At 36.4% G+C, this 60,948-nt stretch overlaps 5 protein-coding genes and 1 long non-coding RNA gene across 6 annotated transcripts; all 6 read left to right on the top strand.

Moving 5' to 3' along the window:
• The first annotated feature begins 3,457 nt into the window (after positions 1 to 3,457).
• On the top strand, positions 3,458 to 6,343 carry LOC105057313 (nifU-like protein 1, chloroplastic). Its single transcript, XM_010939895.3, has 3 exons — positions 3,458 to 3,917; positions 5,737 to 5,873; positions 5,950 to 6,343. The coding sequence occupies exons 1-3, from the start codon at positions 3,524 to 3,526 to the stop codon at positions 6,136 to 6,138; spliced, it is 720 nt and encodes a 239-aa protein (XP_010938197.1). The 5' UTR covers positions 3,458 to 3,523; the 3' UTR covers positions 6,139 to 6,343.
• Positions 6,344 to 9,424: 3,081 nt separating this feature from the next.
• LOC105057384 (pentatricopeptide repeat-containing protein At5g43790) lies at positions 9,425 to 11,014 on the top strand. The gene has a single exon (XM_010939983.2). It carries the CDS (start codon positions 9,425 to 9,427, stop codon positions 11,012 to 11,014), a length of 1,590 nt encoding a protein of 529 aa, XP_010938285.2.
• An 8,882-nt stretch (positions 11,015 to 19,896) lies between these two features.
• LOC140853779 (uncharacterized) lies at positions 19,897 to 21,076 on the top strand. The gene is made up of 3 exons (XR_012136865.1): positions 19,897 to 20,473; positions 20,558 to 20,802; positions 20,882 to 21,076. It is a non-coding gene; the product is annotated as an uncharacterized lncRNA (long non-coding RNA).
• A 3,698-nt stretch (positions 21,077 to 24,774) lies between these two features.
• On the top strand, positions 24,775 to 26,414 carry LOC140853742 (putative UDP-rhamnose:rhamnosyltransferase 1). The gene has a single exon (XM_073248658.1). It carries the CDS (start codon positions 24,810 to 24,812, stop codon positions 26,187 to 26,189), a length of 1,380 nt encoding a protein of 459 aa, XP_073104759.1. The 5' UTR covers positions 24,775 to 24,809; the 3' UTR covers positions 26,190 to 26,414.
• Positions 26,415 to 39,276: 12,862 nt separating this feature from the next.
• Positions 39,277 to 41,134, top strand: LOC140853652 (uncharacterized). The gene is made up of 4 exons (XM_073248302.1): positions 39,277 to 39,371; positions 39,532 to 39,633; positions 39,727 to 40,086; positions 41,009 to 41,134. Exons 2-4 carry the CDS (start codon positions 39,577 to 39,579, stop codon positions 41,132 to 41,134), a joined length of 543 nt encoding a protein of 180 aa, XP_073104403.1. The 5' UTR covers positions 39,277 to 39,371; positions 39,532 to 39,576.
• A 1,747-nt stretch (positions 41,135 to 42,881) lies between these two features.
• Positions 42,882 to 44,521, top strand: LOC105057312 (putative UDP-rhamnose:rhamnosyltransferase 1). Its single transcript, XM_010939894.3, has one exon. The coding sequence runs from the start codon at positions 42,917 to 42,919 to the stop codon at positions 44,294 to 44,296; it is 1,380 nt and encodes a 459-aa protein (XP_010938196.1). The 5' UTR covers positions 42,882 to 42,916; the 3' UTR covers positions 44,297 to 44,521.
• Positions 44,522 to 60,948: the final 16,427 nt, after the last annotated feature.

The following is a 60,948-nucleotide window of genomic DNA, read 5'->3' on the forward strand; positions in this document are numbered from 1 at the left end:
ACACAACAGCGCAAAACTGATTATGAGACGGACGGAGTTCGGTGCTAGTTGCGCCGGACAGAGTCCGTAATAGTTCAGCAGATTTCGGACGAACTCCAAAATCGGGAGCCGAAGACCCGCGCGAAGGTCTTCAACGTACAGCGCCAGCTGGCCGGGCGGAGGGCTGTTAACCCGACCGCCGGCCCCTGGGGCGGATAGTTGAAACTGCTCCGGGATGCAATACTGCTCCCGAAGCCGATCAACATTCGGCCCCGAAAGCGAGGAAACCTCAACTTCCGGAGTCGACCGGGAGTCGTCAGTCGGATTTCCCGACCGAGCTCCCCGAGTCGGATTCCCGGCCATTATACCGGAACCGAACAAGAAGAAGGAGAAGCGAAGAGAAAGAAGGAGAGGCGAAGAAGAAGAGGAGGATGAAAGGGAGACCACGAACCAGAGGAACTCTTCTGGAAGCAAGAAAGCTCTGCCCGCGACGACTGAGAAATCGTCCGGACAGAGTTTCGGTAGCAAAATGGCAATAGTGAGGTTTTGGGTCCGGATGGCCCTATATATATAGGGCCGTCCGATGGCCGAGATGTCTCCGCGCCGACCGAAGCTCCATGGATGAGCGACACGTGGTGGCTTCCGGGTGGCCTGAGGATTCGGCGCGCCCCATCCCAGGACGGTCGCACCGCCCATATTAAATACGGGGGGCGCCGGCCAACCACCTTCGACACATGGCAGGCGGGGCCGTGGTTCAGCATTTATGCGCCCGCGCCGATTCGCGTTCCCGATGGGACGCCTGACAGCGCCCCGCGCTCCCACGATCGGCGTCGGATATCCGGTCGTCTGACACCGTATCGTCCGGCACCCGACGTCCTGACACCGACGTGATGTCTGACGACGACAAGACGCGACGTCTGACACCTGTCGCCGACGTGACATCTGACACCGACTAGACGTCCAAATCGCTTGACATTTATGAGACGCCTGACATCGGATCAACCCGCGGTACGGTCGGAATCTGGCATGCGATGAATCCACTCCTGTCCGCCCAGGGTTGCTGCCCAAATAAAAGCATCGGCCAGCTCACCGTCTGACTCAGGAGTGGAGGGGGGCAACTGTTGGGAAATACCCACTGACCGACCGACCGACCGATGGCCGGAGGGACCGACCGACCGACTGACGATCGGAGGGACCGACCGACTGACGATCGGAGGGACCGACCGACCGACTTACGGTCGAAGGAACCGACCGACCAACCGACGGTCGAGGGGACCGACCGACCGACCGACTGACGGTCGGAGCGACCGACTGACGGGCGCCATCATCGGCCAATTGACGGCCCATCACCGACTGAGGATATGTCGGGCATACCCTTCCCGACCGACTGAACCCGGAGGTCTGATGACCGACTCGCGTAAGACTCGCCGACCAACGGAGGAGTCCGACGCCACTCGGCTGGCCACCGACCTAGGGTCGGTTGACTCCTCTGATCGCCGTACAGCCGCCAGACCTTGTTAGTTCTGACAGCAACATGCGGCATGGCCATCTAGGGGCATTGTCCCACCGAGGGCATTGTCAACCCTGGTGATTTGACAGCCCCACGGCGACATGACACTTTCACGGCGACTCTGACAATCTACAGTGAGTTGACAATTTCTCACTTGTCTGCGCCATTAATGACGGCGCCATACCGTGCTCTACTATATAAATCGGGGAAGGCAACAGTGCAAGGGATCCGCTCCCCTCTACTTCTCGACTCCAAAACCACAGGCTCGCTCCTCTCTCCCTCTCTCCCTCGATCGAGCTCTCTGTCTTCATTTCACTGTTGCCGAGTTACCTCTCTGACTTGACCGTCGGAGGGTCTCCGTCGGAGCCGCCTCCGGTTAGTGTGGACTTCTCATTTTTGCAGGTACATGTTTCTCGGTGATCGGACGACGAGGCGATTGGCCGCAACAAGATTAATGATGTTTGTAACTTGTTTTATGGAATGGACACTGGAGATATTATCACGCGGACTGCTATGATTTATTGCCATCAATAGAATGGGATGTTTGTTGAGACATTAGAGATAATTTTTTTCTTTTCTTTTTTTATTGTAGATGTACTAAGACCTTTTTAGTTCTCTCTTTTTATTTTTATTTTTCTGACCTTTTCTTAGAAGCAGTTTACCAGGTTTCTGGTATGCTGCGGAGCCAAAGAAAGAAAAGACGGCAGAAGAGAAAAAAGCGTTGAACAGAAGAGCAACAGTGGAGGAGAAGGCGGAGGAGGAGAGCATTAATGTGAAAAGCCATGGTAGTGCTACAAGAGTTATCCTATATTTGATTAAGACCACGAAAAGATAGATGAATGAGGTTGAGAAGGTGAATAATTTTTATCTATTATTTAATTTAAAAAATTATAAAAAAATAAAAAATTATTTTATTTATTTTAACTATCAATTTATATCCTTCTAAATTAGAAGGATGTAAAGAAAGATAGATGGAGCATTGATTGATAATTTTTTGTATTAATAAGATTATCTATCATTATTTTTTTGATGAAATTATAATATTTTTTTTCTTTTCGACCTATATTATTTATATATATTTTTATATATACTATTAAATTTTATTATTAATTATTTTAATTTTAATATATAATTTTAATAATTATAATTAAATAATTAAAATTATTTTTTATTTTTTATTTTTTGATTAATTATTTATATAATATCATTTAATTATTTAAATTAAATTATAAATTAATTAATTATTTATATATTTAATATATATAATTAATTCATAAAATTATTTATTAATTTTAATTTATATAATTTTAATATAATTATAGATTATAATAATTATAAGTTTGTATATTATTTTTTTAGTATAAATAAATATTATAAATTGATAATAGTAATATTTTTATCAAAGAATGGTCCAGTAAAAATATCACATAACTATCATCCATCCTCCTTTTCATTCTTTGTATATCAAATAGAGGAAAAAATTATTTTCATCCATCCATCATTCTTTTATCGAATATATGAAAAGATAGATCTTCTCATCCACCCTCTCTCTCATTTATCTATCTTTTGCACCTAATAGAGGATTAAAATGAAGGATAATGGGATAGCTACACTTTGATTTATCGATATTTTATATTTATTGATATATTTATATATTTTTATTTTAAATATCTCTTATTTGTTTGTATATTTATGTACTTTTTATTTTATAAAATATTTATTTATATATTTATATATTTTTGTTTTATAAATTTTTTATTTTTCAATGTTTTTATGCTCCCTTATTTTATATAAATCATTAGAGAATTTTATAATTATTCAATTATTTAATTAATATCAAGTAATAATTGTACTAAAAAATCATTTAATATCAAGTTTTAAATTCTCTACATTCTTACTTCACTCTGCATTGCTGACGTAAGAAAAAAAAAAATATCCTAGCACTTGCCAAATATCAAACATTCACACGTACGGCTCAGGTCGGCCTACATGCTGTAGTTTTCCTCTCCTGGATTACTGGGGAAGAGCAAAGCCATGAAGTCTTTGGCTGCCGCCGGCTTGCCGGGAGGAGCGAACGCCTCCCCCTTCCGTCCCCAAATTCCCAAATCGCCTCCGTCTCTCGTTGCTCCTCTTCCTCCTTCCTTCTTCCGAATCCCCCACCTTGGTGGAGAGCGCCGCGGGGCTATTTCCCGGCGGCGGCTCTCCGCCTCCTCCTCCGACGGGCCCATCGCCTCCTCCTCCAATCCTCCGGTGGCGTCTGCCGCCACTGGGCCTTCGTCTCCGGGGCTCTATTCGGCCAAGGTGTTCGAACTGACGGCGGAGAACGTGAACTTGGTCCTGGATGACGTCCGCCCCTACCTCATCGCTGATGGAGGGAACGTGGACGTGGTCTCCGTCGAAGATGGAATCATCTCTCTCAAGCTCCAAGGTCTTGGCTTTCATGTCTTTCCTCTCCTTTAAATCTGATTTCTTCCTTCTAATTTGATCAGCTATTCTATAAATTAGGGCTTTTTACAAGCGAGTTCTCCTAATTTTATTTGGATTCACTAATAAAGTTTAATCTTTTAAGAAGAGATCAACTGAGAAAGTTGGGGACGGAGCTTCCGGGGTGTTTATTTTTGGTGGTTTAAGTATGGGTAGGTGATGTAATTCTGAGGGAAATGGATTTTCATCATCTTGCAAGATCTTTCGGTTCATTTGGATGGGTATGAGTTTCTGAATTGATCAAATTAATTGATTACTAAGTTTAAAACTTTATATATGAAAAAGCAATGCAGAGATTAGAAGAGACTGTCGCACGCTCACCATCTTGGACATAGAGTTGGCTGCTCAATTATTACTGATACCATTTCAACTGATAAGCTCAACAACATCTTATTCCCTCTGAAACTATTTGTTATGCTTGGCTTGAATCAGATGCAGTGGGTGCATAGCCTTTGGATGAGTGAGAGTAGAAATATAGAAAGAGGAGTTGTTGCATTGAGAGAGAAACTGTTTGGCATTACTAATTACTGTCGGATATAAGGTGGCATTTTTAAGTAGTGCAAACTTTTTAATGCAACAGTAAAATAGATATGATCAATTTTACTTATGTAAAACAGATATGATTATGAGTGTGCAAGTAATCTTATGTAACAGTAAAGTAGATAAGAATCATATGATCAATTTTCTTGCAGACTGAAGAGCCTGTGCCTTGCATTAACCTTTTGAGAATTCTGTACCATGCATTAACTGTTATCAACTTATATAGTCTTCATATGAAACCAGGTGAGGTTTGGATGTTATCAATGGAAATGTGAGGTTGGATAGAAATGTAAATTCTCAGGCTTCTGCTAATCAACATCTTAGGATAGGTAATGTTCTAGATCAATTACTCTTTAGATCACATGTGCAACTTCATAGGTTTACTTATAACATCTAGCACAAAATTCCTCAAAATGTGACTCTATATTCTATAGTGCTTATGCCCTTAAATGTCCATCTTAGCTCCATAAAAATCTAATTTCCAATGTTAATCATTAATGGGAAAAAATCATCACCATTATTAATTTCGGCTTCCATACTTGCATAAATTTATTATGAAAGCTACTTGAATGTACTTAAAAAATGTTAAAGATTAGAGATGAGATTTGAATAATCTTGTTTCTAATTGCATTTAACTGCTAATCATGCAACTATCAAACTATGCAAAATCAGTGCCATGTTTCTAAGTTGAAATGCAAGTAGGTCTAGTGGCCTTGTTGTGCATTTATCAGGCTTCTTGCTCTTGGATAGGCTTTTCACTTGGGGATTTGATAAGGTCATCACATGATTTGATTCATATACCAGTTAGCTTTTATATAGGAAAAGCAGAAACTAAATTGCACCTTGTGTGTATTGAGGATTGGTTCTATGCAACATGCATCTGTATTTTATCATTCATGTTAGGTTATATTGTTATTGCGCATCCAGATTTTTTTCATGCAAGAAATTTCTTTCAAGAAAAAAAATTTCTATGAAACATATCAAGTTATCACAAAGGATTTGACCATACAAGGTTGGGATTTTTAAGCAACCCATGATATCAGTAATTTGTGTATAGATAGTGGAAAAGGTTTTTTTATGATTGGTTGAGCCCACGATTTCTATGAGATGACTTATATTCCTTCTTCTTGTAGACTATATTGATATTGGTTCTGCTTTGATTTCAACAATCAAATTCTCTTCATTTTTTTAACTAAGTTTTTTTCCCCTGTTTGGTAATGCAGGAGCCTGTGGAAGCTGTCCTAGCTCGACAACAACCATGAAGATGGGGATTGAGCGGGTGTTGAAGGAGAAATTTGGGGAAGCAATTAAAGATATATGCCAGGTTTCTGATGACTTGCAAATTGAAACTACAGTTGAGGTGGGCATCCAAGCTAATATACTACTACTAATAGTTCCTTGCGGTAATGCTGATTGCAAACACTGTATAATTGCAGGCTGTAAATAACCATTTGGAGATACTAAGACCAGCTATAAAAAACTATGGTGGGAATGTGGAAGTGATTTCTGTGGAAGGTGGAGATTGTCATGTCAGGTATGTAGGCCCTGATTCTATTGGAACTGGGATCAAAGCAGCTATTAAGGAAAGATTTCCAGACATTGTTAACATAGTATTTAGCGACTAGTTCTCACTCAATGGAAGCTTGGAAAATTTTTAGAAAACCACAACGGTTCTTTGTAAGGTTGCTCCTTGTTGTTTTGACTTGATAAAGATGTAACAAAATCCTATAGATATGCCTGTACTGCCTACTAGCAAGCTGGCACATGCAATTTACGTATGATGAAATTAATGATAATCAAAATAAGGTGCTATTAGATTAGATTATTTAATACAGATATTTTTTTATGTTTTGATTGAAATGAATGTCCACACAGTAACAGAAAACAGTAAACTGAACTTTAAACAAATATATAAATTATTTCTTCCCCCCTTCTCTCCCACCCACTCTCAAGCAGGGCGTTAGAGGTCTGAGTCTTGAGTAGTGTTATCTCGCAAAATTTCGACCAGAGTTTAATTTCCTCCAAGGATTTCCTGGGTGCAAATCCTGTCTTCTAAAATGATAAGACAGCCTTGGAAAAAGGTCCAAAGCATGTCTTTTGTTAATTTTCATGGTTTGATCGCACTGGACTTCATGGGTACACTCTTTCCAACAGCAAACTGATTTTGGTGAAGAAATTGGTTTTGATTGCATTCTTCTGCCGTCATAATGGAATTCCTTAATGGCTGACAAATTCCAAAATTTTTGAATGCAATTCTTGGAACTAATACGATACACCAGGGGTATTGGATGATACAGCAATTTCCATCTGTTTATTAAAGCAACTTTTAGTGATCACAATAGGTTGCGATCCAAAATATTTTCAACTTTGAAAAGCTTGATAGAAGGATACCTGCTGTACATTGTCTTATTGATCCATTAGACTCTGGATGTGTTCAGCACCTTCCCCTACAGCCTCAGACCAACTCCTCCTGGCTTTTTAACCAAGGAATGATAGATCCCAGTAAATTGCTGCTCTTCATGTCAAGACTCTGGCTGCTGACCAGATAGACCTGTATAAATCCAACAAAACTGGGGCTTGGATAGAGTTAACAATTTCTCTTTTTCAATGTCATCAGGGACATTATGCTGTAGGTCATGGACTGAAACTGGAACTGTGGGTAATTTTTATTTCATGCTTGGATGGAGAAGGAAATTCTGCAAAGTCAAAAATGTGAGTTGTGGATTAAATTAAAAGAACAAGATGAAATTATTAATTTTCCATTATCATATTTATCCCCATGCGGTAAATCTAAATCAAAGTTTCTCTCTCTGTGACACACGTGCGCGTGCGCACACATGCAGAGACACCCACATGCGCGCTTGCATGCACATACTCTGCATTAATCTTCACTTTTGGCGGCATAGATCTTTTGCCATAATGTGGAATATGTTGCTTACATTTTCTCGAGTAGATTGGGGTGGGGGGAGACCCCCTCCCTCTCCTGACAAACACACAAATGTTTACAATTTATATGGGAAGGCTCTCATACCTTCTCTTTTTGATTTTAAATGCTTAGTGCAATATCATATACTTAATGAAATTAGGGTGGATCAGCTCTCCTTTTCCTTCAAAAATTAAGAAAAAAATGAAGAAGAAGAGACAGTTACAGGTTACAGATCCGAACAGGACAATAAACACAACCTACAGCAACCGTTTCGTACCAGACGAGTTTGCAAGCTCATCACAAGGCTGTCATGTTGCTTACATCTACAGACAAATTTGGTATGGTGTGAGACTTTGCTAGTCGTAATCAAATTGCAAGACCGAAAAAAGAAAAGCGTTTTCTAGACTGACCTCCTAAAGATTCAGGGAAGCAACTTCTTTTTGTGAGGAAAAACAGATCACGGAGAACAGCTTCAAGCTTTGGTCCATCTCTGAATCGGTATGGTTAACTCACAACGACAATTAGAGTGCATGATACTGTTGTTGTAGAGATATGGCATTTCTTAGCATTCAAAATGCAACTTTAATTTTGTCGAGTGCTGAACTTAAAGTGTTAATTTTTATATAGCACAACATTAAATTGCCTCGGCTCCAAACTCTGAGAACAACAAATGATAAGTAGCACTTCATTCGCACGATAATAGCTTGTCCATTGGGTTGATGCCCTGTACCTCAAGCAAAAGCAAGCAGAGGAAAATCTCTCATCCCAACTGGTTGATAATGGAGCTTCCAAATATTTGAAGGATACAAAGAGAACTTGCACTCTTCTTTACTTTAACGACAGTCCTCCGACGTCCAGCATATCCTACAGAGTCTGTGCATGCAACAAGAAGTTTGTTCTTCACTTCTAAATCTCTTGGACTACTTGGTCTCTGCTTCTAGTATCAGCCATCATTTTCTGCCACTGATAAATTAATCAGGAATGGGGTAAACAAATTAACAGTTGGTGGCCCAACCGATTAACCTCTGCAAGTACTGCAAAATTCCTTACTTCAGTCATTGCACAAATCAATTGCACGACCAATCTTCCCAAAACTTTCCTCTCCAGAGGTCAAACAACCTATAAATTCATAGATTTAGAAGCATCAGACAATGCCAACATGATGTTCGGCAGTCTTTCATTAAGAATTTGAGAAAAAGCAAATGGGAGGTGGGCATCCTTTTAGAAAAGTAGGCCTCACTCGATCAATAGGACCTCAGCAAGAAGGCATGCAAGACCAACAAAGCAAGCCAAAGGCAAAACCTTGCCATGTATCATCCAGGAACAACCATATAACTTCTGCCAGAGCAAATGAGACGTTGGCTTCCATGTTGTTGGGCACTTCAGCTTTCTACATTTCAGCACTTTAATTCAATGAATACCACAAGTGTTATGATCAGCAAAGAACAGGGAATTTAATATACTATGTTCAACTTTTCTGGCTTTTCACAAAATGTTCAGAAGATAAAAAAGGACATAACTTCAGAAAGGTGCAGCTCTCTCCAGGCTTCCCACCGGAGCTGTAACTTGGAAGGGAACCTTTAAGACCAAAGCGTTGCAACAGACCAATAGTGCAGTAAAAGGTTCCAAGCGGAGGAACCTTGTCAAATAGATGAATGAAGTAATAGAATAGAATTAATGCCAGAACAGTAGAGAAGAATTTCATACCGAGATGCTGGTATGGAGAAGGCCCATATCAGTAGCTCCATTTTAGCATATTAGAAGCTTCACCCTTGAATGGAATCCATCAAAAAGAGGACCTAAGATGAGACCTGATCCATATAAAAAGATGGAAGAGGGGCCAGGGGTCTTTATGGCCTTTCTTCCTCGGACTGCACAGGACCTTGAGGAGAGAGCAGTAGGACTTGAAATAGTGAAGGGAATTGAGTGGGTAAGGAGCAGGGGAGGCCAAAGCTCAGGCATCTCAGGACATTGAGAAAGGCTGCATGAGGTGGCCCAAATTCCTTGGCTTCATTCAGAAGTGCCACAAGATCCTTTATGGACATGGCAGAAGCCTTGAGTTGCTTGTTTCTCTATATTGGTTTTTAAGGTATGGTCATGACAAGATACAAGCCCCTCTCCCAAGCCAACATATATCACTCCCTAATCCTCACCCCACCCCTTCTTCAAAATCCCAGCAGACCCACAAAAGACCACCTGCCAGCCCCACCAGATATTACAGCAGCACCGCCCCCATCCTGTCCAAACTAGAGGCTTGCCCAAACCTATACCAGTTTAGCCAAATCCACGCCCATGTCATCACCTCCGGCCTGTTCCACAATGTCTTCGCTGCAAGCCGTTTGCTTAAATTCTCCACTGCCTCCCTGAGTCCCCCAGACCTCCAACTCACCAATCTCCTCTTCTCCCAAATCCACCACCCGGATGTCTTTTGTTACAACTTAGTCATAAAAGCCCTCTCCTTGAGTTCCTCTCCACTCAACTCACTCTCTTTATTTCGTAAACTGCTGCTCCAAGGCCTCTGTCCCAATGAGTATACCTTCTGCTTCCTGCTCGACTGTTGCTCCCATGGGATCGCTTTGTGGGAGGGCAGGCAGCTACATGCCCACCTTAACAAACATGGGCTAGCCACCGCCACCTTCTCTGGTACTTCACTCATCCACATGTATGGAGACTGTGGAGCCCTTCCGGATGCACTTCAAGCATTTGAACAAATGCAGTTGAGAAGCAATGCGTCATGGGGAGCGATGATTGATGCATGCGTCGAACATGGGAAGGTGTTTGATGGTTTGAAGTTGTTCCGGGAGATGCGGAGTTTGGGTGTTGAGCCTAGTAACGCCACGTTGGTCAGCATCGTGAGTGCCTGTGCGGAGCTAGGGGATTTGGTTAGCGGTCGAGCCGTGCATGGCCACATCGTGGTGAGTGGATTGGAGCTCAATGTCATTCTCGGGACGAGCCTTGTTGATATGTACTCCAAGAGTGCGGCGATTGAGATGGCCATGGAGGTGTTCTCGGTGATGCCGGTGAGGACTGTGGCTTCATGGAATTGCCTCATCCATGGGATGGCCATCAATGGCGATGGAGCTAGAGCCAAATGCTTGTTTGAAGAGATGCTGCTGGATGGAGATGTCCGCCCGAATGAAGTGACTTTTCTTGGCATTCTTAATGCATGCAGCCATGCAGGGCTCATAGAAGATGGCGTCGTGTATTTTTCGCTTATGAGCAAAGCCTATGGCATCAGGCCGAATATAAAGCATTATGGGTGCATGGTTGATCTTTATGGTCGAGCAGGGAGGGTGGAGGAGGCCATAGAAATTATAAGGACAATGTCCATGAAGCCCGATATCGGTATATGGGGGGCATTGCTTGGTGCATGCAGGACTCCTGGCTATAAAGAGTTGGGAGAACTATTGGCAGCACAAATTATGAAGATTGCACCTTATGATACATGTGGATATCTACTGCTCTCCGATGCATATGCATCGGATAGGCGTTGGGATGATGTAGTTGGCGTGAGGAAAGTGATGAGAGAGATGGTTATCAGGAAGATGCCGGGATTTAGCTCCATATGTAGTTGACAGAGCAAACTGTATGACTCAGTGGGTTCAGAGTCACTCTAATGAAGATCTGGTGATCTCTTGACTATTTATTGAACTTGTAGAGATATAGTTGAGGAATCCATGAACAACAAATTTCAAGTTCTGATTATTCTTGGCAAAATTTTATGCATCATTCAATAAGTTTGTAACGTTGCTCTGTTCAGGAAATACATTAAGATTAAGCCCAAATAAAGCTGAATTTATTCACGGAATTGAAACAGTCCTGTAATTTTGTAGTACTCTTTATATGGATCACTGTTTTTTTGAATATTCAGTTTCACTTCATATTTTATTCTTTGTGCCATCTGTCGCATAAAAGCCATTGTCTCATCTAAAAATCTCATCAGATCAAACTAGTGATAATATATCTTAACAATTACATCACTATATAATAATTTTTAGTAACACTCTTGATAAAATGCTACAATATTACGTATCTTTTATGATATTTTTTAAAATTATTATTAGAAGATATTTATAATAATATTTTTTGTTGAGTATTATTAAAATTTTGTCGTTATAGATTATTTTTGTTATGATGCGATAAGCATTAAAAAGAAGTACTCTTACATAATAGCTTTAGCGGAAATAAATTTGAAAATAGTGTGACACAACAAATCACTTAGATACTTATATTCGTAACAAAATCATAGCTATTCTCTCCTATAAATTAAAGAAATTACAACATGTTCAAAAATAATAAACAAATTTCACTTGTTATCATGTTATTAAACTTTGAGAATGTGCTTCAAACAATTATTGCATAAAGAATGTGTTTTCTCCATCACTCTTTTGATCAATAGCATCCAAACTTCCTCTATCATGAAAGAGTACGATCTCTGATTAGTGGCCTTTTTCTCCTGGTGTTCATAAAAATATTTTTGTTCTGAAACCACAATATCCATGGGGATGATAAGACAACATTCATTTTGCTTCTTCATCCAAACCGGGCAGCAGCCCATCTAAATTGAAGTCATATCTAATTTCTGCCATGTGCTGCATCAGTTTTCGTAATACCTCATAAACTAAAGAGAAATTTTTTGTATCCTGCCCGCTGTATATGGAAAATCCGGCATGGAGTGCACCGTTTCATCTTATTGGATCATGTTGTCACCGTTTTCTAATGCGCATTTAATGTCTACAGTTTTATTTTTTCATTTGAATTTTTGAATGATAAAAATACCTTTTATTCTTTATGATATTTTATAAAAAAATTAAGACATCCTATGCAGAAAGTCATAATTTCAATGCAGCATGTCATGATATCGACACAAAATATCATAATTTTTTTTAAAAAAAAATATTTTCATCATTTAAAAATTCAAACAAAAAAATAGAACTGTGAGCATTAAATGGCTATTGAATTCATATTGAAAAATGATGACTATGTGGTTCAATCGGATGAGGCGGTGCGCTTCACGTCAGATTTGTCAGATTTTTTACATCGCAAGCGGTGTACAAAAAATTTTTCTAAACTAAATCAGCTTAAGGATTGCTTTTGTCACCGGCAACAAAGCTGCATAACTTGTTCCTTATCCAACTCTAATTTAATAAAATATGGGCCCAACCCGGCTTGAACCGATTCGATCCAACCAAAAAATCTGAAACGTGTAAATCTCTTTTTTCTTCACTCTAAATATCTTTCTTAGTTCGTTGAACGTGCTCTCAAACTCATTCCTCTTTTTTTTTATCTCAACAACTACATCTCCTCTTATCTATTTTCACTTAATGATATTCAAACTATTATATTTTATTATTTATTTTGGTACAATCTTCTTTATAATGTCTTCGAGTACATCAATATATCTCTCAAAAACCATAATTCGTAAATTTAAAAATGAACAATCACTTGAATGAAATTAAAGATTTCTGAATAAAAAAAGTTTAAGTTGGATCTTTTGAGCTTTTCTAAAAAAATTTACTAATTTTATATTTAATTATTATCATATTTCAGCTATAAAACCGCAGATTTGATCCAATATGGTCTGTGTCTCATATTAGACTTGATCCCAACTTGACCCCAACCAGTTAATACGTCAGGTCTAGATACAAAATCATGACTTGAATATGCAATCAGGTTGGGTTAGGATGAAGCATGCCTTGGACATGACTCAACCGGTTGCAACCCTAATATTTGTTGTGGTCAATAATTAAATTTAAAAATATAAAATTTTGTGAATCCAATTGATATCATGCTTAGACAAAAAATATACAATACTAATTATCTTTTTAAAACTATCTCATAAAATAGTCAATCCAATATTTCTTATTTTTGTCAAACATGTAAAATATGATTGTACAATCCATTTTGTTAGAAAAAAAAAAAAAGATGGCACAATCCATGAAAGGGCCACGGAGCTCACGACTATTTTGAAGGACACTTAACAATTTGTAACATTGCATTGAAGAGAAAATTTACTTTGCGCTTTTATTGTGATATGGTAGAAACTATACATTGAAGAGCAACAAGGATTGGCACCCTGATGCAAATATTCTACCCTTCTCTTGGAGCATTCAGTTTAGTTTCACAACCCTTCTTCATTGTGATATCTCAGTGCAATAGAACAATTTTATCAGCCAACTGCCTTGGTAGAGAAAACCTAGCTAGATATCGAATCCAATGCACCGTACGTAGAGTTACCTATATAATGGAGCAAATGCAATTTCCAAAGTATTTTGTGTTCTGCGCATGGTCTTATAGTAAAAAATAAAATATTCATTGCATAACATTGCTAGCATAATGCAGAACTTTGAACAGGAATTATTCATGCTAGTTTAGCTTCACCATCCATCAAAAATTTTAGCATCATTATAGGTCCAAGTGCAATGCATGCCAGACTCCTTAGTCATATTCTAGAGTTATGCAGGTTGTACTTGGATCTCAAGTTTCCACTACAAAAAAATATGTAATTATCGACTTTTTTTTGCCGACGCTTTTGGAAAGCGTCGGCAGGTTGCGCAGACCTGCCGACGCTTTTAAAAAGCGTCGTTTGCTAACGACGCTTAAAAACATCGTAAAATTTGAGCGTGTCAACGCCGACGCTTTTAGCAAAAGCGTCGTTAAATAAAGAAAATACCGACGCTTTTTAACGACGCTAAAAAGCGTCGGTAGGTTCGTTTAATACCCTCCTCCTCCCATGCCCTAATCTATCTACCGCCGCCCCTTTAATTTCCACCCGTTCCTCCGCCGACCCCGGCCCATCTCCGCCGCCGGCATCGCACCCGCCGTCCACGCGCACCCGCCGTCCACGCCTCACCTCCGTCCGCCGCTCCCCTCTGCTGTCGCGTCCGTCGACGCCGCGCCCGCGCGGTCCAAGCCATACGTCGTTCGCCACCCGACTTTGTTGAGCGGAGGGGTTTCTTTGTTTCCGGTTGGTTGGAGGGTGACTTTTCGAATGTCATAAATTGGATTAAGACGTACCAAAACAAACGATATTTTCACATGAACAACACTCCCACCCTGCCTCTGTTGTCTGATATTGTTCAATGCTGTTCGATATTGGATGCCTTTAAAGTCTCTCATATTCTACTTGAAGCTAACCAGCCGGTGGACCGTCTTGCAATTCTTCACTGTCCTCGGGAGTTTGGCTCAACGTCCCTGCTTCCGCAGTCTATCCATCATGTTGTTCTCACTGATTTTGCTGGCACTCCATTTCTTAGGCACTTGTTTATTGTCAGCAATTTTTTTTTGTTTCCTTGGGTTTTGCCCCTCTCTTGTACCAAAAAAAAAAAAAAAAAATACAACTAGTTTGCTGATCGTTATAAGACATTTTATTTGATCAACACTGTTGTCGGGTCGGGTAATCTTTTGATGCTTCATATGCTTGACATTTTATTTTATTGATGACTAAGAGCAGAAGATATATAAAGGTGCTTGTTTTGACTATATAATCCATTTGATACACAATCTAAAATAAATTATTTTCCAAGAAGGTATGAATAATTCAATGGCATATTATGCAAACTAGAATCACAATTAGAATTGCCATTACTTGCTATGGCTTAATCTTCCTTATTTATATGTAATGGCTTTACCTTCTAGTAAAAATATATGTATAGTTCCATGAGGAAATGTTTTAGTAATAATCATCATTGTAGGAGCAGTTACTAGATCAAAGCAAAATTGATCAATGATGCATCATATAAAAAATGAAGTTCATTATTTTGTTTAAGGGTCATAATAGGAGTATTTCATTTTAGATTGCAATTTCAAGCTATTGTTATATAACAAAAATTTCATATGGGCTATTTTTATTCTTCATACAGGTAGCATTAAATATTTGTTAAAATTTTTTTGATATATTTTCAGTTGTCACTCAAATTTAGTTTAATTACCAGCTATCATTTATGCAGAGTTATGGACATGAGTGTGATGATTATTATTTCTCTTTTTTTTTCAAATATTTGAGATTACATAATTTGGTGGTTTTTAATGCAACATTTAATGAAAGATTCTTTTTTGATTTCAAAACCAAATAGTGAAACTGTAAGATGGAAACTATTTTGCCTGAATTTGACATCCAATGGTGTTCTAACAAATCAAATATCAAAATTTATGCTAGATTGTGCTTTTTTTTACAATTGGATAATTAAGGTTCACCCGAAAATATATGTACAATTAATTAAGGTTGTGCTACATGGTTGATGAATGGATAATTTCATAGTTTCATGAATCCTAATTGATTGCTTATCTGACATATGGTGCTCGTTATGTGGCTGGACCCTGATATCGTGTGGCCTACGTTATCCTTATCTTCGTGACTGATGAAGACTAAGTATCTGGATTAAGTTGGGCCAAATTTCTTTCTCCATTACTCTCCAAGTTAATATCAGGTATTAAATCAAGTTAATTATGAATTAATTTTAAAAAAAATTGCATTGCATAGAAACATAGACCCGTCTTTTGATTAATGTACATATTCTATTGTATCCATACATTTATTTATTTTTGTACGGATAAAAGAATTATGTACATTGATCAATTGATTGTCCAGTATGGACAGTTTGAAAAATGTGAGTAATTCTATAGGTCATTACCATAATCAAATGGTATGCTGAGGGTTCGGAAAAAAATTTGGATGGTATTTTTCTTTTGTTCTTCCTATACGGAAGAACTAAGGGGAAATGCTGCCGAAATTTTTTTTGGCTCTTGTTGCATATCATTTGATTTCTGTAATTGACCTATAGAATTAATGCATTTTCTGAATGGGATAGGACCTTCTTTACCTATTAGTTGATGATAGCAAGCATTTACTATGTAAACTTTATCTAGCTGTTATTTTTTTAAATTTTATGAAATGACTGATATTTTTTACTCATTGCATTAATATAGATTGTATAATTTTTTTTATTTTTAGATAAATTGCAAGTTCGATCATTTTTATCTTACAATGGACAAAAATTGGATAAATAAACCAAGGAATAGTAAAGAATATTTAGATGGAGTTCATGACTTCATTAAATTTGGTATGAAGAAAAGTAGTTTGAATGGAAAGATTTTATGTCCATGTCAGAAATGTGTAAATAGTTCTTCTTTAGATCCACAAAATGTTGAAGAACATTTGGTATGGAATGGTTTTTTAAGAGGTTATACCGACTGGATTTTTCATGGAGAATCTATGTTGCCATCATCATGTAACCAACCCCTGACTCATTTTGGATCCACTAGCCTAGAAGACAATTCTGCAAGAGATGATGATATAAGGGGTTTGATCACAGATGCTTTTGGATTTGATGTTCAAAATTTAGGAGAATCCAGTAGTATACAAGAAACAGTTGGGATGTTTGATGGATGTACGCATACGGAACGTATGCATGTTGAGGAGCCCATACATACATCTAATGATGAGACAGCTCGTTATCACACCTTAATGAAAGATGCAGACGAAGAATTATATCCGGGTTGTACAAAATTTTCTAAGATTTCTTTTCTTGTACATTTATTTCATATAAAATATTTGAATGGATGGTCTGGAAAGAGTTTTACCATGCTGCTCAAGTTATTAAAGGATGCATTTCCAGAAAGCACTCGTTTACCACCATCGTATTATGAAGCCAAGAAAGTAGTAAAGGAATTGGATCTTGGATACGAAAAGATTCATAGTTGTCCGAAAGATTGTATATTATATCGGGGTGAAAATGCTAATCAAGAGTCATGCAATGTATGTGGATCTTCAAGATGGATAACACAAAAAGAAGATCGAGACGATGTACTGAATGAATTGGATGCAACACGGAGTAAAAAAAAACCGGTCAAGGTATTGCGTTACTTTTCTTATACCTAGATTGAAAAGGATTTATGCATCATCAAAAACAGCTTCATCAATGAGATGGCATCATGAAGGACGTACAAAGGATGGAATGTTGAGACATCCAGCAGATAGTCTTCAATGGAAAGCATTTGATGATAGGCATCCTGATTTTGCCTCTGATGTTCGCAGTGTTAGGTTTGACTTAGCTTCTGATGGCTTCAATCCATTTCGGACCCTGAGTTCTACCTACAGCACTTGGTCAGTCATTTTGATACCTTACAATTTGCCACCGTGGATGTGCATGAAACAATCATCACTTATCTTGTCAATGGTTATTCCAGGAGATAAGGGTCCAGGCAATGATATTGATATTTTTCTACAGCCTTTGATAGAGGAATTGAAACAGTTGTGGGAGGGTGTTGATGTATTTGATGCTTCCAACGGCCAAACATTTAAACTACAGGCAGCTTTGTTATGGACTATTAATGATTTTCCAGCATATACCAATTTATCTGGCTGGAGTACAAAGGGACGGGTCGCATGTCCTTGTTGTGGAGATTCAACACATTCAATTTGGTTAAAATATGGAGGTAAATTTTGTTACATGGGACATCGTCTATGGTTGGAAGCAAATCATCCATTTCGATTTCAGAAAGATTTGTTTGATGGTACTATAGAGTTGGGATGTGCCCCTATTCCACCTTCTGAAACTGATGTTCATAGACAAATGGATGGCATCAATTACAGCTATGGTAAGCACTCAAAGTCCTCTAAAAAAAGAAGAAGAGATGATGTTGAAAGCTCAGTGCACGAAGGGTTACCAGAGGAAGTCAGTATCAGTACTATAGATGCAGAGGTGTTTCAAGATCCAGACAATTATTTCGAGGATGAAAATGAGGAAGACACACAGATAGCATCTACACAACAGCCAAGTAAACATTTATGAAAAAAATGAAGTATCTTTTTTGACTTACCTTATTGGAAACATAATCTTATTCGGCACAATCTTGATGTCATGCATATAGAGAAGAATGTTTGCGATAATTTACTTGGAACATTTTTAAACCTTGATGGAAAGAGCAAAGATAACATGAAGGCACGTCTTGATTTAAAAGAAATGGGTATCCGACAGGAACTTCATCCTAAAATGCTTGCTAATGATAGAATTTATGTGCCTCCTGCATGTTACGCAATATCTGCTCGAGAAAAAGATAATTTTTTGGGAGTTTTGAAAAGTATCAAAGTACCCGATGGATATGCATCAAATATTTCACGATGTGTGCATCTAAAGGATCGAAAACTTTCAAATCTTAAAAGTCATGATGGTCACATATTGATGCAAGATATTTTTTCAATAGCTTTAAGATCGTCATTGCCGAAACAAGTTGTTACAATTGTACTTCGATTATCGTCATTCTTTAAGGCATTATGTTCCAAAGTTATTGATCCTCGGAAACTTGATCAGTTAGAATCCGATATTGCAATTACACTTTGCCAGATGAAAAAGATTTTTCCTCCTGGATTTTTCACTATTATGGTACATCTGCTCATTCACCTAGCTTCAGAAGTTAAAGTTGGTGGACCGGTACATTATAGATGGATGTATCCTATTGAGAGGTATTATTGCAAACCTTAAATCTTTTGATAATTTTATTAGAAACAACAGCATACTGATATTTTAATAAATATTTAATTCTTGAAGGTATCTTGTGCGTCTTAAAGATTATGTGCGAAATAGAGCCTATCCCGAAGGCTCGATTGCTGAAGCATATATTGCGGATGAATATTTGACATTTTGTTCAAGATATCTTCAAGGTGTAGAGATTATTTTTAGTCGACCTCAACGACATAATGACTTTGTGGAGAATGCAGAACTGTATAAGTTCTTAACTGCTGGAAAATTCTTGGGAAGAGCTCAAAGTATTGTACTTGATCAAAAATTCTTAGCACAAGCACATCGTTATGTGTTATTTCATAGTGACATAATATCTGACCATCGCAGGTTAGTATATTTAAAGAATGACATCAAAATTTAAATTTTATATTAGATATAATGTTCTAAATGATATATTTATATTTTATGCAGTGAATTTTTAATTTATCAGAGACGAGCCAATCATAACATTTATCTTAATGCAAGGATTGAACAGCGATGGTTGGTCGAGTTATTCCCTATGTGGCTTTCAAATCAGGTGTGATTTATATTTAATTATGGGATATATTAATTTTTGATACATATTTAATATCAGATAACTCAACAGCACTTCGTCATATCATTTTTTTTTAGGTATCAAAAATGATGGAGACAAATAATTCAGATGAACTAATAGCTCTTGCTCGAGGACCTAACAAGATTGTGAATAGATATAATGGTTTCATAATTAATGGCTTTAAATTTCATACTAGAGAACGGGAGAAATTTAGAAAAATACAGAATAGCGGTGTTATGGTGGAAGCGGATGGAAAATCCTATTATGGTGCACTTAAAGATATCTATGAGTTGGATTATTATGGAAAATTTAAAGTAGTACTGTTTAGATGTGATTGGATAGACATAAACTCACCAAGGGGTTTGAAACAGATGCAAATGGATTTACACTTGTAAATTTTTCAAGGTTGATACACACTGGTGTGTTATTGAAGGATGACCCATTCATTTTTTCATCTCAAGCTCGTCAAGTATTTTATGTACAAGACGCAAAAGATAAAGATTGGTTTACTGTCATCAAAACAAAACCTAGAGACTTATATGATATGGAAAACCAAGTGGAGGATGATGACGATGACACTTATACACAATGTATGCCCTACAATTTTGTGCCAGCTGATGATTTAAATGCTACGACGACGTTGGTTAGAACAGAATTCGAAGAAAACACTACTGCTTGATTGTTACTGGTAATAATTATTTATGATGTATATATTTTGCATTAATTATTGTGTTATTTTACTCCATATATTAACTGATTCTATCTTTTATTTATATAAATGCTAGGTGACATCATGCGTCGCAGGGGACGATATGCTGGTGTGCAGTTCCAGTTTTCACAGACAGAGGCCGGCACGTCTTCTTCAACACAGCAGTCTGAGGCCAGTTCAGCTGTACAGCATTCTGAGCCCTGTCCTTCATCATCAGCACAGCACGATCTTCCTGTTCATCAGCCAGATGATGAGATACACGTGCAGGGTATATATTATCTTTCATGTAATTTTTTTTTTATTTCATTTTATGTATATTTATGATATAGTTACTTTTATGTATTTTTTGCAGACGGATCCGGAAGAGTACGCCCCAGACGTGGATCCACAGTAGTACGAGATGTGTGGTAGATGCGTGAGGGCGAGAGGATTGTTGTGGAGTGCAATCAGCTAGGTCAGCCAATTAAGAAAGCTGCCTGCTTATTGACTTCATTTTTGGGGACTGTTGCTTAGAGGCCTCAGCTATGTCCGTTGGGCTATGCAAAATGGAATGACATGCTTCTAACGTACAAAGTTGAGCTCCTCCGAGTTATAGAGGTAATGAATTAATGTTCATACTGTATATTAATTATTAATCATTTATATAATTTATTTCATTTAATTTTTTTTTTTATAGAGCAAGTTTGTTCTCCCTCCATCCACTCATGATTTTGTAATGAAGTCTCTCAACCACAAATGGAAAGAATATAGAGCACAATTGAAGAAGGACTATATGAGACAGGGTATGACAGAGGAGGAGGTTGCTAGGAATTGTCCTCCTGATGTACCCCCTCATCAGTGGATGGAGTTGGTTCATTATTGGTTCTCCGAGAGGGCATAGGTATATTATCTGCTTATTATCTTTTTTTTCTAAATATTTTATAAAAATATTGATTTTTATTATATATTATATATATAACAAGTTCTTTACTTTATTTTACAGACTTATTCTGCTATTGGTAGAGCTGCACGAGCAGCTCAGTCTGTTCCTCATACATCGGGGTCGAAGAGTTATGCACGACTCCGACAGGAGTTTGTATATTCCTTAAACTTTCATAATTAACTTTTAATTTTTATGTTGAAATATTTATATAACTAATATCATTATGTATCGTGGACCATGTCTGTATCATGATACTCATATATTTTTTTAAATTATTATAATTGTTTGCTTAAAATTGAAATTATTTGTGTAGGTGGATGAGCATGGGAGGGAACCCGGACAAGTAGAGTTTTACCGGATGACTCATACTCATCAGGATGGTACTTTTATTCGAGATGAGTCAAGAGATTTATATGTACGACATTATTAATATTCTATTTTTTGCAATGATTTAAATTTAATTTTGTTAGCTATTAATGTATAACTCTTGTTTTCAAAAAAAATACAGGAGAGGGCTACATCTCTCATTGCGGAGCGTGACGACGAGTCCGCAGCATTTACGCAGCAGAGCCGTATCGAGGCCGAGGTGTTCACAGAGTTGATGGGACCAGAGCGCTACGACCGAGTGAGGGGTTATGGAGTAGGAGTCATCCCCACTCAGTTATCTGAGGTTAGTAGATATACGCAGCATGCTGCAGCAGATGCTTAGGATTCACGCGTTCGCAGACTCGAGGCGGAGATACAGGAGATTAGACAGAGTCGTGCCGCTGAGATGGAGGAGATGCGACAGAGCCGTGCCGAGATGCAGGCCATGAGGGGACAGATTGATCGCCTTACATCTTTATTAGAGATGTATGGTCCATCTCAGGTAAACACATAATATTAAATATATATTTTTATATTAATTTAATGATTTATATATTTTTATTTATAGATATGCAAATCATGCTTTTGATATGTTTCTTATAGGCTCCTGGCACATCAGGCACCCGTCGAGACAGCGGCACGTCACGTGGAGACAACGACGACCATCCGCCTGCAGATTGATATTATTTTATTTTTATTGTATTCTTATATTTATTTATATTACTCTTGATTGTAATGGACGATTAGTACTTTATTTTTATTTATATAAAATAATGTCTTTTGGTTTGGTTAAATTTTCTATTTAAGTTTGCTTTTGGTGTGAATGGTGGTGATTGTACAGGTTTATATTCGAATAATTGATATAATTTTGTACAGGAATGTATGTATTCTTTTTTTCTTGTAGATAAAATCTGTATTTTTTTTTCTCTTAAAACCTTTAACGACGCTTATAAGCGTCATTAAAATTATTTTAACGACGCTTATAAGCATCGTTAAAGGCAAAAAAGCCGACGCTTCGAAAAGCGTCTTGGTAGAGTGGAGGACGCGGAGTCATTAACGACGCTAAAAAGTGCCGTTAAAATTGAATTTTGCGACGCTTTAATGCGTTGTTAGAAATATATTTAACGACGCTTATAAGCGTCGTTAAAACAAATTTAACGACGTTTATAAGCACCGTTATAATTAAATTTTACGATGCTTTAAAGCGTCGTTAAAAAATAACGATGCTTTTAAAAAGCGTCGGTACTTTTCATCTCCACTCTTACATAGGCGACACTTTGCCGACGCTTTTTGAAGCATCGTAAAGCTAAATAGCGACGCTTATTAGCATCGTAAAATAACATTAATAGCGTCGTTAATGACCATTTTCACTGTAGTGTTCACATGTTATTACTCTCAGCCTCCATCAAGGCACCAACAAAAATCTCTTAGAAATCTCCGGTGGTTCTCTTTGAAACGAAATTTTCACTCTGCATTAGAGTGCCTCCAAGCACACGTATGCATAGAAATTCCAAAGCTGCAGTGACACCAGAAGAAGTTTTTCAAAAATCTCAAAATAATGACTGCTGCTGTCATTGCTAACATGGCTGTATCTAGTGATTGCATCTGGAGGGGAGAAGGAACTTACTTTGAATTTTTATGATATAATTCCACTGATATTTGATTTATAAAATTCTAATAATTAAGTAATTTTGTCACTGACGTTCTCAATGGAAATACCTTAACACCTGGTCTTTTGTATAATTCCAATATTTTTAAAAAAATTACCTTTCCTCACTTGAGTAGCATTTTATTTTCAGTCCACTGCATATAATTATATCTAGTTTATATACACAACTATACATGTTTTCTATATGTGAAGCATTATTTCTGAAATATACAGAAAAAATTGCTAACAATTGCTAGTACAGTTGGTCAGCATCTCTCACCTCCAGGGGGCAACCTTGCAGGTCCAAGAAACACCCAGAATACACACGCGCACACACGCACACGCGCACGCACGCACACGCGCACACGAAAAAGAAAAATAAAAAAAAAAGAAAGAAAAGAAAAAGAAAGAAAGAAAGAAAGAAAGAAAGAAAGAAACATACAGGAACTTAAAATAAAAATAAGAGTCCGTCGAGGGATGAATCTTCGTTATTGCCGCGGTTGCCAGTCCAAGGGGTGTTAAATACAAGGAGACAACCGCCAGCTACTAAATTTTGATGTTTGTTAATATTTTTGTGCATTATTTATAATTTTAATCTATTGTATATATAATTAATAATTAATATATTCATTAAGCTGTCATAACGGCAGTTCAACCCAGGTTGACTCCCTTTTTTTTTTTGATAAAGAGGTTGACTCCTTTTTGAATGAAAGATCTGATTTTTAAAATATTAATTTTTTTATTTTTAATTTTTTTTTAGTTTTGAACGCTTCAACCATATTGCAAGTAATCAATTTCAATGAAAAAAATATTTATTTATCTTTTCATCAAAAAATTATATTTTATACAATATGCATTATATTATTGTGCACATTATCTATCATAGAAACTCATTTTCTGTCGTGGTTTATAGAGATAAATGAACGATTATAATTAGTAACATATATGATCACATAGTATATATTATATAGGTTATAATTTTTTCTTTCTCATCTTTGCCTTTTAAAAACAGTAAGTATGATAAGTGTCCTTTTACCATTTCCCTATCTTTCCTTTTCTAGTCTTTTTTTTTCCGTCGTTATCGACAATACTATTTAAAGAGCATTAAAGGACATCCGGACTTGCTACACTCTTTACTCCATGGCTCTAATATCATGATTAGATGAAAGCTGTCCGCTTTCGGCCTCCAAGTTCTCGCCTCACGGTCCACCGTACCGATAACATCCCTGAATTAATTAGCCATTGTCGCCTAAGAGGAGAGAAAATAGGAGATCGAGATTTGATTTGATAAAGAAAAAAGAAAAAAAAAAAAAAAAAAAAAGGCAGAATGGTCTTTTTAACAAAATCTATTTTTTAAAAAATACTTTAGTTGTTTTTTGCAATAAAAGCTGGATGGCATCTTATCTCTCTTATTATTAGAAAAAACGGAAAAACGTTACGCACTTTAAAGACTTCACACCCCATGTAACCAGAAATTTTGGCTGACTCAGTCTACAACAAATCCCGTGGACAAGGCTAGCTGTAGTATTTTTCACTGGCTTAGCCTATGGCATTTATTGTAGGCTAACCTACCTAATAATAATAATATATATATTTTTTTTGTCACTTTCTTCTCTTCTCCAGGTCTATTTGAGCACTAAACAGTCACCTTCCGCACCATCCACAGCCATGGAGAACAGCGACGCTCTTCACGTCGTCGTGCTCCCGTACATAGGATTCAGCCACCTCAACCCCTTCCTCCACCTCTCCAAGCGCCTCGCCGCACTCGGCCACCGCGTCTCCTTCCTTTCCAACCCCGCCAACATACAGACCATCGCCGACGCCCCTTGCTCCACCTTGTCCCCACTCATCCACCTCGTCCCCCTCCACAACCCCGCCACCGCCCCCGCCGACGGCGACAACTTGGATACCCTCCGAGACCCCTTCGCCAACTTCCTTCAAGGGCTGTCTCCTCCTCCGGACTGGATCCTCTTCGACTCCGGCTACTACTGGATCCCCCGCATCGCTGCAGGCCTCGGCGTGCCGTGCTGCTACGTCAACCTCGTCGGCGCGGCCGCCAACGTCTTCATGTGGCCCTTCTTCGCTCTCGCGGCCGACGGCGAGGCAGCCCGTGTCACGGTCGAGCGGCTCACCGCGCCGCCCGACTGGATCCCGTTACCGACGTCGATGAAGCTCCACCGCCACGAGGCCCGCCAACTCCAGAGCGTCTTCTTCCAGCCGAGCATGTCCGGCTTGACCAACGGCTTCCGCGTCGGGTCGTCGGTCCGGGGGTCCGACCTGGTCGCGGTGGGGAGCTGCACCGAGTTCGAGCCCGAATGGCTCGCTGCCCTCCCACATCTCTTCGCGAAGCCGGTGCTTCCCCTCGGCCATGTTGCCGCCAACGCTGCCGATAATAACACCATTACTCGTGGCAGCAACTGCGACCATGTCTTTGAGTGGCTCGCCAGGAGGGAAGCGGGTTCGGTGGTGTACGTTGCCTTCGGAAGCGCGGTAGCGTTGAGCAAAGAGCAGGCGCACGAGATAGCCCGTGGGCTGGATCTCTCGGGGTTGCCATTTCTGTGGGCTCTCAGGAGCCCGCAAGGCGAGCCTGATGGGCTCCTGCCAGAGGGGTTTGAGGAAGGAACCGCGGGCCGCGGGCTCGTGTTCAAGGGATGGGTACCCCAGATCAAGATACTGGGGCACCCATCCATCGGGGGGTTCCTGACCCATTGTGGCTGGAATTCGCTGGTCGAGGCTATCCAATTTGGGATCGTCTTCGTGCTCCTTCCCTGGTTAAATGATCAATGGTTTAATTCCAGACTTTTGGCGGAGAAGAAGGTCGGGATGGAGGTTCCGAGGGACGAGGAGGATGGCTCCTTAAACGGGGCGGACATTGCAAAGGTCTTGAGGTTGGTCATGGTGGACGAAGAAGGGGAGGAGTACAGGGCTTCAGCTAGGGGGCTTGGGGCTGTGCTGGGGAACAAAGAGGTGCATGATCGGTATGTGAGGAATTTTGTCGAGTACCTCAAAGACAATGGACGCAGAGCAAAACCGCCTACACAAGCTTGATGAACAATGTGGACGAATGGGTGGTGGTCATGAAGTTCTTATGATTCGGAATGAAGTATTGTCTTTCTTTCGTGTTAAACTGGTGATTATGAGGTCCGAGACGTGGGAATATGGATGGTGGTACTCTGTTTTTAAAAAAATTACCATGTTATAGGAAATAATTTGAATTATTTATCTTTGTTAGATTCATATATAAAAGTATTCTCATAAAACTATACTTTAAAAAGTAATTACAAGATTTTGCAATGTGATAAATTTTGTTTCTTTAAATTTTATCTTTTCCCAAATATTGAGCTAGTAAAGTCTTTAGCAATTATATTAGATGATTTCTGATCAAATCCAACATCCATTGGAATCTGAAGGGTTACCGGTACTTGGGAAGGACAATATTTAGGTGATCTATTAATCTTTTTGATCTAAAACAAAAAGATTCTAAACCCTTCTTTCTATACCTCTTGTGATTGCTGCTTATTTATTTTTTTACATCAAGGACATGTTTGTTTGGAAAAAATTAGATAATATAATGTAAATAGAAATAAAAAACTCATATTCTAATTATTTGGTTGGATGAAATTTCATTTTGATCTAAATTTTAGTAAAGAATAAGAATGTTTGAATATCCAAAACTTAATCTCAACTCTTTTCTAACATATGAATAATATTTCAAACTCGATTTCGATTCCACCGGCAAACAAACAAAGTGCAATGGGGTATATGGCTATTTTGATTCCCATTTCAATCATTTTGATTTTGATTTTGGTTGTGAACCAAAACGTACCCTTAGTTGCTTGAAAAGTGTTACGCCTCTGATATGAGATTGTGAGCCGAAAGTCATGACAACTACCGCATACTCATAGAAAACTCTCTCCACAAGCATGCAAGGCATCTTATTATGCTATCATAAAATAATAACGGAATAATTAGTGAATAATTTAAATCTAAAACATAACAAATTCAAATTTCAACTTAATATTTCAATAAATTCAACAATATTCAATAAGCCTTACATCAAATTCAATAAAATTTTGAATCTAAAATGAAAGTATAGGGATTCTGCTTCTAATCACTCTCCCATTTATATCTTATTTTTATCTTAATTTTTTAATATCTGTAAAAATAATAAAATAGAAGGTAATGAGCTAAACAGCCCAATAAACAATATATACTTTTAACTAAATAAATCAGGCAATAATGTTACATATATCGATTTACTGATAATAACATAATAAACATATGAGTTCAAAAATTTATATTTTAATTCATCACACTATTAAATATTCATATATCAATTTTCAATTCATCATAAATATAATTTATGTTCGTCATCTCAAATTCATCAAATTTCATAAGTTCTTATCAACCATGAACTATGACCATATTTTTTTTATGGTAAGGTCATAACACCACATATTCTTCTTACAGTAAGCTACGAATCATCTGATAGCAAAATTTTTTGGAACCGTTGGTCTCACTGACGGTTTGTCGCTGGTCTCACTGGCAACATGTCGCTGGTCTCGCTGGCAACATAAATCCTAAGGATAAATCAATCGCCAACATATTAACTCTCATTGGCAGGGTCCTTTAAATAGTCAGATTGTCAAATCATATTATCTTCCAGTCTCATATATTATTTTAATAATAAAATAAATAAATAATATTCGAATAAATCAATCATATCATTTCTTTATGATCATACATCATCATAATTAATTTCAAAAAAAATATCTTCAATCATCTGCATATCATGAATTAGTATGATTCAAATTTATCAATTTATAATTTACTAGATAAATTCAGTAGAAGTAAAACACTACTCACTTCAAAAGCAATTCAAACTATGGATCCTATAAATTTAAAAAATCTTCATCTGAACCTGGTATGTCAAAATATCATCCTTCGATCAAAATTTCATCATAATAATTTTAAAATAAAATTTTTAAAATTCAATGTCTCCATATAGATTGATTAGGTGGTAGCGTCCAAGATTTTTGATTAATCAATCTAAGCTATTAAAGAAAAAAACCCTTCTTTATATATATATATATATATATTAATTTTTTTTCTTTCTTTTTCTTTTACTTTTCTTCTTCTTCTTCTTCCTCCTTCGGCTAACAGAAATAGGGGATCTCCCTTCTCCTTTGATCTTCCCCCACCCCTGCGGATGCTGCTCGGAAACAACGATTAGGGTTCGAGCCCATGGTGGCGAGGCCATGGCTCCACGTTTGGGTGCTTGCTAGTGATGGGAGGTGCCGAAAAATATACACACACGGATGGCCAAACAGGGATTTCAAAATTTCAAATTTTTCCAAAAAATGAACAGTGATAGATCGGTAGAAAACTTGATTTATAATCAAATAGAGGATTTTTTGATTCATTACCTTGCTTTTTGTGGTGTTTTGGGCCACGAAATCGTTGGCAAAAGCCTTCAATCCGAGAAGAAAAAAAAATGATGAAACGGGAGAAAAATAGGGAGAGGAAGAGTGCTTCTCCGACGATGGATGGCCAGGTAAGGGAGGGGTTTCCATTTTATAGAGAATACTCAAATTTTTGGCTCGGATTCGGTCTCCTCCAAATCGATTGTGGTTTTTTTTTTTTGTGCTTTGAGATTGGTATTCTTCCATTAGACTAGGTTTTAGATTGGGCTTGGGCTTGATTTTGGGTTTGGGTCACAATATTCTTTCCTCCTAAAAAAAATTTCAAGTTCTGATTATTCTTGGCAAAAGTTTATGCATCATTCAATAAGTTTGTAACGTCGCTCTATTCAGGAAATACATTAAGATTAAGCCCAAATAAAGCTGAATTTATTCACGGAATTGAAACAGTCCTGTAATTTTTTAGTACTCTTTATATGGATCACTGTTTTTTTGAATATTCAGTTTCACTTCATATTTTATTCCTTGTGCTATCTGTCGCATAAAAGCCATTGTCTCATCTAAAAATCTCATCAGATCAAACTAGTGATAATATATCTCAACAATTACATCACTATATAATGAGTTTTAGTAACACTCTTGATAAAATACTACAATATTACGTATCTTTTATGATATTTCTTAAAATCATTATTAGAGAATATTTATCATAATATTTTTTGTTGAGTATTATTAAAATTTCATCGTTATAGATTATTTTTGTTGTAATGCGATAAGCATTAAAAAGAAGTATTCTTACATAATAGATTTAGCGGAAATAAATTTGAAAATAGTGTGACACAACAAACCACTTAGATACTTATTTTCGTAACAAAATCATAGCTATTCTCTCCTATAAATTAAAGAAATTACAACATGTTCAAAAATAATAAACAAATTTCACTTGTTTTCATGTTATTAAACTTTGAGAATGTGCTTCAAACAATTATTGCATAAAGAATATGTTTTCTCCATCACTCTTTTGATCAATAGCATCCAAACTTCCTCTATCATGAAAGAGTACGATCTCTGATTAGTGGCCTTTTTCTCCTGGTGATCATAAAAATATTTTTGTTCTGAAACCACAATATCCATGGTGATGATAAGACAACATTCATATTGCTTCTTCATCCAAACCGGGCAGCAGCCCATCTAAATTGAAGTCATATCTAATTTCTGCCATGTGCTGCATCAGTTTTCGTAATACCTCATAAACTAAAGAGAAATTCTTTGTATGCTGCCCGCTGTATATAGAAAATCCAACATGGATTTCATCTTATTGGGCTATATTGTCACCATTTTCTAATGCGCATTTAATATCCATAATTTTATTTTTTCATTTAAATTTTTGAATGATAAAAATATCTTTTTTTTTTAATGATATTTTGTGAAAAAATTAAGACATTCTATGCAGAAAGTCATAATTTCAACGCAACATGTCATAATATCGATACAAAATATCATAATTTTTTTGAAAGAAAAGGAGTATTTTCGTCATTTAAAAATTCAAATAAAAAAATAGAACTGTAGGCATTAAATGGCTATTGAATGCACATTGAAAAATGATGACTATGTGGTCCAATCGGATGAGGCGGTGTGCTTCACGTCAGATTTTTTACATCGCAGGCGGTATACAAAAAATTTTTCTAAACTAAATCAGCTTAAGGATTGCTTTTGTCACCAGCAACAAAGCTGCATAACTTGTTCCTCGTCCAACTCTAATTTAACAAAACATGGGCCCAACCCGGCCTGAACCGATTCGATCCAACCAAAAAATCTGAAATATATAAATCTTTTTTTTCTTCACTCTAAATATCTTTCTTAGTTCGTTGAACATGCTCTCAAATTCATTCTTATTTTTTTTATCTCAACAACTACATCTCCTCTTATCTATTTTCAATTAATGATATTCAAACTATTATATTTTATTATTTATTTTGGTACAATCTTCTTTATAATGTCTTCAAGTACATCAATATATCTCTTAAAAACCATAATTCATAAATTTAAAAATGAACAATCACTTGAATGAAATTAAAGATTTCTGAATAAAAAAGTTTAAGTTGGATCTTTTGAGCTTTTCTAAAAAAGTTTTAGTAATTTTATATTTAATTATTATCATATTTCAGCTATAAAACCACAGATTTGATCCAATATGGTCTGTGTCTCATATTAGACTTGATCCCAACTTGACCCCAACCAGTTAATACGTCAGGTCTAGATACAAAATCATGACTTGAATATGCAATCAGGTTGGGTTAGGATGAAGCATGCCTTGGACATGACTCAACCGGTTGCAACCCTAATATTTGTTGTGGTCAATAATTAAATTTAAAAATATAAAATTTTGTGAATCCAATTGATATCATGCTTAGACAAAAAATATACAATACTAATTATCTTTTTAAAACTATCTCATAAAATAGTCAATCCAATATTTCTTATTTTTGTCAAACATGTAAAATATGATTGTACAATCCATTTTGTTAGAAAAAAAAAAAAAGATGGCACAATCCATGAAAGGGCCACGGAGCTCACGACTATTTTGAAGGACACTTAACAATTTGTAACATTGCATTGAAGAGAAAATTTACTTTGCGCTTTTATTGTGATATGGTAGAAACTATACATTGAAGAGCAACAAGGATTGGCACCCTGATGCAAATATTCTACCCTTCTCTTGGAGCATTCAGTTTGGTTTCACAACCCTTCTTCATTGTGATATCTCAGTGCAATAGAACAATTTTATCAGCCAACTGCCTTGGTAGAGAAAACCTAGCTAGATATCGAATCCAATGCACCGTACGTAGAGTTACCTATATAATGGAGCAAATGCAATTTCCAAAGTATTTTGTGTTCTGCGCATGGTCTTATAGTAAAAAATAAAATATTCATTGCATAACATTGCTAGCATAATGCAGAACTTTGAACAGGAATTATTCATGCTAGTTTAGCTTCACCATCCATCAAAAATTTTAGCATCATTATAGGTCCAAGTGCAATGCATGCCAGACTCCTTAGTCATATTCTAGAGTTATGCAGGTTGTACTTGGATCTCAAGTTTCCACTACAAAAAAATATGTAATTACCGACTTTTTTTTGCCGACGCTTTTGGAAAGCGTCGGCAGGTTGCGCAGACCTGCCGACGCTTTTAAAAAGCGTCGTTTGTTAACGACGCTTAAAAACGTCGTAAAATTTGAGCGTGTCAACGCCGACGCTTTTAGCAAAAGCGTCGTTAAATAAAGAAAATACCGATGCTTTTTAACGACGCTAAAAAGCGTCGGTAGGTTCGTTTAATACCCTCCTCCTCCCGTGCCCTAATCTATCTACCGCCGCCCCTTTAATTTCCACCCGTTCCTCCGCCGACCCCGGCCCATCTCCGCCGCCGGCACCGCACCCGCCGTCCACGCGCACCCGCCGTCCACGCCTCACCTCCGTCCGCCGCTCTCCTCTGCTGCCGCGTCCGTCGACGCCGCGCCCGCGCGGTCCAAGCCATACGCCGTTCGCAACCCGACCGGCCCTCCTCCTCCTCCTTCCCTGTTCGGCTGCTCCAAGCTTCCCACCATCCCACTTCGCCATTCGGCCACCCCAAGCCTCCCATCCGACTCCTGAAGAATCTAAATACTAGAGGAAAATCGAAGGGAAACAAAGTCTGCTCGGTCGCTCCACAGAAATTTTGAAAGGTAAAATGTTTTCCCCATTTCACTTGTTTTTCTTTTCATTCATTCTTCTTTTCAGAGATCTGATGGGAAGGAAAACACCTGAGAGAGGGAGAGGGGGAGTTCTTAGGTTTCGGTTGGGGTTTGTGTGAGGGGTTTCTTAGGTTTCGTTGAGGGGAAGGCGAACACCTAAAAGAGAGTGGAGCGGAGGGGTTTCTTTGTTTCCGGTTGGTTGGAGGGTGACTTTTCGAATGTCATAAATTGGATTAAGACGCACCAAAACAAACGATATTTTCACATGAACAACACTCCCACCCTGCCTCTGTTGTCTGATATTGTTCAATGCTGTTCGATATTGGATGCCTTTAAAGTCTCTCATATTCTACTTGAAGCTAACCAGCCGGTGGACCGTCTTGCAATTCTTCACTGTCCTCGGGAGTTTGGCTCAACGTCCCTGCTTCCGCAGTCTATCCATCATGTTGTTCTCACTGATTTTGCTGGCACTCCATTTCTTAGGCACTTGTTTATTGTCAGCAATTTTTTTTTGTTTCCTTGGGTTTTGCCCCTCTCTTGTACCAAAAAAAAAAAAAAACACAACTAGTTTGCTGATCGTTATAAGACATTTTATTTGATCAACACTGTTGTCGGGTCGGGTAATCTTTTGATGCTTCATATGCTTGACATTTTATTTTATTGATGACTAAGAGCAGAAGATATATAAAGGTGCTTGTTTTGACTATATAGTCCATTTGATACACAATCTAAAATAAATTGTTTTCCAAGAAGGTACGAATAATTCAATGGCATATTATGCAAACTAGAATCACAATTAGAATTGCCATTACTTGCTAAGGCTTAATCTTCCTTATTTATATGTAATGGCTTTACCTTCTAGTAAAAATATATGTATAGTTCCATGAGGAAATGTTTTAGTAATAATCATCATTGTAGGAGCAGTTACTAGATCAAAGCAAAATTGATCAATGATGCATCATATAAAAATGAAGTTCATTATTTTGTTTAAGGGTCATAATAGGAGTATTTCATTTTAGATTGCAATTTCAAGCTATTGTTATATAACAAAAATTTCATATGGGCTATTTTTATTCTTCATACAGGTAGCATTAAATATTTATTAAAATTTTTTTGATATGTTTTCAGTTGTCACTCAAATTTAGTTTAATTACCAGCTATCATTTATGCAGAGTTATGGACATGAGTGTGATAATTATTATTTCTCTTTTTTTTTCAAATATTTGAGATTACATAATTTGGTGGTTTTTAATGCAACATTTAATGAAAGATTCTTTTTTGATTTCAAAACCAAATAGTGAAACTGTAAGATGGAAACTATTTTGCCTGAATTTGACATCCAATGGTGTTCTAACAAATCAAATATCAAAATTTGTGCTAGATTGTGCTTTTTTTTACAATTGGATAATTAAGGTTCACCCGAAAATATATAGTACAATTAATTAAGGTTGTGCTACATGGTTGATGAATGGATAATTTCATAGTTTCATGAATCCTGATTGATTGCTTATCTGACATGTGGTGCTCGTTATGTGGCTGGACCCTGATATCGTGTGGCCTACGTTATCCTTATCTTCGTGACTGATGAAGACTAAGTATCTGGATTAAGCTGGGCCAAGTTTCTTTCTCCATTACTCCCCAAGTTAATATCAGGTATTAAATCAAGTTAATTATGAATTAATTTTAAAAAAAATTATATTGCATAGAAACATAGATCCGTCTTTTGATTAATGTACATATTCTATTGTATCCGTACATTTATTTATTTTTGTACGGATAAAAGAATTATGTACATTGATCAATTGATTGTCCAGTATGGACAGTTTGGAAAATGTGAGTAATTCTATAGGTCATTACCATAATCAAATGGTATGCTGAGGGTTTGAAAAAAATTTCGGATGGTATTTTTCTTTTGTTCTTCCTATACGGAAGAACTAAGAGAAAATGCTGTCGAAATTTTTTTTGGCTCTTGTTGCATATCATTTGATTTCTGTAATTGACCTATAGAATTAATGCATTTTCTGAATGGGATAGGACCTTCTTTACCTATTAGTTGATGATAGCAAGCATTTACTATGTAAACTTTATCTAGCTGTTATTTTTTTAGATTTTATGAAATGACTGATATTTTTTACTCATTGCATTAATATAGATTGTATAATTTTTTTTATTTTTAGATAAATTGCAAGTTCGGTCATTTTTATCCTACAATGGACAAAAGTTGGATAAATAAACCAAGGAATATTAAAGAATATTTAGATGGAGTTCATAACTTCATTAAATTTGGTATGGAGAAAAGTAGTTTGAATGAAAAGATTTTATGTCCATGTCAGAAATGTGTAAATAGTTCTTCTTTAGATCCACAAAATGTTGAAGAACATTTGGTGTGGAAGAACATTTGGTATGGAATGGTTTTTTAAGAGGTTATACCGACTGGATTTTTCATGGAGAATCTATGTTGCCATCATCATGTAACCAACCCCTGACTCATTTTGGATCCACTAGCCTAGAAGACAATTCTGCAAGAGATGATGATATAAAGGGTTTGATCACAGATGCTTTTGGATTTGATGTTCAAAATTTAGGAGAATCCAGTAGTATACAAGAAACAGTTGGGATGTTTGATGGATGTACGCATACGGAACGTATGCATGTTGAGGAGCCCATACATACATCTAATGATGAGACAGCTCGTTATCACACCTTAATGAAAGATGCAGACGAAGAATTATATCCGGGTTGTACAAAATTTTCTAAGATTTCTTTTCTTGTACATTTATTTCATATAAAATATTTGAATGGATGGTCTGGAAAGAGTTTTACCATGCTGCTCAAGTTATTAAAGGATGCATTTCAAGAAAGCACTCGTTTACCACCATCGTATTATGAAGCCAAGAAAGTAGTAAAGGAATTGGATCTTGGATACGAAAAGATTCATAGTTGTCCGAAAGATTGTATGTTATATCGGGGTGAAAATGCTAATCAAGAGTCATGCAATGTATGTGGATCTTCAAGATGGATAACACAAAAAGAAGATCGAGACGATGTACTGAATGAATTGGATGCAACGCGGAGTAAAAAGAAACCGGCCAAGGTATTGCATTACTTTTCTCTTATACCTAGATTGAAAAGGATTTATGCATCATCAAAAACAGCTTCATCAATGAGATGGCATCATGAAGGACGTACAAAGGATGGAATGTTGAGACATCCAGCAGATAGTCTTCAATGGAAAGCATTTGATGATAGGCATCCTGATTTTGCCTCTGATGTTCGCAGTGTTAGGTTTGACTTAGCTTCTGATGGCTTCAATCTATTTCAGACCCTGAGTTCTACCTACAGCACTTGGCCAGTCATTTTGATACCTTACAATTTGCCACCGTGGATGTGCATAAAACAATCATCACTTATCTTGTCAATGGTTATTCCAGAAGATAAGGGTCCAGGCAATGACATTGATATTTTTCTACAGCCTTTGATAGAGGAATTGAAACAGTTGTGGGAGGGTGTTGATGCATTTGATGCTTCCAACGGCCAAATATTTAAACTACGGGCAGCTTTGTTATGGACTATTAATGATTTTCTAGCATATGCCAATTTATCTGGCTGGAGTACAAAGGGACGGGTCGCATGTCCTTATTGTGGAGATTCAACACATTCAATTTGGTTAAAACATGGAGGTAAATTTTGTTACATGGGACATCATCGATGGTTGGAAGCAAATCATCCGTTTCGATTTCAGAAAGATTTGTTTGATGGTACTATAGAATTGGGATGTGTCCCTATTGCACCTTCTGGAACTGATGTTCATAGACAAATGGATGGCATTAATTACAGCTATGGTAAGCACTCAAAGTCCTCTAAAAAAAGAGGAAGGGATGATGTTGAAAGCTCAGTGCACGAAGGGTTACCAGAGGAAGTCAGTATCAGTATTATAGATGCAGAGGTGTTTCAAGATCCAGACAATTATTTCGAGGATGAAAATGAGGAAGACACACAGATAGCATCTACACAACAGCCAAGTAAACATTTATGGAAAAAATGAAGTATCTTTTTTGACTTACCTTATTGGAAACATAATCTTATTCGGCACAATCTTGATGTCATGTATATGAGAAGAATGTTTGCGATAATTTACTTGGAACATTTTTAAACCTTGATGGAAAGAGCAAAAATAACATGAAGGCATGTCTTGATTTAAAAGAAATGAGTATCTGACAGGAACTTCATCCTAAAATGCTTGCTAATGATAGAATTTATGTGCCTCCTGCATGTTACGCAATGTCTGCTCGAGAAAAGGATAATTTTTTGGGAGTTTTGAAAAGTATCAAAGTATCCGATGGATATGCATCAAATATTTCACGATGTGTGCATCTAAAGGATCGAAAACTTTCAAATCTTAAAAGTCATGATGGTCACATATTGATGCAAGATATTTTTCCAATAGCTTTAAGATCGTCATTGCCGAAACAAGTTGTTACAATTGTACTTCGATTATCGTCATTCTTTAAGGCATTATGTTCCAAAGTTATTGATCCTCAGAAACTTGATCAGTTAGAATCCAATATTGCAATTACACTTTGCCAGATGGAAAAGATTTTTCCTCCTGGATTTTTTACTATTATGGTACATCTGCTCATTCACCTAGCTTCAGAAGTTAAAGTTGGTGGACTGGTACATTATAGATGGATGTATCCTATTGAGAGGTATTATTGCAAACCTTAAATCTTTTGATAATTTTATTAGAAACAACAGCATACTGATATTTTAATAAATATTTAATTCTTGAAGGTATCTTGTGCGTCTTAAAGATTATGTGCGAAATAGAGCCTATCCCGAAGGCTCGATTGCTGAAGCATATATTGCGGATGAATGTTTGACATTTTGTTCAAGATATCTTCAAGGTGTAGAGACTATTTTTAGTCGACCTCAACGGCATAATGACTTTGCGGAGAATGCAGAACTATATAAGTTCTTAACTGCTGAAAAATTCTTGGAAAGAGCTCAAAGTATTGTACTTGATCAAAAATCCTTAGCACAAGCACATCGTTATGTGTTACTTCATAGTGACATAATATCTGACCATCGCAGGTTAGTATATTTAAGGAATGACATCAAAATTTAAATTTTATATTAGATATAATGTTCTAAATGATATATTTATATTTTATACAGTGAATTTTTAATTTATCAGAGATGAGCCAATCATAACATTCATCCTAATGCAAGGATTGAACAGCGATGGTTGGTCGAGTTATTCCCTATGTGGCTTTCAAATCAGGTGTGATTTATATTTAATTATGGGATATATTAATTTTTGATACATATTTAATATCAGATAACTCAACAGCACTTCGTCATATCATTTTTTTTTAGGTATCAAAGATGATGGAGATAAATAATTCAGATGAACTAATAGCTCTTGCTCGAGGACCTAACAAGATTGTGAATAGATATAACGGTTTCATAATTAATGGCTTTAAATTTTATACTAGAGAACGGGAGAAATTTAGAAAAACACAGAATAGCGGTGTTATGGTGGAAACGGATGGAAAATCCTATTATGGTGCACTTAAAGATATCTATGAGTTGGATTATTATGGAAAATTTAAAGTAGTACTGTTTAGATGTGATTGGATAGACATAAACTCACCAAGGGGTTTGAAATAAGATGCAAATGGATTTACACTTGTAAATTTTTCAAGGTTGATACACACTGGTGTGTTATTGAAGGATGACCCATTCATTTTTTCATCTCAAGCTCGTCAAGTATTTTATGTACAAGACGCAAAAGATAAAGATTGGTTTACTGTCATCAAAACAAAACCTAGAGACTTATATGATATGGGAAATCAAGTGGAGGATGATGACGATGACACTTATACATAATGTATGCCCTACAATTTTGTGCCAGCTGATGATTTAAATGCTACGACGACGTTGGTTAGAACAGAATTCGAAGAAAACACTACTGCTTGATTGTTACTGGTAATAATTATTTATGATGTATATATTTTGCATTAATTATTGTGTTATTTTACTCCATATATTAACTGATTCTACCTTTTATTTATATAAATGCTAGGTGACATCATGCGTCGCATGGGACGATATGTTGGTGTGCAGTTCCAGTTTTCACAGACAGAGGCCGGTACGTCTTCTTCAGCACAGCAGCCTGAGGCCAGTTCAGCTGCACAGCATTCTGAGCCCTGTCCTTCATCATCAGCACAGCACGATCCTCCTGTTAATCAGCCAGATGATGAGATACACGTGCAGGATATATATTGTCTTTCATGTAATTTTTTTTTTTTTTTTTATATATATTTATGATATAGTTATTTTTATGTATTTTTTGCAGACGGATCCGGGAGAGTACGCCCCAGACGCGGCCCCACAGTAGTACGAGATGTGTGGCAGATGCGTGAGGACGAGAGGATTGTTGTGGAGTGCAATCAGCTAGGTCAGCCAATTAAGAAAGCTGCCTGCTTATTGACTTCATTTTTGGGGACTGTTGCTCAGAGGCCTCAGCTATGTCCGTTGGGCTATGCAAAATGGAATGACATGCTTCCAACGTACAAAGTTGAGCTCCTCCGAGTTATAGAGGTAATGAATTGATGTTCATACTGTATATTAATTGTTAATCATTTATATAATTTATTTCATTTAATTTTTTTTTATAGAGCAAGTTTGTTCTCCCTCCATCCACTCATGATTTTGTAATGAAGTCTCTCAACCGCAAATGAAAAGAATATAGAGCATAATTGAAGAAGGACTATATGAGACAGGGTATGACAGAGGAGGAGGTTGCTAGGAATTGTCCTCCTGATGTACCCCCTCATCAGTGGATGGAGTTGGTTCATTATTGGTTCTTCGAGAGGGCATAGGTATATTATCTGCTTATTATCTTTTTTTTCTAAATATTTTATAAAAATATTGATTTTTATTATATATTATATATATAACAAGTTCTTTACTTTATTTTACAGACTTATTCTGCTATTGGTAGAGCTGCACGAACAGCTCAGTCTGTTCCTCATACATCGGGGTCGAAGAGTTATGCACGACTCCGACAGGAGTTTGTATATTCCTTAAACTTTCATAATTAACTTTTAATTTTTATGTTGAAATATTTATATAACTAATATCATTATGTATCGTGGACCATGTCTGTATCATGATACTCATATATTTTTTTAAATTATTATAACTGTTTGCTTAAAATTGAAATTATTTGTGTAGGTGGATGAGCATGGGAGGGAACCCGGACAAGTGGAGTTTTACCGGATGACTCATACTCATCAGGATGGTACTTTTGTTCGAGATGAGTCGAGAGATTTATATGTACGACATTATTAATATTCTATTTTTTGCAATGATTTAAATTTAATTTTGTTAGCTATTAATGTATAACTCTTGTTTTCAAAAAAAATACAGGAGAGGGCTACATCTCTCATTGCGGAGCGTGACGACGAGTCCGCAGCATCTACGCAGCAGAGCCGTATCGAGGTCGAGGTATTCACAGAGTTGATGGGACCAGAGCGCTACGGTCGAGTGAGGGGTTATGGAGTAGGAGTCACCCCCACTCAGTTATCTGAGGTTAGTAGATATACGCAGCATGCTGCAGCAGATGCTCAGGATTCACGCGTTCGCAGACTCGAGACGGAGATACAGGAGATTAGACAGAGTCGTACCGCTGAGATGGAGGAGATGCGACAGAGCCGTGCCGAGATGCAGGCCATGAGGGGACAGATTGATCGCCTTACATCTTTATTAGAGATGTATGATCCATCTCAGGTAAACACATAATATTAAATATATATTTTTATATTAATTTAATAATTTATATATTTTTATTTATAGATATGCAAATCATGCTTTTGATATGTTTCTTGTAGGCTCCTGACACATCAGGCACCCGTCGAGACAGCGGCACGTCACGTGGAGACAACGACGACCATCCGCCTGCAGATTGATATTATTTTATTTTTATTGTATTCTTATATTTATTTATATTACTCTTGATTATAATGGACGATTAGTACTTTATTTTTATTTATATAAAATAATGTCTTTTGGTTTGGTTAAATTTTCTATTTAAGTTTGCTTTTGGTGTGAATGGTGGTGATTGTACAGGTGTGAATGGTGGTGATTATACAGGTTTATGTTCGAATAATTGATATAATTTTGTACAAGAATGTATGTATTCTTTTTTTTTTGTAGATAAAACCTGTATTTTTTTTTTCTCTTAAAATCTTTAACGACGCTTATAAGCGTCGTTAAAATTATTTTAACGACGCTTATAAGCATCGTTAAAGATAAAAAAGCCGACGCTTCGAAAAGCGTCTTGGTAGAGTGGAGGACGCGGAGTCATTAACGACGCTAAAAAGCACCGTTAAAATTGAATTTTGCGATGCTTTAAAGCATTGTTAGAAATATATTTAACGACGCTTATAAGCGTCGTTAAAACAAGTTTAACGACGCTTATAAGCGCCGTTATAATTAAATTTTACGATGCTTTAAAGCGTCGTTAAAAAATAACGATGCTTTTAAAAAGCGTCGGCGCTTTTCATCTCCACTCTTACATAGGCGACGTTTTGCCGACGCTTTTTGAAGCATCGTAAAGCTAAATAGCGACGCTTATTAACGTCGTAAAATAATATTAATAGCATCGTTAATGACCATTTTCACTGTAGTGTTCACATGTTATTACTCTCAGCCTCCATCAAGGCACCAACAAAAATCTCTTAGAAATCTCCAGTGGTTCTCTTTGAAACGAAATTTTCACTCTCCATTAGAGTGCCTCCAAGCACACGTATGCATAGAAATTCCAAAGCTGCAGTGACACCAGAAGAAGTTTTTCTAAAATCTCAAAATAATGACTGCTGCTGTCATTGCTAACATGGCTGTATCTAGTGATTGCATCAGGAGGGGAGAAGGAACTTACTTTGAATTTTTATGATATAATTCCACTGATATTTGATTTATAAAATTCTAATAATTAAGTAATTTTGTCACTGACGTTCTCAATGGAAATACCTTAACACCTGGTCTTTTGTATAATTCCAATATTTTTAAAAAAATTACCTTTCCTCACTTGAGTAGCATTTTATTTTCAGTCCACTGCATATAATTATATCTAGTTTATATACACAACTATACATGTTTTCTATATGTGAAGCATTATTTCTGAAATATACAGAAAAAATTGCTAACAATTGCTAGTACAGTTGGTCAGCATCTCTCACCTCCAGGGGGCAACCTTGCAGGTCCAAGAAACACCCAGAACACACACGCGCACACACGCACACGCGCACGCACGCACACGCGCACACGAAAAAAAAAATAAAAAAAAAAAGAATAGAAAAAGAAAGAAAGAAAGAAAGAAAGAAAGAAACATACAGGAACTTAAAATAAAAATAAGAGTCCGTCGAGGGATGAATCTTCGTTATTGCCGCGGTTGCCAGTCCAAGGGGTGTTAAATACAAGGAGACAACCGCCAGCTACTAAATTTTGATGTTTGTTAATATTTTTGTGCATTATTTATAATTTTAATCTATTGTATATATAATTAATAATTAATATATTCATTAAGCTGTCATAACGGCAGTTCAACCCAGGTTGACTCCCTTTTTTTTTTGATAAAGAGGTTGACTCCTTTTTGAATGAAAGATCTAATTTTTAAAATATTAATTCTTTTATTTCTAAAATTTTTTTAGTTTTAAACGCTTCAACCATGTTGCAAGTAATCAATTTTAATGAAAAAGATATTTATTTATTTTTTCATCAAAAAATTATATTTTATACAATATGCATTATATTATTGTGCACATTATCTATCATAGAAACTCATTTTCTGTCGTGGTTTATAGAGATAAATGAACGATTATAATTAGTAACATATATGATCACATAGTATATATTATATAGGTTATAATTTTTTCTTTCTCATCTTTGCCTTTTAAAAACAGTAAGTATGATAAGTGTCCTTTTACCATTTCCCTATCTTTCCTTTTCTAGTCTTTTTTTTTCCGTCGTTATCGACAATACTATTTAAAGAGCATTAAAGGACATCCGGACTTGCTACACTCTTTACTCCATGGCTCTAATATCATGATTAGATGAAAGCTGTCCGCTTTCGGCCTCCAAGTTCTCGCCTCACGGTCCACCGTACCGATAACATCCCTGAATTAATTAGCCATTGTCGCCTAAGAGGAGAGAAAATAGGAGATCGAGATTTGATTTGATAAAGAAAAAAGAAAAAAAAAAAAAAAAAAAAAGGCAGAATGGTCTTTTTAACAAAATCTATTTTTTAAAAAATACTTTAGTTGTTTTTTGCAATAAAAGCTGGATGGCATCTTATCTCTCTTATTATTAGAAAAAACGGAAAAACGTTACGCACTTTAAAGACTTCACACCCCATGTAACCAGAAATTTTGGCTGACTCAGTCTACAACAAATCCCGTGGACAAGGCTAGCTGTAGTATTTTTCACTGGCTTAGCCTATGGCATTTATTGTAGGCTAACCTACCTAATAATAATAATATATATATTTTTTTTGTCACTTTCTTCTCTTCTCCAGGTCTATTTGAGCACTAAACAGTCACCTTCCGCACCATCCACAGCCATGGAGAACAGCGACGCTCTTCACGTCGTCGTGCTCCCGTACATAGGATTCAGCCACCTCAACCCCTTCCTCCACCTCTCCAAGCGCCTCGCCGCACTCGGCCACCGCGTCTCCTTCCTTTCCAACCCCGCCAACATACAGACCATCGCCGACGCCCCTTGCTCCACCTTGTCCCCACTCATCCACCTCGTCCCCCTCCACAACCCCGCCACCGCCCCCGCCGACGGCGACAACTTGGATACCCTCCGAGACCCCTTCGCCAACTTCCTTCAAGGGCTGTCTCCTCCTCCGGACTGGATCCTCTTCGACTCCGGCTACTACTGGATCCCCCGCATCGCTGCAGGCCTCGGCGTGCCGTGCTGCTACGTCAACCTCGTCGGCGCGGCCGCCAACGTCTTCATGTGGCCCTTCTTCGCTCTCGCGGCCGACGGCGAGGCAGCCCGTGTCACGGTCGAGCGGCTCACCGCGCCGCCCGACTGGATCCCGTTACCGACGTCGATGAAGCTCCACCGCCACGAGGCCCGCCAACTCCAGAGCGTCTTCTTCCAGCCGAGCATGTCCGGCTTGACCAACGGCTTCCGCGTCGGGTCGTCGGTCCGGGGGTCCGACCTGGTCGCGGTGGGGAGCTGCACCGAGTTCGAGCCCGAATGGCTCGCTGCCCTCCCACATCTCTTCGCGAAGCCGGTGCTTCCCCTCGGCCATGTTGCCGCCAACGCTGCCGATAATAACACCATTACTCGTGGCAGCAACTGCGACCATGTCTTTGAGTGGCTCGCCAGGAGGGAAGCGGGTTCGGTGGTGTACGTTGCCTTCGGAAGCGCGGTAGCGTTGAGCAAAGAGCAGGCGCACGAGATAGCCCGTGGGCTGGATCTCTCGGGGTTGCCATTTCTGTGGGCTCTCAGGAGCCCGCAAGGCGAGCCTGATGGGCTCCTGCCAGAGGGGTTTGAGGAAGGAACCGCGGGCCGCGGGCTCGTGTTCAAGGGATGGGTACCCCAGATCAAGATACTGGGGCACCCATCCATCGGGGGGTTCCTGACCCATTGTGGCTGGAATTCGCTGGTCGAGGCTATCCAATTTGGGATCGTCTTCGTGCTCCTTCCCTGGTTAAATGATCAATGGTTTAATTCCAGACTTTTGGCGGAGAAGAAGGTCGGGATGGAGGTTCCGAGGGACGAGGAGGATGGCTCCTTAAACGGGGCGGACATTGCAAAGGTCTTGAGGTTGGTCATGGTGGACGAAGAAGGGGAGGAGTACAGGGCTTCAGCTAGGGGGCTTGGGGCTGTGCTGGGGAACAAAGAGGTGCATGATCGGTATGTGAGGAATTTTGTCGAGTACCTCAAAGACAATGGACGCAGAGCAAAACCGCCTACACAAGCTTGATGAACAATGTGGACGAATGGGTGGTGGTCATGAAGTTCTTATGATTCGGAATGAAGTATTGTCTTTCTTTCGTGTTAAACTGGTGATTATGAGGTCCGAGACGTGGGAATATGGATGGTGGTACTCTGTTTTTAAAAAAATTACCATGTTATAGGAAATAATTTGAATTATTTATCTTTGTTAGATTCATATATAAAAGTATTCTCATAAAACTATACTTTAAAAAGTAATTACAAGATTTTGCAATGTGATAAATTTTGTTTCTTTAAATTTTATCTTTTCCCAAATATTGAGCTAGTAAAGTCTTTAGCAATTATATTAGATGATTTCTGATCAAATCCAACATCCATTGGAATCTGAAGGGTTACCGGTACTTGGGAAGGACAATATTTAGGTGATCTATTAATCTTTTTGATCTAAAACAAAAAGATTCTAAACCCTTCTTTCTATACCTCTTGTGATTGCTGCTTATTTATTTTTTTACATCAAGGACATGTTTGTTTGGAAAAAATTAGATAATATAATGTAAATAGAAATAAAAAACTCATATTCTAATTATTTGGTTGGATGAAATTTCATTTTGATCTAAATTTTAGTAAAGAATAAGAATGTTTGAATATCCAAAACTTAATCTCAACTCTTTTCTAACATATGAATAATATTTCAAACTCGATTTCGATTCCACCGGCAAACAAACAAAGTGCAATGGGGTATATGGCTATTTTGATTCCCATTTCAATCATTTTGATTTTGATTTTGGTTGTGAACCAAAACGTACCCTTAGTTGCTTGAAAAGTATTACGCCTCTGATATGAGATTGTGAGCCGAAAGTCATGACAACTACCGCATACTCATAGAAAACTCTCTCCACAAGCATGCAAGGCATCTTATTATGCTATCATAAAATAATAACGGAATAATTAGTGAATAATTTAAATCTAAAACATAACAAATTCAAATTTCAACTTAATATTTCAATAAATTCAACAATATTCAATAAGCCTTACATCAAATTCAATAAAATTTTGAATCTAAAATGAAAGTATAGGGATTCTGCTTCTAATCACTCTCCCATTTATATCTTATTTTTATCTTAATTTTTTAATATCTGTAAAAATAATAAAATAGAAGGTAATGAGCTAAACAGCCCAATAAACAATATATACTTTTAACTAAATAAATCAGGCAATAATGTTACATATATCGATTTACTGATAATAACATAATAAACATATGAGTTCAAAAATTTATATTTTAATTCATCACACTATTAAATATTCATATATCAATTTTCAATTCATCATAAATATAATTTATGTTCGTCATCTCAAATTCATCAAATTTCATAAGTTCTTATCAACCATGAACTATGACCATATTTTTTTTATGGTAAGGTCATAACACCACATATTCTTCTTACAGTAAGCTACGAATCATCTGATAGCAAAATTTTTTGGAACCGTTGGTCTCACTGACGGTTTGTCGCTGGTCTCACTGGCAACATGTCGCTGGTCTCGCTGGCAACATAAATCCTAAGGATAAATCAATCGCCAACATATTAACTCTCATTGGCAGGGTCCTTTAAATAGTCAGATTGTCAAATCATATTATCTTCCAGTCTCATATATTATTTTAATAATAAAATAAATAAATAATATTCGAATAAATCAATCATATCATTTCTTTATGATCATACATCATCATAATTAATTTCAAAAAAAAATATCTTCAATCATCTGCATATCATGAATTAGTATGATTCAAATTTATCAATTTATAATTTACTAGATAAATTCAGTAGAAGTAAAACACTACTCACTTCAAAAGCAATTCAAACTATGGATCCTATAAATTTAAAAAATCTTCATCTGAACCTGGTATGTCAAAATATCATCCTTCGATCAAAATTTCATCATAATAATTTTAAAATAAAATTTTTAAAATTCAATGTCTCCATATAGATTGATTAGGTGGTAGCGTCCAAGATTTTTGATTAATCAATCTAAGCTATTAAAGAAAAAAACCCTTCTTTATATATATATATATATATATTAATTTTTTTTCTTTCTTTTTCTTTTACTTTTCTTCTTCTTCTTCTTCCTCCTTCGGCTAACAGAAATAGGGGATCTCCCTTCTCCTTTGATCTTCCCCCACCCCTGCGGATGCTGCTCGGAAACAACGATTAGGGTTCGAGCCCATGGTGGCGAGGCCATGGCTCCACGTTTGGGTGCTTGCTAGTGATGGGAGGTGCCGAAAAATATACACACACGGATGGCCAAACAGGGATTTCAAAATTCCAAATTTTTCCAAAAAATGAACAGTGATAGATCGATAGAAAACTTGATTTATAATCAAATAGAGGATTTTTTGATTCATTACCTTGCTTTTTGTAGTGTTTTGGGCCACGAAATCGTTGGCAAAAGCCTTCAATCTGAGAAGGAAAAAAAATGATGAAACAGGAGAAAAATAGGGAGAGGAAGAGTGCTTCTCCGACGATGGATGGCCAGGTAAGGGAGGGGTTTCCATTTTATAGAGAATACTCAAATTTTTGGCTCGGATTCGGTCTCCTCGTTGGGGTTGGAAGAAGACTCTCTACGGGAGTCTTCTTCTTCCCATTCGATTGTGGTTTTTTTTTTTTTGTGCTTTGAGATTGGTATTCTTCCATTAGACTAGGTTTTAGATTGGGCTTGGGCTTGATTTTGAGTTTGGATCACAATATTCTTTCCTCCTAAAAAAAATTTTATCCTCAAAATTTTCTATCAAAGATTATCAAACTTTAAAATTTTATAATCATGATCTCATTTTTTATAAGAATAAGGTTCAATACCTCATGACTTGATTTTTCTTATAGATCATCAAAATCAAACCCATCTTCTGTAAATGAAAGAAAATCAATATCTTAATTCATGAATAAGAATTTCAATTTTTTTTTCTATCGAAATATCAACTACTCTTAATTAATCAATCTATTATAAGATAGGAGAACATATTATATGAATCATACAGTGACATGCTAATTAGTCAAAATTCGAAAATATTTTTTCTCATTCGTGCTTTCAAAGGTTGGAGATTTATCATTTTAATCTCATCCTCAAACTTTGATATTTTAATTCTTGATGCAATTTCATCATTAAATCATTTCATAAGAAAAAGATCAATATCATCAATGTTGATTAGAATTAAAACTACTATTTCTGATCATTGAAATTAGTCTCTCAATTCTAGATAAGGATATCAAATTTCTCACCAAAAATCTTTAACTGCTCATGATTTGATCAATTTATCACAAGATCATAAATAAATTTTACTATACTTTTCGTAGATAGATATTTGAGTATAAAAATTTAAGATTAAAATCAAGGATCGATAAACAATCTCAAATTTTTTTCTAATAGATAGAAAAGTATAAGCTTCAAATATTTCAAATCTAAGATCAATAATCAATGTCAATTTCTTTCTAATAGATAGAAAAATATAAACTTTAATTCTAAAAGAAAGAAAATCTATTGTTGAATATTCCAATCCAAACTCAAGAATCAATGATCCAACCATCTAAGACTCAGGGTCCTAAAAAGTTAGCTCAACATATGATAGGAGAATTTACTGGTAAAAATCACACCAGGACATCCAACTTAATCAATAAGTTAAACTATTTTCTTTTTCTTGATAATAAGGTCATCCCATAAGAGAAAAATCAAATCAAATATTTTATCATAAAATTTTTCAAACTATGAGAATATAATTTTTTTTATAAATAATTCAAACTACCATACTTCCATTGCGGACTCTGATCTTGACCATCAAATTTTTTAGATACATTTATGACTTTCAAACACCACTATATAGTAAGAATATTTCAAATTTAAATTTCAGGCAACTCAAGAGAACTTTTTAATTGTTATCCCTAATATGTATCAAATAACTCCATCTAAATTAATCCTTGAGTCAATCGACACAATCAAAACCATCATATAAGTAGTTATTACAATTCAACATAAATTGAATTTTGATTCTTTTGTCAATTTATCTAAACAATACCATATCAAACTCTAGTGAGTAAGAATAATTAGATGAATTTTCTCAATCGATCGAATCAAGTTCTATGATCTTACATCAAACACATTAGAAAAATTAAGTCACTTATCTCTTGTAATATTTTTTTTATTAAGACCTTTATCATCTATCAAAAAATCTTTCATAATAATCATGCAAGCCACTTAAAGTCAAATTCTCTATTCAATATTAGATTTATTAGGGACTTTAATAATAATGGTAAAAGAACTCTAGATCAATTCATAATCTCAAAATTTTTAAATTAAAATTTTATTTTATATTTTATAATCTTCAGTAGATATAACTAAAATCTTTTATCTTAATCCCAAGATGGCAATTAAGGATTTCACCAAACGAATATTCAACAATCTCAAATCAAATCAATTTCTTCAATTAATAATAGATATATTGCAATTTCATAGGTATCCCAAAATCTCAAATAGAGATAATTAGATCTTGTATTTCAATCCAAAGACAGTCATTAAGGAATTCATTAGCAACCTCAACCATGATGGCAGAAGAGATCTCGATCAACTTAGATGCATAATACTTGAATTGAAGTATATATATCATATAATATTCAATAGACATAAACAATATATATTATTTAGATTCAAAGATACTAATCAAAGACTCTACCAAATAAATATCTACAATCTTAGAATCAATTTCTTCAATTACAAATAGACTTCTTTATAATATCCATAACTATATGTTTATTCTATATGCAAGCTTCATACATGATCAATATTCTGATATAAACTTCTAAAAAAATTTGTTCTAATCAAATATCATAAAAGATATTCTTAGTTCAACATGAAATAACATATTATTAATGAATCTTTACCTTACCAATAATTGATTTCAAAATCAAGAACAACATTATAGTGTTCTTCCAAATCAAATTTTTGAGTTTGTAATTCATTTAAACAAATTAATGATCGACTTAATAATAATATTACACAACAACATTTCAAAATCAATCATCATGCAATTACTTTGGATTAAATTCAACAAATCATAACATGATTCTTAGATTGTCCATCATATTTCAAACTCTATGTGTCATAATCTCTTATGATCCTTTCATATATGATCTCAATGTTTAACCAAAAATCATAAAAATTTCTCCCACTACAATCATCATAGATCTACACCACAATGTCTCTAGTGTCTATCTACTTACACTCATTCTATATTTGATTCTATACATCTTAGTTCATCCACTAATACTCTGATATCACTTTAATTATCACACCTCCGATTCAAAATTATGAGCCGAAGGCCATGGCAACCGCCGCATACTCATAGAGAACTCTCTCTATAAGCATACAAGACATCTTATCATACTATCATAAAACAATAGCAGAATAATTAGTCAATAATTTAAGTCAAAAATATAACAATCCAAATTCTAACTTTAATATTTTAATAAATTCAATAATGTTCAATAGATCTTATATCAGATTCAATAAGACTTTCAATCTAAAATAAAAGTACTGGAGTTCTACCTCTAATAACTCTCTTATACATATCTCGTATCATCTTAATTTTTTAAAATTTATAAAAAAATAAAATAAGAGATAATGAGCTAGACAGTCCAGTAAGCAATGATCATTTTAAATAGATTTTATCAGGTATTAAAGTAAATAATTATTTATAGAAAATAAGCATATCGAGTTTGATTTATGTCACAAATTGACATAAAAAGTATCAATTAATATCTAAATTATCTAACTTTATTAAGAAATTGATACTTGTTATTATATTTTATAGAAGAAGAGATCATCAATAGAAAGAACAAGGAAAGAGGATTCCAACGGCGTAAATTTTATGCAAAACGGAGTTAAATTGACCCAGGAATTGAAGAATGAAGAAAGAAGACTCAATTGGGTCAAACCCGAGTCAAATCAGATCAAAATTGATCAAAAATCAACTGATTTGGTGATCTGATTAGCCGCCTGGTCCACAGCAACAGGCGCGTGAACCATGGACCCATCGGCGCACCATAAACCCCCCTAACAACTCTCTAAAACCTCTTAGTCCCACATCGAAAGTTTTGAAAACCTTATAACCCCAAATGTCTATAAAAAGCCCCCAAAGGCCCTTGTTTTATGTATTCTTCCTTCCGATCAAGCTTGTAACCCTAGATAGTGGGGTTTTTAGCTCTCTTTTCAAGCCTCGAGCTTTGAGGTTTTTGTAATAAATTTTTTTTATATAAAATCTTATTTTTATGCAATTTCATCTCTTTACATTATGCAATTTATTTTTCTTGCAATTAGGATAGTTTAATTTATGCAATTTAATTTTATGCAATTAGGTTAGTTTAAATTATGCAGTTTAAATTTATGCAATTAGGATAGTTTAATTTATGAAATTAGGGTAGTTTATTTTTCTGTATTTAAATTTTGCAAGTAGATTTAGATCATGTCTAGCTAAGCATCCCTTCTAGGATTTGCGATGAAGCTAGATCATGAGTAGGGATTTTACATAGGGTTCTTTCTTTTTCTTAGGGTTTCTTTTTCTTCCTCTTTTGCCAAGAATTTTTGATGAACTACAGTTGGGTCAGAGTCCCTTCATAGTTCATGCTTGATTCAGTGCATAGGAGAAAAAAATCCTAAGGGACCTAGTTACTACTCCCCTGTAAAGAATCTTGATGGGTTATCGTTGGGCCTTAGTCCCTTCATAATCTATGCTTGGGAAAGACAAGAGGAGTAGTCGTTAGGATCAATAAGAAAAATTCTAGGTAGAATTCCCTAATCTAGATCTAGTAGATTCAAAAACCCTAGATCCTTAGTCTTATTGTCTTTAGCAAACAACTTTCGACTTTCGATTTTTGTTAAAGCTCGCTTGAGCATAGATTTGAAAATCATTTTTAAACCAAGTCTCTGTGGGATCGACCCGTACTCGCTGGTCGTGCTACTCTGCACACCGTGCGCTTGCGGTTTTATTTATAAATTTTAAGATTTGCACATTAAGTTTTTGTGGCACCGTTGCGGGTATTCTCGCCTGTGGTGAGTATTCCCGCCTGTCACGCGGGTGACCCGGGTTCGATCCCCGGCAACGGCGTCAAAAACTTGATGTGCAAATCTTAAAATTTGTAAATAAAATCGCAAGTGCACGGTGTGCAGAGTAGCACGACCAGCGAGTACGGGTCGATCCCACAGAGACTTGGTTTAAAAATGATTTTCAAATCTATGCTCAAGCGAGCTTTAACAAAAATCGAAAGTCGAAAGTTGTTTGCTAAAGACAATAAGACTAAGGATCTAGGATTTTTGAATCCACTAGATCTAGATTAGGGAATTCTACCTAGAATTTTTCTTATTGATCCTAACGACTACTCCTCTTGTCTTTCCCAAGCATAGATTATGAAGGGACTAAGGCCCAACGATAACCCATCAAGATTCTTTACAGGGGAGTAGTAACTAGGATCCCTTAGGATTTTCTCCTCCTATGCACTGAATCAAGCATGAACTATGAAGGGACTCTGACTCAACTGTAGTTCATCAAAAATTCTTGGCAAAAGAGGAAGAAAAAGAAACCCTAAGAAAAAGAAAGAACCCTATGTAAAATCCCTACTCATGATCTAGCTTCATCGCAAATCCTAGAAGGGATGCTTAGCTAGACATGATCTAAATCTACTTGCAAAATTTAAATACAGAAAAATAAACTACCCTAATTTTATAAATTAAACTATCCTAATTGCATAAATTTAAACTGCATAATTTAAACTAACCTAATTGCATAAAATTAAATTGCATAAATTAAACTATCCTAATTGCAAGAAAAATAAATTGCATAATGTAAAGAGATGAAATTGCATAAAAATAAGATTTTATATAAAAAAAAATTATTACAAAAACTTCAAAGCTCGAGGCTTGAAAAGAGAGCTAAAAACCCCACTATCTAGGGTTACAAGCTTGATCGAAAGGAAGAATACATAAAACAAGGGCCTTTGGGGGCTTTTTATAGGCATTTGGGGGTTATAAGGTTTTCAAAACTTTCGATGTGGGACTAAGAGGTTTTAGAGAGGGCCTGTTGCTGTGGACCAGGCGGCTAATCAGATCACCAAATCAGTTGATTTTTGATCAATTTTGATCTGATTTGACTCGGGTTTGACCCAATTGAGTCTTCTTTCTTCATTCTTCAATTTTTGGGTCAATTTAACTCCGTTTTGCATAAAATTTGCGCTGTTGGAATCCTCTTTCCTTGTTCTTTCTATTGATGATCTCTTCTTCTGCAAAATATAATAATAAGTATCAATTTCTTAATAAAGTTAGATAATTTAGATATTAATTGATACTTTTTATGTCAATTTGTGACATAAATCACACCCCCCAACTTAATCATTGCTAGTCCCTTAGCAATGTACCAAAATAAGATCATAATTCAAAAAGATCTTTCTTTTGCAAATTAATTTAAGATCGAAATTCAAGAAGTTTTCTAGTATTACTAAGTAATGAGCTTCGAATTAGAATCGGTAGTCGGTCTACTTAGAAGCTTTCTTAGAGTACACTTAAAGTTTTATAGCACTTGTGTGAGTGATAACTAACTTAGTATTTCAGTATTAACTTGTACAGGCCAATTGTATCATTTTTCATAACTTAGTTCGATTAATTTTTTATACACCCCAGATTAAACAAAGAACTAAGGTAGCTTTCACACTTTTTTTTTTTTTTTTTTTTTTTTTGCTGAGCATCCTGGCCTTCCCACCATCGTTTGACGCGAATCTCAACACTTGACTTAGGTGAAGAGACCCGGTTACTAGGCTTAGGGCAATCCACATTTACTCTGTGTTTTGCATTTTATTTCAGGCAGGTAGCTCTTTCCTTAAATTCAAATTTCTTCAATTGGGGTGTAGAAAAAATTATCTAATTTAAATAATACTCAAATCCTTAATTGACCTTACAATTAACACCTACTTTACCTTGTTAGTGTGCATGTGCAATTGGAAATGCTAATAGTCTTTAAATGACCTAAGCCACCAAGAGTCTAACCAGCTAATCTTCTCCGTGACTCACTACATTAGCAAATACTTTCTAACTTACTCTTATTTCTTTTATAGATTAATTTATTTCATATATATATATATATATATATATATATTTTTTTTTTTTTTTTTACATAATATATTAAATGCAAGAAATAACTCATAGTGGAAGGAAAAGAAAATGATAACACCTGATTTTGTTCAAGCTCTCCCCCCAACTTGACCGACATTGTCCCCAATGGAGTTTATCTAATTTAATTATCCTAAGCAAACTGAAAACAAAGAAAGCATTAGAAATTAAATAAGCTGGGTTGCCTCCCAGAAGTGCTAAGTTTTATGTCTTCAGCCAGACCAAACCTCGAAGCAACTTAATCAGAATAAGTTGGTTCATAAAGAACCATGGCATCTTCAATAGTCTTGATAGGTAATTCCAAGAATGGTTTTAATCGTTGACCATTAACTTTAAAGATAACACCATTACTTGGGTTTTCAATCTCAACAGCTCCGTGTGAAAAGACTTTCTTTACTAAAAATGGTCCTGTCCATCTAGACCTAAGCTTTCCTGGAAACAGATGTAATCTAGAGTTATATAAGAGTACCTTTTGTCCGATATTGAAAGTTTTCTCATAATTGATTGATCATGAAATGCTTTGGTTCGTTCCTTGTATATCTTTGCATTTTCATAGGCTTCATTTCTAAGTTCTTTTAATTCATTCAACTGAAGCTTTCTATGGTTTCCAGCGTCGTTCAAATTTGTATTTAGTTGTTTGATGGCCCACATGGTTTTGTGTTCTATCTCAATAGGCAAGTGACATGGTTTATCAAACACAATCCTATAAAAAGACATTCCTAGATTGGTCTTGAAAGCGGTTCGGTATGCCCAAAGTGCATCAATTAATTTCAAAGACCAATCCTTTCTATTGGCACTAACAGTTTTTTCCAGAATTTGTTTGATTTGTCGGTTTGACACTTCAACTTGTCCACTAGTTTGAGGATGATATGGTGTGGTCAATTTGTGGGTGACATTATACTTTTTCATCAATGTTGCAAAAGGTCGGTTACAAAAATGGGTTCTCCGATCACTAATGATTGCCCTAGGAATACCGAAACGGGAGAGAATATTTTCTTTAAGAAACTTAATGACCATTTTGCTATCGGGTGTTCTACATGCAATTACTTCTACCCACTTTGAAACATAATCAACTGCTACTAGAATATATTTATTTCCAAAGGAATTTGAAAATGGTCCCATGAAATCGATTCCCCAAACATCAAAAACTTCAACTACCAAGATTGGGTTGAGTGGCATCATGTGTCGCTTGGTGATTCGACCCATTTTCTGACATTGAGCACAACTTTTACAATATTCATGAGCATCCTTAAACAAATTGGGCCAATAAAAACCACATTGGAGAACCTTAGCAGCAGTTTTCTTAGACGCGAAGTGACCCCCACATGCTTGATCATGACAAAAAGATAAAATATTCATGACTTCGTTATCTGGGATACACCTTCTAATAATTTGATCAGGACATTGTTTAAAAAGATAAGGATCATCCCAAATGAAATACTTCACTTGGGCAAAGAATTTATATTTATCCTGCTTAGTCCAATGAGAAGGTATCTTACCTATGGCTAAATAATTTACAATATCAGCAAACCAAGGTTCAGTAGACACAGACATGAGTTGCTCATCTGGGAAAGATTCATTGATGGGTGGTTCACTAGATGGTGCGACTGAAATTCGGGATAAATGATCTGCTACAACGTTCTCAGTGCCTTTCTTGTCCCTAATTTCTAGGTCAAATTCTTGAAGGAGCAAAATCCATCTGATTAAACGTGCCTTGGCATCCTTCTTTGCTAGGAGATGTCTAATGGCTGAGTGATCGGTGTAAACAATGATGTGGGTCCCAACCAAATAAGATCTAAATTTCTCTAAAGCAAAGACAACGGCAAGAAACTCCTTCTCAGTTGTGGTGTAGTTAAGCTGCGCATCATTTAAGGTTTTACTTGCATAATATATCACTCTAGGCAGCTTATTTATTCGTTGACCTAAGATTGCACCCACAACATGATCGGACGCATCACACATTAATTCAAATGGTTCAGACCAGACAGGAGGATGAATGATTGGAGCTGATACAAGTGCATTTTTTAGAAATTCAAAGGATTCCAAGCACTTATGAGTAAATTCAAATTTGGTATCCTTTGCCAAAAGATTAGTCAGTGGACGTGCTACTTTGCTAAAGTTGGCAATAAACCTTCTATAGAATCCAGCATGACCTAAAAATGAACGTATTTCTTTTACAGATTTAGGTGGTGGAAGACTTGCAATTAGATCTATTTTGGCCTTGTCCACTTCAATCCCCTTTTTAGAAATGACATGGCCAAGAACTATTCCCTGTTTGACCATAAACTGACATTTTTCCCAGTTGAGAACTAGGTGCTTCTCCTTACATCGTTCTAGAACTAATTGCAGGTGATTCAGACACTCGGAGAAGGTTAGACCAAAAATAGAAAAATCATCCATAAAAATTTCTAGAAATCGTTCTATCATATCTGAAAACATGCTGATCATGCATCTCTGAAAGGTTGTCGGTGCATTACATAGTCCAAAGGGCATTCGTCTATAGGCAAAAGTACCAAATGGACAGGTGAATGTAGTCTTTTCTTGATCTTCAGCGGCTATGGAGATCTGGTTGTAACCGGAGTATCCATCAAGAAAACAGTAAAACTCTTGTCCGGCTAGTCTTTCCAATATTTGATCAATAAATGGCAAAGGAAAGTGATCTTTCCTTGTCGCAGCATTCAACTTTCTATAGTCTATACAGACCCTCCATCCCGTTTGGGTCCTAGTTGGGATAAGTTCGTTTGCATCATTTTGGACCACTGTTACCCCAGATTTCTTGGGTACTACTTGAACTGGGCTTACCCAAGAGCTATCAGAAATAGGATAAATTATTCCACTATCTAGGAGTTTCAGAATCTCCTTTTTAACTACATCCTTCATAACTGGATTAAGCCTTCTTTGGGCTTCTCTTGTTGGTTTAGCCTCTTCCTCTAAGTATATTCTATGTTGAACTATAGAAGGGCTTATTCCTTTGATATCTGCTATGGTCCAACCTATTGCTTCCTGATTTGCTTTTAGAACTGACACTAACTCCTCCTCTTGCTTGGGATCTAGGTCTGATGCAATAATTACAGGCAAAGTTTCTTTGGGTCCTAGATATGCATACTTGAGATGTTCTGGGAGGGGTTTCAGTTCTAAAATGGGTGCTTCCTCTATCGATGGTTTAGGTGATGGTTTCACCATCTCAATGATTGGTTCAGTAGGAAGTATCGATTCCTGATTAATCTGATTTTCTTTAAGTATTTCATTGACATCCTCAGACTCATGGATTAACCAGGGGTTAGACTCTAGGTCGACTTCATCATCACTAATGTCAATGGATTCATAAATACCATCTTGGACTACATTGACATCAGCATGAGAAGAGGATTCCTGTTCTAAGTTAAAAACATTAAGCTCAATGGTCATATTCCCAAAGGATAACTTCATTAGACCATTTCGACAATTGATTTCAGCATTGGCCGTAGCTAAGAATGGTCTTCCTAAAATGACAGGTATATGTCCTTTAGGATTCGCAACTGGCTCAGTCTCTAAAATAATAAAATCTACAGGGAAAATAAAATTTTCAACCTTTATCAGAACATCCTCGACCATTCCCTTAGGGATCCTGAGAGATCTATCGGCTAACTGTAATGTGATCCCAGTAGATTGAAGTTTTTCTAATCCTAGTTGTTCATACACCGAATATGGAAGGATATTCACACTAGCTCCTAGATCTAGCAAGGCCTTTTTTATATTAGTTTCTCCAATAACACAAGAAATTGTTGGAGCTCCAGGGTCCTTATATTTAATTGACACATGGCTAGATAGGTATGAACTGACACTTGCAGCCAAAAATACTTTCTTTGGTACATTAGTGGTCCTTTTCCTAGTGCAAAGATCTTTTAAAAATTTGGCATAAGTTGGAACCTGATGGATTATATCTAAAAGAGGAATATTAACTTGGACTTGTTTAAATACCTCTAAAATTTTGTCTAAATGTTCAGATTTATTGGATTTCAGTCTGTTTGGAAAAGGAGCTCTAGGACTTTTAAGTACTGGACTAGGTGAATTTTCAGTTTCTGGTGCTTGAGGTTGAAAGGTAGTAGTTTTAGAAGGTGACTCGACAGATGAGTCATCTATATCATCAAGTGCAACTACCTTATTGTCTATTTGTTTTTCTGATCTTAAGGTATGAATGGCATTTACACCATTAACTTGGTTTCCTTGTTGGGGTCGTGGACCATTTTGGTTCCTAGGATTTGGCTCATGTTGGCTAGGTAACCTACCATGTTCTCGTTCACTAATGGTCGAAGCCAGCTGACTTACTTGCATTTCCAGACGGGCTATAGCTTGGGTGTTATTATTTATGAGTTGACCCGTGGTTTGCATAAAGCTGGTATGTGTCTTCATCATGGCTTCTAGGCTTTTCTCTAAAGAGGTAATTTTCTTGTCATTATCATGGAAGCCTGGCGGGTTGTTCATTACTGGGTTGGACCTTAGATTTTGCTGATTGAAATTTGGATTGCCTACATTAGGATTCTGGGACCATGAGAAATTCGGGTGATTCCTCCAACCTAGGTTATATGTGGGTGCATAAGGATTGTTCAATGATCCTTGATAGGTGGCATTCACCTGTGCACACTCATTCGAGTAGGAACATTCTTCTAAGATATGGTCTGGTGCATTGCACCCTTTACACATGGGTGCAGATATTTGATTTACATTGGCTGGTCTCTGTAATTCTAAGGCTTCCAATCTACGTGTTAAGGTTGCAATCTTGGCCTCTGATGCTAGGGTTGGTTGAATTTGATGCATTCCTCCTCTTGAAGGTGTAGCTTTATCAGGTTTCCTAGTTGTTTCCCACTGTAAATTTTTCTCGGCTAGGTCTTCTAAGAATTGCCAAGCTTCAGTAGTTTCTTTGTCCATAAATTGGCCTTGGCACATGGACTCTAGCATGGTTCTTGAGTTTGAATCTAACCCCTCATAGATGATCTGGCATAGTCTCCAAGTTTCTATTCCATGGTGTGGGCATGGGTCAAAAGATTCTTGAAACGATCAAAGTACTTCCAAAATGATTCACCAGCTAGTTGGTAAAATTGATTTATTTCATTCCTAATCCTAGCTGTTTTATGATGGGGGAAATACTTTTTTAAAAATATTCTCACAAAGCCCTCCCAGGTAGTGACAGAATAGTTTGGCAGACTATAAAGCCACTTCTTAGCATTGTCCTTAAGGGCAAAGTTGATTAATCTAAGTTTGACCTCATCCTCTGTTAATTGCAGTTTCATGGTTGTACATACCTCCTCAAATTCTCTAATAAATATATAAGCATCCTCTAATCTTGTGAATTTTGGAAGCATATTTATGATTTGAGGTTTGATTTCAAAATTGTTAGCTGTGGATTGTGGCAACCTGATACAAGATGGTTGGATGGAGCCAACTAGATAACACAAATCCTTAAGGGTCATGGGTTGGATTGGTTCAGCCATTGGAACAACAGGAATTGACTCAATTCTAACTAGACGACCCGACACTCTTCTCCACACACGAAGTGTACGGTTCTCGATGTTTATACAATTTTTTTTTTTTTTAATAAAATTTTTATGTATAAGGAAAAGAAAGAAAAGAGAAAAAGTTCTAAAGAGAAGATCCTAAGGAGTCCTAAATCTAAAGAAAAGTAACCAAATTAATTTAAATTTTAAATTTTTTTTTTTCAAACAAGTGAATCAATAAATTAAACTCAATCTATCCTAGGGTTAACCTAAATCTAGACAGCTCCTAACTGTTCCAAGATGACCCTTCAAACCTTCCAAGTGGAGATTGATCAACTAGTTAGCTAGGTAAGTATAAGAGGTGGGAGGTTCACTCATCGTTGCCTTTCTAGACACCAAACGAGTTGGCCAGGCCAGCAACTGAACCAATTTAACAAACCACTCTCAGGGATTTGCCTAGACACCAACTAATCAAACAACTCAAACTTGGTAGAACTCTTAGGGTTCCTTGTCCTATTGAGCTCGAATTCCTTAAGGTTGACGTCTAATTGATTTTAAGATTAAAAGTCTAGGTAATGCAATATGATGGAGATGGTTTTTGGGCTAAGGAAGGGTAATGAAATTCCCACCTTATCTTGTTAATGGGTTGATGCCCTTAGATTAATTATGAAAATGCAAATACAAATAAACAAGATGACCAAGAATGTAAAAGATTTTAATTTAGAATTTTTTTTTATTTTGATATTTTACTTCACGATTATGAAATGTCTTTTGTTTTGTTTTATATATATATATATTTTTTTTGTGATTAAGTAAATTCAAATGATTAGGTCTAAAAGCAAAAGTAATTAACTAAAAATAATAAAAGAAAAATTAGAAGCGTACCTGAGTTTTCCAGCAATCACCAACTAAATATAGAAACCTAAAGAAAAAAGAAAGAGAGTTATAACGCACGAAGAACAAATATTTGAAAATAATTTAAAATGCCAAATCCCCGGCAACGGCGCCAAAAACTTGATGTTCAAATCTTTAAAATTTGTAAATAAAACCGCAAGCGCACGGTGTGCAGAGTAGCACGACCAGCGAGTACGGGTCGATCCCACAGAGACTTGGTTTTAAAAATGATTTTCAAATCTATGCTCAAGCGAGCTTTAACAAAAATCGAAAGTCGAAAGTTGTTTGCTAAAGACAATAAGACTAAGGATCTAGGGTTTTTGAATCCACTAGATCTAGATTAGGGAATTCTACCTAGAATTTTTCTTATTGATCCTAACGACTACTCCTCTTGTCTTTTCCAAGCATAGATTATGAAGGGACTAAGGCCCAACGATAACCCATCAAGATTCTTTACAGGGGAGTAATAACTAGGATTTCTTAGGGTTTCTTTTTCTTCCTCTTTTGCTAAGAATTTTTGATGAACTACAGTTGGGTCAGAGTCCCTTCATAGTTCATGCTTGATTCAGTGCATAGGAGAAGAAAACCCTAAGGGATCCTAGTTATTACTCCCCTGTAAAGAATCTTGATGGGTTATCGTTGGGCCTTAGTCCCTTCATAATCTATGCTTGGAAAAGACAAGAGGAGTAGTCGTTAGGATCAATAAAAAAAATTCTAGGTAGAATTCCCTAATCTAGATCTAGTGGATTCAAAAACCCTAGATCCTTAGTCTTATTGTCTTTAGCAAACAACTTTCGACTTTCGATTTTTGTTAAAGCTCGCTTGAGCATAGATTTGAAAATCATTTTTAAAACCAAATCTCTGTGGGATCGACCCGTACTCGCTGGTCGTGCTACTCTGCACACCGTGCGCTTGCGGTTTTATTTACAAATTTTAAAGATTTGAACATCAGAGTTCATCAATTCAAAATTAATTTTAATTATGTAATATAGTTCATGCTAAATTTATTTTTTTTAAAAAAAATAAGTTTCTTTCGAGATTTTAATTTCTTTTATTCTTAAGTTCTTTTCATCAATCATGAGCTATGACCATATTTTTTCTGTGACAGAGT

The sequence above is a fragment of the Elaeis guineensis genome, chromosome 14 (assembly GCF_000442705.2).
Source record: "Elaeis guineensis isolate ETL-2024a chromosome 14, EG11, whole genome shotgun sequence".
NCBI classification, from domain to species: Eukaryota; Viridiplantae; Streptophyta; class Magnoliopsida; order Arecales; family Arecaceae; genus Elaeis; species Elaeis guineensis.

What these genes read in the sequence shown, in the direction of transcription:
- LOC105057313 (XM_010939895.3), top strand. Translation starts at nt 3,524, where the DNA reads ATGAAGTCTTTGGCTGCCGCCGGCTTGCCGGGAGGAGCGAACGCCTCC. An exon ending in CATCTCTCTCAAGCTCCAAG is followed by an intron (nt 3,918 to 5,736) that starts GTCTTGGCTTTC and finishes TTGGTAATGCAG; the next exon opens with GAGCCTGTGGAAGCTGTCCT. An exon ending in AAATTGAAACTACAGTTGAG is followed by an intron (nt 5,874 to 5,949) that starts GTGGGCATCCAA and finishes GTATAATTGCAG; the next exon opens with GCTGTAAATAACCATTTGGA.
- LOC105057384 (XM_010939983.2), top strand. Translation starts at nt 9,425, where the DNA reads ATGAGGTGGCCCAAATTCCTTGGCTTCATTCAGAAGTGCCACAAGATC.
- LOC140853742 (XM_073248658.1), top strand. Translation starts at nt 24,810, where the DNA reads ATGGAGAACAGCGACGCTCTTCACGTCGTCGTGCTCCCGTACATAGGA.
- LOC140853652 (XM_073248302.1), top strand. Translation starts at nt 39,577, where the DNA reads ATGACTCATACTCATCAGGATGGTACTTTTGTTCGAGATGAGTCGAGA. An exon ending in ATGAGTCGAGAGATTTATAT is followed by an intron (nt 39,634 to 39,726) that starts GTACGACATTAT and finishes AAAAAAATACAG; the next exon opens with GAGAGGGCTACATCTCTCAT. An exon ending in AGATGTATGATCCATCTCAG is followed by an intron (nt 40,087 to 41,008) that starts GTAAACACATAA and finishes TATTACTCTCAG; the next exon opens with CCTCCATCAAGGCACCAACA.
- LOC105057312 (XM_010939894.3), top strand. Translation starts at nt 42,917, where the DNA reads ATGGAGAACAGCGACGCTCTTCACGTCGTCGTGCTCCCGTACATAGGA.